Source organism: Zea mays, chromosome 3 (genome assembly GCF_902167145.1).
Source record: "Zea mays cultivar B73 chromosome 3, Zm-B73-REFERENCE-NAM-5.0, whole genome shotgun sequence".
Classification (NCBI taxonomy): Eukaryota; Viridiplantae; Streptophyta; class Magnoliopsida; order Poales; family Poaceae; genus Zea; species Zea mays.
Window position 1 is genome coordinate 20,895,425 of NC_050098.1, and position 72,089 is coordinate 20,967,513.

The 72,089-nt window shown below is 43.9% G+C and overlaps 2 pseudogenes; both read left to right on the forward strand.

The window, feature by feature from the left end:
- The first annotated feature begins 37,466 nt into the window (after positions 1-37,466).
- On the forward strand, positions 37,467-41,828 carry LOC118476787 (uncharacterized; annotated as a pseudogene).
- A 3,832-nt stretch (positions 41,829-45,660) lies between these two features.
- Positions 45,661-46,801, forward strand: LOC118476639 (uncharacterized; annotated as a pseudogene).
- Positions 46,802-72,089: the final 25,288 nt, after the last annotated feature.

Consider the following 72,089-nt stretch of genomic DNA (forward strand, 5'->3'; position numbering starts at 1 on the left):
ATCTTTTTCTTTTTCTTTTTCAGTAGAGCTTTGGAAATCTGTTATAAATTGTAGAAAAATCCTAAAATTGTGAAACCAATTTTCCTAGACTTCTTATTTTCCATAGTATTTAATAAAAGTAGTTTCATGATTTTTAGATTAAATAAGGAATTTTGAGGTATTTAAACTAGCTTAAACCAATAGTTCTGGATTTTTAGAAAATAAATGGTAATCCCAAAATTGCCCAAACTTTTTATATGACCTCTACACATTAGTTAGAAGCCTTGGGTAGAGTTTGGTTTGATTTGGACTTTGTTTGATAACTAGAACCCAAAACCCCCACCCCCTGCCCTTTGAAATCCTTTACTGACTCCGGAAACCCTAAGTTCTCGGAGTTCCGTGAAGGAAAGTTGTATTCAAGACTTAGATAATAAATTCTTATTATCTTTGCACTCTCATGAGCATTACATGGCATTCATTCTTATATATATACCTATATGGTTATATTTAGAAAACGAAGAAGAGATCGAAGTAACTGAAGAGAAGACACCACCACCTTCGGAATCTCAGGTCGGAAATTGTTTCTACTTTGATATCTGCGGGTCCGAGCCTGACTCACCTACTAACGAAGGCAAGCCCCGGTGCATTTGCCACCTTCCTTGATGTTTTTAAAATCTTTTTCACTTGCTTGATGCATTAGGTGATAGGAGTTGATTGATAAAACAATTCCTGCATTACCTTCCTTGAATTCGATTACCTTCCTTGATCACCCGTTTTACAAAAGATTTTGATGCTTAGCCTTGCTTTAGAAAAACAAAATGTTTTGTTTTACAAAAGATGTTATGGCAAAAGTGGGTGGGATGTTTTCGAAAATAAAACTTGATGGTGGATCTGTCAAAGGCCTTGATGGATTCAACATCGGAAAAGATGTACCTCTGCCAGGTACCAAGCTTTGGGTTTTTAATGATTAAGCTGAGACCGGGCGGGTGACTTGCACGAGAAGAGAGTCTCGGTGTAGTGTCTCCGTCTGAGTCGATTAAGGACCGTGTCGATGTAGGCTTGATGACCGAGGACCCTTTAAGTGGTCACATGCCTCGTCATGGGTAAGCCTTGCCTCGGGCAGACTAAGGACAGAATAAGATAACACGAAATGGGCGTGGAGCGGTGGCGGGAGTAGCATGTACCCTCCGTAGCAAGAGGCTGGACGGTGGTGTATCTGTGCTCTCGGTTTGCGTGAACCTGATCTGGTCTTAAGAACCCCGGTGACGGGTTGACATATGCAAGGGTTAAGTGCTACATATGTCGTGTGATTGGAGATCCTCAGCTAAGTATAATCGATTTGGATCGCCGTACCTTCGCGGTTATGAAGACTTGGTCACTGACCTATATGTAGCAATCCACTAAAGATGATGGTTTGTTAAGAAATTGGCTAGTGCAGGTCAAGTGATTGAACTAGGGTAGAAAGAACTCTAGTTGCAGGTAATTTTACTTAACTTGACAAATAAAACTAGATTTTTAAGGATCCACTTTAGTAAGCATTTATGCAAAACAGAGTCTTTGATTATTGAAAAGCCTTACCTTGACTCCCTTAAGCCAGCATACCCTTGAGAGTCTTTTCTTTAGTCGGGTAAGACTTGCTGAGTAATTCCATACTCAGGGTTTATTCCCCCGTTGTTTTTAGGTGAGGAAGCAACAAACTTTTGTTGCTTTTGCTCCAAGGTGGTTCCCAATGAAGAAAAACAAGAGTGAAGCTGCGGGAGGACATGGTCCTCCATAAAACTTTTAAGTAAAAACTATCGGGAGGAGTTTTTGCCTCCCTTGGTATTGTAATAATACTACTCAGCACTCGTTTTATAACTCTGGTCTGTAATAAATAACTTGATCTTACTTTCTAAATAAATGTAAGTGTATGTAATCGCTTCCGCATTTCTATATCTCCGATGTTCTGTAATGTCTGCAAGACGGGTGAAACGCTCTTGGGAAAGGTGAGAAAAGCAGATACCGAACTTGTCAAGTGATTCAGGAACATCTACGGGGTTCTCCGATGTCTGTTGGACAAGGACAACTGTAGGTGGGCCTAATTACTTGGGAGGTTCCGTCACAGCTGGTATCGGAGCGAAGCCCTTCTCTGCAGATATTATGAGGCATCTTCAAAAGGATTTTCTAAAAGACTTACCTAGAAAGTCTCTTCCCTTCTTACCTAAGTATTCTGAAGAGTTTATCTTAAAGACTAGGTAGTAAGAGTGCAACATATAGAAGGTGTGAATCAACTAAGGTTGATTCTGTAATTATACATGCATCATGCTAAGAACTATACTAATCAAATTTTCCCCCTTAGAAAATGCCGCCGCGCACAAGGAGAACAGCGCGCAAACATACTGGACCGATTGGTGTGCCGTGTCACCAGCTGGCCCCAAGACATGATAATAGTAGTAGTGGAAGCAACGATCCTATAGGGGATCTCGAAGCAGAAGTAAGTCGGCTCCAAGCGGAACTCCGCCGCAGGACGGCTATATGGGTCGTAGATGGCGACCGAATAAATGAGTTGAGAAGAGACGTCCGCCATCTGCGAGATCAGCTCGCGGACCAGGATTTGGCACTCGACTGGGTTGTTCAATCTCGTTCGCTTGCATGGGACAAGGAGCAAAAAGCTCAAGCTCGAGTAGCAGAGCTCAACTTGGCCGTTGATGACCTGCAGACATATTGCAATACCTTACATGAAGAAGTTCATGTATTATATTCACAACTGCATCCCAGTGAGCCTACGAATCCTGTCGAGTCGGAAGCCAGACCCTCGCATGTTGCGGGACAAGCGCTTGGTGGTGAGTTGGACCTTTTTCAGCCCCCTCCTTCTATGAGGCTGGTCGATGAATGGTCTCCCACACCCGACGACGAGGCTGCCAAAAGCAACCGGAAGCAGGAATAGTGGTGTAATAGTAGAAATAGAAGTAGTGTATTGTATAATAGGTTGTACTATTGTATAATAGGTAGTGCTATTGTATAATAGGTAATGTATCCTGTTGTAAAAATCCGAGTCTGTAACATTACTCTTTTTGGTAATGTAAATGGATGGTTTTTTCTTTGGCATATCATATTGTTTCCAAATGTTGTTGCCACAGATGCCTTCCAAGACTCGCGCACAGGACGGAGCTAGTACCTCCCGTGGGAGGGAGGCCACGCCGAATCCACCTCCAGTCCCTCCCACACTGGCCGAGGCGATTGCTGCCTTGGTAAATGCAACCACGGATAATACCCGTTTTCTGAGAGAGATGGCGGGTCAACAGTTTCAGCAATAAGGTGGGCGGGGTTATCAACAGGGTCCCCGTGAAACCTCTTACTTGGACTTCTCAGAGACACGACCACCGATGTTTGTCAAAGCCGAAGACCCGTTAGAGGCAGACGAATGGCTTCGTGTTATCGAGCAAAAGTTTGGACTTCTGCGATGTTCGGAAACCCAGAAGCCCTTATTCGCAGCCCAACAACTGCGCGGCCCTGCCAGCACTTGGTGGGGAAATTTTGTGGCCGTTCAACCGGCCAATCATCAGATAACATGGGAAGAATTCAAGGTGGCCTTCCGTGAACACTATATACCAGAAGGTGTCCTTCACATGAAGCAAGAAGAATTTATGAAGCTAAAGCAAGGAGGGGATACTGTTAATCAGTATCTCAATAAGTTCAATCATTTGTCGCAATATGCAATCGATCAAGTGAACACAGATTTGAATAAGAAGAATTGCTTTATGAGAGGTTTAAATGATCGACTGCAAAGAAAGATGGCAACCTGCATAGATCTTACTTATGGAAGAGCTATCAATACAGCATTGGCAGTAGAAGCAAAGTATGCCGGCGCTGGAAAATCCAAGGGTTTTGGAGGTGACAGGCCTAGTCAGGGCCTGGTGAAGAGGCAACGGTTTGTCATCCGGCCTTCCAACCAGAATCGTTCTTTCTCTCGTCCCCCCTCCTTCCCTTTTAAGCAGCCAGTCTTTATTCATCCCAATAATGCCCCCACTGCATCAAGTCAGCCGGGTGCCCCAGGCACTCGATTCCCTGCCCTTCCCAGTTCATCGACTGGATGTTTCAATTGTGGGAAGTCTCGGCATTTTATCAAGGATTGCCCTTATCCAAAGCAGAACCAGTCAAACAATCAGCAAGGATCTGGGAATTCATCTCAAGCCAAGGGAAATACTATGGGCAAAAATACAAAGAAGACGGGACACATATATTATACACAAGTGGCCACTACACCGGACGGTGAGCCGGTAATGATGGGTACGTTCCTTGCGGCCAATCATCCAGCAGTTATTCTCTTTGATTCTGGTGCTTCACATACATTCATCAGCAAGAAATTTGTGGAGCAACATTGCATCTCATGCCATGAATCAAAAAAGGGTTTAAAATTCACTCACCAGGGGGACAAATATTTACTAGAGAAGTGGCCTATCAAGTGCCCGTAACATTGGCCGGACGGGAATTTCCTACTAATATGATCGTTCTGAAAGGCCAAGATATAGATGTCATTTTGGGCATGAATTGGTTAGCCAGACACAAAGCAACCCTCAACACTGATCAGAGAATTATCAAGTTGAGTCATAACCAAGAAGAGATTCTTTTGCCTATCCCCATTCCAACCAAAGCTATTGGCAGAGTTTATGAAGCCATTATACCGGAGATCAAGGATATTCCGGTAGTATGCGAGTTTCCCAATATCTTTCTAGAGGATTTGCCTGGATTGCCACCAGAACGGGAGGTATAGTTTGTAATTGAGTTGAAGCCCGGTACGGCTCCAGTATCTAGAAGATCGTACCGAATGCCTCCAAATGAGTTGGCAGAATTGAAGATTCAATTACAAGATCTACTTGAGAAAGGATTTATCCGGCCAAGCTCGTCTCCATGGGGTTGTCCAGCCATATTCGTCAAGAAGAAGGATCAAACTTTACGGATGTGTGTGGATTATCGACCCCTGAATGAGGTCACTATAAAAAACAAGTACCCTCTTCCGAGGATTGACATTCTATTTGATCAACTGACTGGAGCAAGGGTATTTTCCAAGATTGATCTCAGATCGGGCTATCACCAGATCTGTATTCGGCCCGAGGATATACCAAAGACCGCATTCACTACGCGGTATGGATTATTTGAATACCTGGTAATGTCTTTCGGATTGACAAATGCTCCTGCCCACTTCACGTATTTGATGAACTCGGTATTCATGCCCGAGTTGGATAAGTTTGTGGTGGTCTTCATAGACGATATTTTAATATATTCCAAGAATGAAGAGGAGCATGCACAACACTTACGGATCGTGTTAACACGCTTGAGAGAACATCAGTTATATGCCAAGTTCAGTAAATGCGCGTTTTGGCTGGAGGAAATTCAGTTTCTGGGACATGTACTATCTGCCAGGGGGATTGCGGTAGATCCCAGCAAAGTCAAGGACATTTTGGAGTGGAAACCCCCGACCACTGTTCATCAAGTCCGAAGTTTCCTTGGACTGGCTGGATATTACCGCCGATTCATACCAGATTTTTCTAAGCTTGTGAAGCCAATCACAAGTTTATTGAAGAATGATATTAAATTCAATTGGTCTTCAAAGTGTGATGAAGCTTTTGAACAATTAAAGATATTATTAACCACTGCTCCGGTATTGGCTCAACCGGATATTAATAAGCCCTTTGATGTGTATTGTGACGCATCAGGCAGTTGCCTCGGCTGTGTGCTAATGCAAGAAGGCCGGGTAATTGCATATGCTTCAAGGCAGTTGCGCCGACATGAGGAACATTATCCTACTCATGATCTGGAGCTAGCTGCGGTGGTTCATGCCCTAAAGATCTAGCGTCATTATTTGCTGGGTAATGTCTGTCATATTTATACAGACAATAAAAGTTTGAAATATATCTTCACCCAGTCAGAATTGAATATGAGACAAAGGTGATGGCTCGAGCTGATCAAGGACTATGAATTAGAAATCCATTATCACCCAGGCAAAGCAAATGTAGTGGTAGATGCGCTCAGTCGCAAGGTTTCCTGCCATTGTCTAACAGTGAGGACTTCTGACATTACATTATGCCAGGAGATGGAGAAATTAAACCTGGAAATGATTCAACATGGGACTTCAAATCATTTGAAGCTGGAGTCAGTCATCTTACAAAGAATAATTGACGCACAAAAAGATGATGAGGGTATGAAGCACATATGTGAGAAGATAAGGGCTGGAACAACCAAATGTTTCAAAAAAGACGATCAAGGTGTGGTATGGTTCAATAACCGCATAGTGGTGCCGAAGAATGAAGAGCTCCGCCAGCAAATTTTAGATGAAGCACATCTTAGTCGCTATTCTATTCATCCGGGAAGCACTAAGATGTACCAAGATATGAAACAACATTACTGGTGGACGAAGATGAAAATTGAAATAGCACGCTATGTGGCTAGGTGTGACACTTGCAGACGTGTCAAGGCCATACACATGAAGACTGCTGGTCCATTACAATCTTTGCCGATCCCAACATGGAAATGGGAAGATATTAGTATGAACTTTATTGTGGGATTGCCCAGAACCGCAAAGGGGTATGACTCTATCTGGGTTATTGTTGATCGGCTCACGAAAATTGCTCACTTTCTGTCGGTCAAGACATATTACCCGGTACTTACCTATGCGGAATTATACATTGCTCGCATTCTCAGTTTGCACGGTGTTCCGAAGACTATAGTGTCGGATCGTGGACCTCAATTCGTATCCAAATTCTGGGAGGAACTTCATCAATCCCTGGGTACCAAATTGATCCATAGTTCGGCCTACCATCCTCAAACCAGTGGACAGACTGAGAGAGTGAACCAAATACTTGAAGATATACTGTTATCCTCGGCCCCCAGCTCCAAGGGGCAGAGGCGCCAGGGGCTTCAGAGGAAGGTTCGGGGATCAACCCAGAAAAATTTATTGTTTATTCTGTGGTGAGGAAAAGGGCCACACTACCAGGATGTGCCATGTCACCATCCAGAAACAGAAAGAGATAGCAGAAGCTGCAGCCCAACAGAGCCAGCCGAAGCAAGTTATGCAAACTACTTCGTACCACTCTCCATATATTCTAGAGTATGTGGGTAACCACCCTGCAGCTTATGTTGCTTCGGCAAGCCAACCTCAGGCATCTTGGCAACAGCCTCCACCTCCACCACCAATGCAACGAGACCAGCAGCCAGAAGGGAGTCAGCATACTCACCACCAACGAGACTTCAGAGAGGAGTTCGAAGCTCGCACAGTCAATAGTACTGTGTCAGAATCGAAGCACATCTACTAACAGATATCCTACATCGGCAACAATTTTTGCATTCAGTATCATTTTCTTTTTAATAAGGAACAATTACTGAAAGCTTAAGTGTTTTTTGTCGTTTTCAATTTCTTGTAATAGCTTCGTTTTGCCATAGTAAAAATATACCTTCTCCACAGAATAATGGAGTTCAAAAAAAAGTTGCCGAAGCATAAGAATTCATGGTTACAAGGAAAATCTCCGAAATAACAAAAAATCGTTCTAAGGAACGCAGCGTAAGTTTCCCGAAGCAACAAAAAGTCGTTCCTAAGGGAGCGCAGCGTAAGTTTTTTGCTCAAAAGTCATTCCAAAGGGAATGCAGAGCTTACAGCGAAAAATAAACGCTGATACCGCCGAAGTAGAAGGCGAAGAAGCTCCTAAGGGAGGCTTACAACGAAAAATAAACGCTGATACCGCCGAAGTAGAAGGCGAAGAAGCTCCTAAGGGAGGCTTACAACGAAAAATAAACGCTGATACCGCCGAAATAGAAGGCGAAGAAGCTCCTAAGGGAGGCTTGCAGCGAAACGTCAGCGCTGATCTTCAGCACAAATATCATTTTGCATAACATCGCATCATCACATCATTTGCATAACATAACATCATACATCATATTGCATCAATGAGGCAAGAAGGGGGTTCAACGTTGATCTTCGGAGATTGTTTCGAAGAAGCAGTGCCAAGGCACAGAATAATTATTGAAGAAGCATACCTTCGTCAAACTCTAAAATGAAAAGATCTATTGCTTACTGATTTTACGAAGATTGGATGTTTTTACGAAATATGGATATTCTTCACGAAGCATGAAAAGAAGGGAAGGTGTTTTTTCGCCAAAGGCTCAAAAATGGTATGTATGTAAAGTTTCATGCATCGTAAAGAATTAAGTTACAAGCAACTTATATATTACATTCAAAGTTATAAAAATATTACACACCTTGTTCAGCAAATATTACATTCCAAATGTTTTTACAATAATAACTATTCTTCTTTCAAAACTGCTTCCGCAGCTTCGTTCAACAGTCGAGAAAAAACTCCATCTAAAATAGCTTCGGCCATTTTAGTAATTTCTTCCTCCCTCTTTGCTTTTGTGTCGGCCGATGGCTCGAAGGGCTCTGGGGAAGAAGATAGCTCAGCTGTGATAGAAAACGTAAATAAGTTCGAAGTCGCAAAAATAAAACATAAAGTTAGAAGTCATTAAATAATACATATTCTCCTTTCTAGTTCCGCAGTTTTTTCGAATGCCCTCATCACTTCTTTTGCATCATGAGAATCTTTTTCACTCTTTTTTATTATCTCGTGTGCCATCTTTCGGCCACCATTCTCCCAGATGTCAGTAAAGAATTTTCCACCCACTAAGCTGGCTTCAGCCGAAGGGTCTTTTGTATCTTCAATACTTAAAGTAGCTTCGGCTTGAGCCAAAGTTTTCACATGGTCGCAGCCTGATTTCTCCAAAATAGCCACGATTCCTCGGGCACCTGAGAAAGCGCATATATCCCCGCGACCACTCAAAACTTCCTCAAAAGCTTCAGCTTCGTTGCTGATCCAATCAATTGGGCCTTCAGGATCACCTCTTACGAAGTTGTCTTCGTTAGAGAATGCGCCAACATTGGCGAAGCTAGTTTTTATTTTCTTAACACACTCTATAGACTTTTCATAACACCTTTGTTTGGACGCACGAAGTTCTTCAATGTTTTTCTCTAAATGATTTGTCCATTGTTCACTAATTTCTCGTTTAGCTTCTGCAACTGCGCATTTTCTTTAGCTTCGGCTAACTTTTTCCGAAGATCCTCAATTTCGCGCTTCTGGGCCTCAGCTTGGGCTTTGGAAGCAGCCTCGTCTTCTTTTATTTTATTCACCAATGAATTTAATATTTTATCTTTCTCAAGACCTTCGTTCCTTAGCTCAATTACTTCGGAACAAAGGTTGTTTAAAGCCATGGTGCACCCTTCAGCTTCAGCACTTTTTTGCGCTCTACGGGCATTGCTGAGAATAATGCCCTGCAAAAGGAATGTGATATTAATAAATAAACACACGAATTTCTAACCACGCAAAAAGTGTATTTTCTCACCTTTAAGCTGTTATATGCTAAGCTGTCGGCCAATTCATCTTTTGACAAAATTGAAAGCCCATCTTCTAGAGTTAGGAATCCGAAGCTTCGTGCCATCTCCCGGCAGACAGAGATCTCCTTGCTGTCTGGGAGACAATACAAGAAGTCTTCTTCTCCGCTGCCATTGAATATCAACGCCCCCTTCGGATATTTTAATTTCTGGGCATAATGATGAGCTTCTCATTTTTCTTCTTCAGATAGTATCTTGCCCGAAGCATGTCGCACAATATAATCAGGCAATTTGGAAGGTGCTTCGGGAGTTGAAGAAAGAATTTTTTCAGGCAGAATTTGCTTTTAAGTTTCCTTTCTACTTTCTCCTTCGGTTTCCAAGGATTTTTCTTTGGTAGACTCTGAAGGTCCAGTTTTGCTTTCAGCCTGGTGCTTTGTAGTTTCGCCTCCAGAGGCTGTTGTTTCAATTTATGCTTTTTGAGCTTCGACAACTTTTTTCGGCGTAGAGCTTGAAGACTTTATTGTCTCCAGTACATCCAAAACATTAACCATCCTTTTCCTTTTGGGGGTCACAACCGGACCCTTCTGGGTTTGTGGCACTCCAACTTCTGCCGAAGGGCTTAAAATTTCTGATATTTTTGCCTCTTCAGCTTTCGACTCTTCAGTTCTTTCAACCTTCGGTGTTGCAGACAGCTCTTCAGCTTTATGCACAGGTACAAGTTTTTTGGCTTCAGTAGCCGAAGAAGCCTCGCCGACGAACTCGGGCACTGTGGCCGGCTCAATATAGTGTGGCCGGTGTGTAAGAACTTTCATCTTCTTTCTCTTCGGTGTTGGCTCACTAGGAGCGGCCGAAGCAACTTCCTTCACAGAAGCTGTACCTTTTCTTTTTTGACCCCGTATTGGGTAACAGTAGTCAGGATAGACAAATCCGATAGCATCGAAAACTCTGTTCAACCTCTTCTTTTTCCGGCCTCCGAAGGCCGCTGATAGCGCAGTATCTTCTGCCTTTGAGTACGGTCCAAGCAATTCATCACTTGTAGCTTCAACGCATTTCAACCAATCGTCGTCTGGCTCGATAAATTGGTCTACGAACCTGAAGGTATATTTTAGTTGAATCAGACCACCTTCGTGTGGGTTGCTGATGGTTTCCTTCGGCATTTCCCAGTTAGCTGCCAATGGCCATATCCTGTAGGCCATGTGCTCTTGAACTAAGTCCCTCGTCCCGATGAAAGAGCAAACTATGCCGAAGGCCCTCTAGCATTCTTCGGCTGCTTCATCCATTTCCACCTTCGGTTTCCGGAGTCCTAAAGGCTGCCAGATAGGGCGCATGATGATATCTTTAATATCTTCTCGTGCCTTAAAATCGTTTTTCACATAGAACCATTCCTTCATCCAGTCCCCGGGCCATCTCTTCCGAAAAGTTGGCACCGGACAGCTTGACCCAGAGCGGGCACCGAAGCTATAACAGCCAAAATTGTTATGATATTGCTGTTTACCCCAGGGTTTCGTCTTATATACTAGCTCATGTAGATTACAAAAGCTTTTTGCATTTGGCTCCAAGCCATGGCTCCTCACGGCCCAGACAAAGATTCCCATTCTTATGATTGCTTCGGGCGTAATTTGATGAAGGTAGATTTGATAAATCTTTAAAACCTCAACCACAAATTTGCTTAATGGAAACCGAAGCCCAGCCTTAAAAAAGCTTCGGAAGATCACAACCTCATTCTCTTCGAGAGTAGGCACAGTCCTCTCTCCGTCATCAGCCCTTACAATAGACATGTCCCGAAAATATCTTCCCCTCATATTGTCAAGATGACTCTGTTTAATACTTGATTTTCCAAAAACTGTATGACTTGGTCGCCAGGGTCGATCTTGAATGTTCCCTTTGACCCGGGAACAGGATCTGGATGTCGCCTAGAGGGGGGGGGTGAATAGGCGAATAAAACTTATTTCTTTAAAACTTAAATTCTTACTCTACTCGAAGACTTAGTACGCAGTGGAGTGAGAAGACCCTTCGAGTAGGTTGCAGCGGAATCAGAGATCCTGTCTCAAAATGTCCTGCACTTCAAATAAAGCTTACACCACAGATAAGTGTTGAAGTGCAGATATAAAAGCGAGTAAGACAGAGAGTCGGGATAATACAGAACAGAGCACACAGACGCAAGGATTTATCCCGAGGTTCGGCCAAGCTTGAAATGCTTGCCTAGTCCTCGTTGGAGTCAGCCACACCTAGGCTTGGAGTCTATTTCAACTCCTTCCTCCGTTTGCTCAGATCTGTCAGTATGACAGATAGAGCCTTTCACGATGTTGAGTTGGGTTACAACAAAACCGCGGCTGCTTACAAACTTCTTGGCAGCACCCCGGCAGAGTAACGATACGCTCAAGACCTTGCTCTAGCTCTTAGCAGCTCTTCTTCACTCTCTAAAGGCTTATAGCTGTGCCTTCTACACAAACTAGAGAGATACACACAAGAGGGAGAGTGAGAATTGATCCGAGTGATGTCTACACTTGTTGGCTGCCCTTGTACTTTGCTTGAGGCGCCTAGGGGTCCCTTTTATAGGCACAAGGGGCCTAGGAGCCGTTGGAAGCAATCCAGGAAGGCAAATCTTGCCTTCTGTCGGGTGGCGCACCGGACAGTCCGGTGCACCACCGGACACTGTCCGGTGCCCGATTTCCTTCCAAAAATGGCGCAGTCGACCGTTGCAGTCTTGGAGCCGTTGGCGCACCGGACACTGTCCGGTGCACACCGGACAGTCCGGTGCCCCCATTTGACCGTTGACTCAGCCACGCGTCACGCGCGGATCGCATGGCCGACCGTTGCCCCAGCCGACCGTTGGCTCACCGGACAGTCCGGTGCACCACCGGACAGTCCGGTGAATTATAGTCGTACATCGCCAGACTTCTCCCGAGAGCGGCCTGTTCACCGGAGTTCAACCTGGCACACCGGACACTGTCCGGTGCACCACCGGACAGTTCGGTGTGCCAGACTGAGCTGAGTCTTGGCTGTACATAGCCAAGCCTTTTGCACCTCTTTCCTTTTCTTCTTCTTTCTGTTTCTAACACTTAGACAAGTATATTAGTACACAAAACCAATGTACTAAGTCTAGAAACATACCTTCTCTTAATTATTACATCTATAGCATTTGACATGCTTGAGCTTTGATGTTGGACTCATAAATCATCAAGTTAGCTTGACTTGATCTAGATTGACATTTCTTAGCTCCAACATCCTGCAAAGGTCACATAGAACATCTCCAAACATAGGAACAACCTAAACTAAAGATCAAGGTGAACTTAGCTCTTTTGGGCTGCTTCCAGTTCTGGTTTTGACACTTGTTCTCCTTCTAGTGACCTTGATCTCCTTCTTAGAGCTTGATCTTGAGCCTTATGACTTACACCACATAACTGTAGCTGTTACCTCATTGGTTGTAAGTCACGTCCTTATGTAGTGATCCTTGATGTGCCGTACCTGTTCTCAACTCAATCACCCTTGACTTTGCAAGCCTTCTTCTTCACCCTTGGCTTTGGGTTCCTCAGCCTCCTTGACCTTCTCCCGTGCACTTGGTACCTCGAAGCTCTTCTTGCCTCCGTCCTTGGCTTGATAAGTTGTCTCCGAGCTACACACCCGAGTATCACTTTTGCAATGTCCATCTTACTTGTGATGCCCATTATCTATCATCATCTAGTTCTTGGACCATCACACTTGTTCACTTGTGTTGAACCCTGTTAGCTTTACATTAAGCACCTGTTCAACACTTAGTACACTTGTTAGTCCTTTAATTGAGTTGTCATCCAAACACCAAAACTCACAAGAGAGATTTCAATCTCCCCCTTTTTGGTGATTGATGGCAACAAAATTAAAGCTTACATAAGAATAAGATTTGAAGCACAATTTTTGAATTCTAAGTTTATAGAATGCTCCCCCTAAATATGTGCATACTTCAAAAACATAATTTTGGCCTCAGACGCCAATTTGCACATACTTAGGCAATTCGAAACATTTCTATACCTTAGCAATTTTGGAATGCATTGTGTCAAGAATCAAACCATGATGCTATAACACACAAATGCACGTAATTAGAGTTAAACACCATTCAATTTAGTGGATATATCACAGGAATATCAACCTACCACTATTCACCATTAAGATACCAATTTAAACTAATATATCAATTTAAGGCAATCTTAAAGCACCATTAACCATATGACTATCAATTACACTATAGAAGCCAATTAATTCATAGCAGCGGTTCATAGCAGCGGAAGCACTAATCCATATAATGCAACACATATAATACTGCAAGAAGCATATAAATAACACACTAGCAAAGCTTAAACTAACACATCACCCCTTAGGATAAGCTTTCCTCTCAGGTTGAGATAAGCTTTAATACACAAATTCTCCCCCTTTGACATCAAACACCAAAAACCATACTCAAGCAAGAACATAGGATGATGTCAACGGACAACAGGGAGTTAAGGAGAAAAAACAACTATCAAAACTCCCCCTTACTAATTGAATATATGCACTACCAACATTTAAGTAAGATACATATATGCAAAAAGATTAATACTTCCTTTTGTACCTTTACCATGTTGTAGTGCACTTCCCATCTTGAAAGTATTTAATCTCTTGAGAGCTTCTCCACACTTGTGCCTGATTCTTTATCCTAACCTTTTCTTGTTGCTAAGACACCAAACTTAGAACAAGTTATAGTATTGGGCACAAGAAGAAACTTCTCTTCTAATGATTATCAAAAGATGTCAAATTAAGCACGGCTATCAATTCAAAGATACCAATTGCAAGATCATTTATTATCATAGCCTCATGATTTTTAAGGATCTAGAATCACCAAATTTTATAGAGCATGAGCAATCTAAAAATTTGCATAGCCTCATGATATTTAAGGATCTAGAATCACCAAATTTTATAGAGCATGAGCAATCTAAAAATTTGCAATTACTCATTACTTAAGATACCAATTCCTTGACTTACAGAGGTACCCCAGTCCTGATTGCTCCATTTCTTGCTCATCTTCTCTTTTCCACCTTGAGACTACACAAGATCGCTCAAGATACAATTAGTCTCAAAAGACGCAAGTTATGTGTGCTCCCCTTCAAGTTGTGCATCAAGTATTTGAATGACTTGCACTTTGCACATTCTAGCTTCCTCAGAACTAGAGGGGATCACAACATACCTTGGTCAAGGCATACTCTATCACTTTCATCACACAAAGAGATATCAATTAAATACCAAATTGAAAGCCACTTAATACCAAACGAAGGCTAAATGAAAGGTTAACTAAATACAACGATGCATGCCTCAGGAGCACCTAAGCCAATTGAATACTTCACAGGAAGTATAACATTTTCACGCAACTTAGACATGCTTCATACTTAACTATCATTGCATCACATATACCAATTGAAAAGCAACACGATCATGTCTAAACACATCATAGTTAAGAAGGTTCTTTAGGTACACCAGAAGAAACAACATTTTAAAGTAAGGAGCACCTACGCCAAGATACTACCAATTCAGAGGCAAGACCATAGCTGTGATCACAATTAATGGAACTTCAAGATATTCAATGAAATTGCATAGTTCCATTCTCCATACCTTTGCCTTTTTCCTGAATTGCTATGAGAGCACCAGTTGTCACTAATTGAGGGCTCCTTTTGTTCATGCACCTTATAGCTCAAAAGGGTGCATTAGAGACATAACATGGAGTTGGTATTCACACAATACTAGCTAGAGTAATTATGTGAACATAGACAAAACAAGATGTCATACTTGCACATAGGTTAGTCATTAAAACCATATAGCATAACTCATTACACACGTATAGCATGATTTACAAAGAAAAACATGTTTATTCATGAACACATAAAGGATTAATCATGGTAAATATATCAAATGATAGGCTACCCAATGAACGATTCAAAAGATATGACTTAGAGAGCACCTAGTCATGTTTAAGCTAACATGAATGTGATCTTTAAAAACATGAATCAATTATTAACAAGAATCCAACGCAAGCAGTTTTCAAAGCTTAGCTACTCCAAGGACAGATAGCACGACATTCAACTTTAAGAGCAATATTGATAATGCACTTAAGAAACACAGGTACCGTCCTTTGGATAGTCAGATGCACAATCAAGGTCCTTTGCTTGATTCACCAATGATGATTAAGGACCTCTACAACTTATTTCACTTAAGATGAACATGGGATTAGTGTCTTATAATAATTCAACCTTGGGTCAATGAATAAACACCAAAACAATTAACAGCTTAAGCATAGAGTTTGAGTTAACCATATTAAGCTCTCCCATGGTCTCCAGTCCATCTCAAGGCACCTGCATGGTCTAGTTAGCACAGTTTGGTACCCACCTCGGGATGGGTCCATGACGTTCAACTAAAAGTGCTTTTGGTACCCAAATAGTCTTTGTGCTAGTTCTAGGTGATCTCGTTATAGATCTAGCACAAGTGTATGATTTGGGTCTCCTAAGCGAATAAGATTGAGACAAATTTACTTGCTTAGGAACCTCACCTTTATTACGTACCTTGGATAGATGACCCTGCTCACCACACTTGTAGCAAAAGCGTCGCTCGCCCTGACATGACGCTTGCTGTTTGTCATTTTTCTTGGTGAGAGTCATCTTGGAGAATACACATGCTTGGTTCATCATCAGTGGACAAGAAGTGATCGTGTGACTCTTGTCATTGCATCCGAAGCATCTCCTTATCCCTTCACCCTTGTTGGTGTATGGACACGACGCAATGAGGTGTCCTGACTTGTTGCACTTAAAGCACCTCCTTTTCCCTTTTCTCTTTTTGTTCTTGGATGACATAGAGAAAAGGTCAGTGCAAACAGCATGATTAATTGAATCTTTACCTTTTTCCAAGCTCATGTTGATTTCTTCATCTTTAGGAACATTCTTCTTATGGAGCTTAACACTTGCTGCAGTTTTTCCTTTCTCAAGCTTCTTCACCATGCGCCCGTGGATATCTTGAGAAAGTCGAGCAATGTGTCTTCTCCTTAGCTGTCTTTGCTTCTTGTTCCCACACAATTTCTTTTGTGTCCCTAGAACTTGTTGCTCAATCAATGATTGGCTTTCTTTTAAGTGACAGGGGTTAGCACATGGTGATATACAATTCAAATGCGCACACGTGCGGGAATGAGGTTCACATGAATTTAAGTTCGCAATTATAACCTCATGAGCAACATTAAGCATGATATGTCTATCCAAGAGATTATCATGAGAATAAGACAATGAATCATATTTTTCAGTGAGAGCTAGTTTATCATGACTTAGCAATTCTACTTGCTTCTCAAGCATGGCATTTCTTATTCTAAGTTGAGCAACACAAGATAAAGCATCATCATTTCTACTTTGCTCAATTAGAATTGAATCATACCGTTGGACCAAGACATCATGAGAGCACCTTAGCTCCTCATGTTCTTTGGTCATCTTCTCCAGGCTGTTGTTTGTTTTGATGAGAGTCTCCTCTAGCCTAAGAAGCGTCTCGCCTTGTTCCTTGTTCCTTCTCAACAGATTAACCAAGAGCGATTTGTCCTCTTTGTTGAGATGGATGTAGAAACGGCGAATCTCCTCTTCTTCCACATCGTCGGTCTCATTTTCCCTGTCATCAATGTTAGTGGAAGCAATACAGGAAAATGCACCTTGTGGTGATGAAGATTCATCCTCGCTATCATCCTCATATTCCTCCTCATCATGGCTTTCGTCTCCACCGTCATCGTTAGCAATGAAACATTTATTACTAGTGGAGAACAAACCTGTTGACGAGGTGGATTTATCGTTTGATGCCCATCATTCTTGTTCTTCTCCCTTTGAAAGGTTAGCATCACAAGCAATATAGGGAGTAGGAGCAGTACAACTTGCCACAAAATATTTTACTTTAATTCTATTCCATAAATCATGAGCATCAACAAATAAATCATTATCACTACTCATGATGGCAAAATAGGCATCTCTAGAAAGAGAATCAACTAAGATGTTGCAAGCATGGTGATTTAGAGATAGACATCTTAGTTCATCATTAGAAGGATTTTTACTAACATTAGAGGGAAAAATACTTCTACTAAAGACCTGTCTCAAATCAGGATCAACACTCATGAAAGCATTATAAATAGAGACAGACCAAGTCTTGTAATTAGAGCCATCGCCTAAAAGAAGTTCTACAGTTACCTCTTGTGACGACATCGTCATCTCCGGACGGCTAAGCCCACACTGGAGAGACCTAGCTCCGATACCAATTGAAAGTTCCCTTTGACCCGGGAACAGGATCTGGATGTCGCCTAGAGGGGGGGTGAATAGGCGAATAAAACTTATTTCTTTAAAACTTAAATTCTTACTCTACTCGAAGACTTAGTATGCAGTGGAGTGAGAAGACCCTTCGAGTAGGTTGCAGCGGAATCAGAGATCCTGTCTCAAAATGTCCTGCACTTCAAATAAAGCTTACACCACAGATAAGTGTTGAAGTGCAGATATAAAAGCGAGTAAGACAGAGAGTCGGGATAATACAGAACAGAGCACACAAACGCAAGGATTTATCCCGAGGTTCGGCCAAGCCTGAAATGCTTGCCTAGTCCTCGTTGGAGTTAGCCACACCTGAGCTTAGAGTCTATTTCAACTCCTTCCTCCGTTTGCTCAGATCTGTCAGTATGACAGATAGAGCCTTTCACTATGTTGAGTTGGGTTACAACAGAACCGCGACTGCTTACAAACTTCTTGGCAGCACCCCGGCAGAGTAACGATACACTCAAGACCTTGCTCTAGCTCTTAGCAGCTCTTCTCCACTCTCTAAAGGCTTATAGCTGTGCCTTCTACACAAACTAGAGAGATACACACAAGAGGGAGAGTGAGAATTGATCCGAGTGATGTCTACACTTGTTGGCTGCCCTTGTACTTTGCTTGAGGCGCCTAGGGGTCCCTTTTATAGGCACAAGGGGCCTAGGAGCCGTTGGAAGCAATCCAGGAAGGCAAATCTTGCCTTCTGTCGGGTGGCGCACCAGACAGTTCGGTGCACCACCGGACACTGTCCGGTGCCCGATTTCCTTCCAAAAATGGCGCAGTCGACCGTTGCAGTCTTGGAGCCGTTGGCGCACCGGACACAGTCCGGTGCACACCGGACAGTCCGGTGCCCCCATTTGACCGTTGGCTCAGCCACGCGTCACGCGCGGATCACGCGGCCGACCGTTGCCCCAGCCGACCGTTGGCTCACCGGACAGTCCGGTGCACCACCGGACAATCCGGTGAATTATAGCCGTATGTCGCCAGACTTCTCCCGAGAGCGGCCTGTTCACCGGAGTTCAACCTGGCGCACCGGACACTGTCCGGTGCACCACCGGACACTCCGGTGTGCCAGACTGAGCTGAGTCTTGGCTGTACATAGCCAAGCCTTTTGCACCTCTTTCCTTTTCTTCTTCTTTCTGTTTCTAACAATTAGACAAGTATATTAGTACACAAAACCAATGTACTAAGTCTAGAAACATACCTTCTCTTAATTATTACATCTATAGCATTTGACATGCTTGAGCTTTGATGTTGGACTCATAAATCATCAAGTCAGCTTGACTTGATCTAGATTGACATTTCTTAGCTCCAACATCCTGCAAAGGTCACATAGAACATCTCCAAACATAGGAACAACCTAAACTAAAGATCAAGGTGAACTTAGCTCTTTTGGGCTGCTTCCAGTTCTGGTTTTGACACTTGTTCTCCTTCTAGTGACCTTGATCTCCTTCTTAGAGCTTGATCTTGAGCCTTATGACTTACACCACATAACTGTAGCTGTTACCTCATTGGTTGTAAGTCACGTCCTTATGTAGTGATCCTTGATGTGCCGTAGCTGTTCTCAACTCAATCACCCTTGACTTTGCAAGCCTTCTTCTTCACCCTTGGCTTTGGGTTCCTCAGCCTCCTTAACCTTCTCCCGTGCACTTGGTACCTCGAAGCTCTTCTTGCCTCCGTCCTTGGCTTGATAAGTTGTCTCCGAGCTACGCACCCGAGTATCACTTTTGCAATGTCCATCTTACTTGTGATGCCCATTATCTATCATCATCTAGTTCTTGGACCATCACACTTGTTCACTTGTGTTGAACCCTATTAGCTTTACATTAAGCACCTGTTCAACACTTAGTACACTTGTTAGTCCTTTAATTGAGTTGTCATCCAAACACCAAAACTCACAAGAGAGCTTTTAGATCTTCGGAGTCTTCTCCACCACTTTCCATATCAAAACTGTCGCTATCACCAGTATCTTCAGACAAGCCTTCCAAAATCTCCCTGGTAATCTTCTCTATATTTGTATTTGCCATTAATTCAAGAAAACCAAGATTCTTCTCTTTAGAAAGGCTCAGTTTCGCTTCAGCAACAGCTTTTTTATCTTGAGACATCTTCGGAGGTGCTAAAAAACTGCTCTCGAATTTGAAGCTTAAAAGCTCAAAGCCAAGAAAGTGTTGGTGCGCAAGGGCTAAAAATTAGGCAAGCAAAAACAGATGGCAAGGGAGTGTGTCAAATGAATCCGCGATGTGCTCTTATTTATATGCCGAGTACGTAAAAAACTGAAGGGTCCCGCTTGTCAGTGGCTATTGCTATTCTAGCAAAGGGAAGGTGTTTTTTCGGACCTTTGACTCGGGGCCTTCGTCCATATCACAATCTAAAATTATCATTCTAACAAATTAATATTGTGAGGGGCTACTGTTGGGGGCCTTTGGCTTCCGAAGGGCCTCAAAAACATGATTTAACAATGTTTCTGGAAGTACAATGTGTGAACAGGTATCTTCGGCCCCGAGGTAAAACCACAACGTGAAGAAGCACAAAAGGGGTACGAAGGACGGCGTGGAGCCGAAGCTGTGTGTAGAATTGCTTCGGCATGATAGCGGAAAGGGAAACCGACTTAAAGATGAAAAGACTATTTAGACCTTGATGAATTATTATAGAGTTATTAGCAGATGTAAAGGGCATAGGTGTAATTTTACATGGGTTGCGTCCCGTGCCTATAAATAGATGAACAGTAACCCTGTACTGTTCATGCTCACTTGGCATTTGCTTTTGCATCACGCTTGTACCTTTGCCTTCTTTCAAGTCAAAGGTATATTTATAACCCGATGTCATTTCTATTTTTCCATAGCAATAAAATAGAAATGAGTTGATAATAATACATAACTATTTATGTTATCTTTTATATTCCATGTAATTCCTTCTTCATTATGATATGTAATGTATATGGAGATATGTCCTTCATAACCTTCGTCCGAAAATCATTATATCTCAAGGGAAATAATGCTTCGAAGGACGAAGGACTTTAACGTTTAACATTTTCTGTGTTGCCTTGTTCTTAACTCTTAGCATTTGAGAACAAGTCCCCAACACTGCTAGTTTTAGAAGATCTATGAACTTGAAGACAATGAAGATGAATGGACTCAAGAGCCATGACTTCCACATAATTATGGAAAGGCTCATGCCTGTAATGTTTCGTGGGTACATTTTCCGATGCTGTGTGGAAAAGGTTAGCTGAAGTTAGCTATTTCTACAGACAGTTGTGTGCTAAAGAAATCAAAAGAGATGTGATGGAACAGCTGGAGAAAGAGGCACCGATGCTTTTGTGCAAATTGGAAAAAATATTTCCACCGAGTTAATTTCTTCAATCCTATGCAACATCTCTTTATACATCTTTCATATGAGGCTAAGGTCGGTGGTCCTGTTCAGTACAGGTGGATGTTTCATATAGAAAGAGCATTAAAGAAGCTTAGAGCAATGGTGGGCAATAAGGCAAGAGTTGAAGGATGTATTGCAGAATAATTTAAACTGAAGGAGGTAGCACACTTCACAAGTTGTTACTTTGCAGAAGAACATAATGTATTTGCTCGAAAGAAAAGGTACCATGATGATGAATGAGAGATGCCTCCTTGTAGTGATCTTTCGATTTTTCAGACAAACGGTAAAGCCGTTGGTCCACCTAAGGCATATCACCTCACTATGGAAGAACGGAAGTCTGCTTTACTGTACATGTTCAAGAATATGCCTGAGGTGGAGAAATACTTTGTGTAATACTTATTTCCTTAAATTGTTCATATGTGAATTAGTTTATGTTATCAAATATCTCATGTCATATAATAATATTTGACAGCGAGTTTGATGAACAAAACATGAGGTGTCTCGGTAGGCCAACAGCGAGAGACATAGACAAATTGCGACGCGATGGTATGCATGGGTGACCTAATTTCATTATGTGGCTTCGGGACCGTGTAAGTCTTAATTATGTGGCTTTGAGACCTAATTTTAGTTAACTAATATTAAAGAATTTGCTAATGCTTTGTGGCATAATTGACAGTTTGGGGAGGAAATGAATTTGAATGATGACTTACATCAGTTATCTATTGGAAGCGTAACTGCCAAAAGCTATGGACGTTACGATGTCAATGGATATCGCTTTCGTTCAAGCATTTTCGAATCAAGTCATCCTATGGCCGCCACTCAAAATAGTGGAGTCGTTACTAGGGCAACCGACATGGAAGGACACGAAGCCTGCTATTACGTGAAAATAAAAAATATAATCGAGATTACATTTGCTGGAAATAAGCCTTTAGCGCTAGTTTTCTTTGAGTGTCAATGGTATGACCCGAAGTATTATAGGACCGAATTTGGGATGACACAGATCCAACCTGAAAAATTGCTTCAAGGACACGACATGTATATCCTTGCCCATCAAGCAGACCAAGTTTATTTCTCGACATATCCATGCAAAAAGTTGTCTAAATAGAGGGTTGTGTACAATGTAAATCCACACAAACGCCTATACACTTCTGGTGAGGACGAATATCAAATTGGTCACCTTGAGCAGGTTGATGAGGTGTTTCAAGAAGAAGAGTTGCCAACTAGTTTTCATATTGATCCTGCACTGACATTAGATTCACTAGTTGCAGACATTAACGACTTAACTTTTCCCGAGAGACGGAGAAGACAACCTGTTAGGAGAAAAGTTACATGGCGACCTCTGCATAGAAGAGAACAAATAGATCCTGATTTTGATGATATTTAACAAGTAAAGTTGTTTTGTTATTCCATTTGTTTCTATTTTTTAAGGATTATGTCATTTTGATGCACTAATGAATAATTTCTTTTTTTGATGCAGGATGCCACCAAAATCAAAGAAGTCAGTGAAGGGGCTTTTAAGGGCCTGTGCCTTTTTCAGGGCAGTTCTTCGAGCAGCAGCAGACGTCGAGAGCTGTTGAGCGCGATACATGGAGATGAGGTAACATATCTTGTACAAATAAATTTGTTTACATATTTACAAATAAATCTTGAGTTGTATGTACCAGGATGAGCAGCACACTGAGGAGCAGCACAATGAGGAGGAGCAGCACAATAAGACTGAGCAGCACAATGAGGAGGTGGAGCACGCGACATGGGACCAGGCCGCACAACATCACCAGCCATGGGACCAGTGGGACCAGCAACAGGCGTGGGACCAGTGGGGCCAACAGGGCGAACCGGCTCACAACCCGATGGATGATGGCTCAGGAGGCTCTTCAGCAACACGCACACGTCGCTCAAGAAAAAGCCACTCAGTAAAGCCTCGTCACGCAATAGAGCGAGAGGCTGATAGGACTTTAATCATGCCACATGGAGATCGGTGAGTGTAATATATTAACTTATCTCATATAACTATTATGTGTATTGTTAATGTTTTTGTGTAATGCAGGAATTGGGAGGACCTGTCCTTTGACGGTAAGGGACACCACACTCAGGTTAACCTTACGTTGGGTTCTCTTTGCCGCCTTCACTACCCTAGTATAGTGAAGGTGTCAAACGGTGATACCGAGGATGAGGTGCTCGTCAGTACCTAGGACGAGTACAAGTTTAAAAAGGAACGAAACCACACCGACAGACAGGGACTTGTGCGTAATGACTTTTGGGTATGAATTCTTTATTGTTTTTGTTATGTTTCTTAATATTGTAATTCTATGACTTATAACATTGTATTTGTATTCTTTATGTTGTAGCTTCGATAGCGGTTGCCTGACTGAGAGGATTACATGGGGCACGCTGAACGTGTGTTCCAAAACAATGCAAAGAAGCTGGTGAAGGATGCCATATACTATGCGAGAATTCAGGCTACAAACCTGTATTTTCAAAAGCATCCAGAAGAAGCAGGCCCCTTGAATAAAAAGGAAGGGTCCTCAAAGATATATTTGACTAAGGATCAATATCGTGAGGTTAGTATTCAATTTGTTTTACCCTTTTTATTGATTGTTGTGATTGATATAATATGTAACATTATGTGTGCAGGTGATGGTTCCATGGATGGCACCCGTGCCTGATGCGTACTATGCTTGGTGTTGATATTGGGCTTCCGAAGGCTTCCAGAAAGCGTCAGCGCATCACAGACAATGTCGAGGAACCAATCCTAACCACAAGTTTGGCGGTGACGACATGCTACGAAAAGCTAAAAGAATGGTAAGTTTGATTTAGCTATGTCGATCAGCAAATAGTACGATTGCTTATGAATGTTTTTTGTTTATACAGGAAGCTACGAGTGGCCAAAAGCCTAGTGACATTGAGGTCTACCAGGAGGGCCACAAAGGACCAGACCCTAACAACCCTGACCAGCTCTGCAGCCAAACAGCCACGGATTGGCTGGTGAGTTTTGGCCCAAAAGTACAAACGTTCAAAGTATAGAAATTCCTGCATTTGTAAGGTTGTGAATGATGTATAGGCGGCATATGGGGAGGAGATGGTTCGTTGCCATGGCCCTGACTTCGACTAGCGACATGAATCGGTGGATCCCTCAGTGGTGTACGCAAGTGGTGGTGGCAAAGCGCATGGACGGTAAGCTCTAACTTATGAAATTATATGGTTGACACTAAATTGATTATGTAGTAATCACAATTTTTGAATCACTTATAGATACACACTCTTCGACAGATTCATTGACTCGTCATCGATGAGATCTCAGAGGACGGGTTCGTCTTCCTGTAGCTCATGCTCTCATCGACCGAACGAGCAGGAGTTGGAGATTATGAGGATGCGTGAAGAGATGAGACAACAACGCGAAATTATGGAGGCTTGCAATGCACATACCCAAGCGATGTATCAAGTGAGTATACATAATCCGAACTCTAAATTATTATATTTCAATACAACATCTTCAATAGTAACACATATGTTTAACAGTTAATGCAACAAAAGGGCATGGCAACAAATATTCCACCGCCACCACAATGGAGCCAGTTTGCAAACACATCAGCTCCGCCACCACAGTTCAACACCCCTCCGACACATATACCTGCACCTGGAGATAGGGTATGTTTGATAACTCTCGATTAATTTATACACTTGTATATTTTTTGATATTTGTATTAAAAATGTTGATATTTGCTAACTTGCATAGGTTACGCCCGAAGCCGGTGGTAGAGGGTCTGATCCCGCAGCAGGGACTGGATTTGTTGACTCCCTCTTCACGTTCCCTCCTCTTGGTGGCGGCAGCGGTCAAAGCTCTAACCACCTAAGTGGTGGTTATCTCTAAACACTTGAACTCGTGCTCGTTATGTTTTTTAACTCGTGGACGTTATGTTTGTGTAAACACTTGATCTTAACTCGTATCTGAAATGTTTGTGTAAACACTTGATCTTAAGTTTGTGATGTGTGAATCATATCAATGCGTTTGTGATGTGTATGTTCATGTGATGATATATATGTTTTGTCATATGTTTGTGATGTGTATGTTCTATGTATGTTTTGTGTGCAATTGTGGAGAAATATCTAATTTGGTGTTGCTTTTGCAGAATTATAGGTTAACTCCCGTCGGCCCAGTTAATCCCCGTCGGTTTGACCATAGCCGACGGGAATTAACTATTTACTCCCATCGGCCCAGTTAATCCCCGTCGGCTGCCCTGGCCGACGGGAGTTAATAGTTAATCCCCATCGGCTGCCCTGGCCCACTGGAGTTAATAGCTAATCCCTGTCGGCTACCCTGGCCAATGGGAGTTAATAGATAATCCCAGTCGGCTGCTCTGGCCGACGGGAGTTAATAGCTAATCCCCATCGGCTGACCTGGCCGACAGGAGTTAATAGCTTATTCCCATCGGCTTGTACTTGGCCGACGGGGATTACTAATTCCCGTCAGCCGCCGACGGGAATAATATTATCCCCGACACCTGACAGCCAACGGCTTGAGGCCGACGGGAGTTAGCCTATTACCGACGAGAATTAGTTATTCCCGTCGGTTTTTAGCCGACGGGAATTAACTGGATTCCTCTAGTGCTTATTCAGAAAAACTACCCAACTACTCCACTCCCCCCAAATCCAGCAAACATATCATAAGAGGAAATCAACAGTATTCGAAGATGAAATTATGAACTAATTCTGGGTGTATTATAAGGTCCTTACCAGCTGCACGGATAGATATGCTTGCTGAATGACCACCTGCAACAACTATTTGTTCATCATCGGTTGATGGGATAAACAATACATCCATCACTAATCTAATGATGAAGTTAAAGGCACAAGATAATTATAAATTATTTACTCAATGGGAACCTGATTCAAACTTGCTTACAGTAATGAAAAATGGTTTCCAAATTTCATAATGACATGGACAAAATCAAATCTCAATCTTAGACTGTTACTATAACATTTGAATCAAGTGACTGGGCAAGTTATTCCCTAGTGGCAACCTGCAATTAGCATTTAACATGTTAATAGCTATATTGCAAAAAGAAAGGAAAAGGGGACAAAAACAAATCAATAGACGAAAGTTTCACATTGAACAAAATGGGTGGACTCTCCAAAGCACACAAATTAAAGTCACAGTAAATTTCCTTCAGTTTCATATTGATATTTTTATATGCATTGTATTGGAAAAATAAAAAACACAGTGAATACACAACTATTAAATTCTGATTACGCCACTCTGTAGAATGCAACATATGGATCCTTAAATGGCACATATCAACATTCATTTCTACGAAGACTGAGCACAGATGTTTAGTACATTATTGCAACACTATGTTTAGAACATTATTGCAATGCTATTAGGTTTTGTAAACATGTGAACCAAAGGAGTCCCACCAGAAGGCAACATCCACCTCTGTCACACATCATCCCCGACGCTTAAGCAGAGATACACATGAGGTGACCAATTGTTCTATTTTTATACCTCCAAACTATGCAATGAAATTGTTGATACTTCTTATTTTACATGTTTAGCTATTTTACACCAATTGATAAGAACGCGAAAAGCATAGCGGATATGCACACAAGACGACCATCAACAAAAAGACACGAGATCTGGAAAGAGAGCATGTTTTCAACCTTTTGACTTTGGTAGAATTCCAAAAGGTCGTCTAGGACAGTGCCGACTCTCTTTTCCTCTTGCTGCATGTACGTAGTCGCAGCCACCTCCTCCTTTGCAAGCTGGCTCACTAGGTCCCATGCCGCACTGCAATAAATCAGATAGGATGAACATAAAAATGTAGCATATAAGACGAACAATCTGTTTTGTGCCTAGTTACAGAGAACAGAACCACAACAACTTCATGTATCACTGCATCAGGCAACTAAGGATAAATCTCCTAATTGTCATGCTATTCTAGTTGTACTAAGAGTCTCGTGAATCTGAAAAGTCAGCTAAAACACACAATAAATCTCCACCAAAAACTGGCTAACTCATTCACTCCGTTTACCCCAATGGGCCAGAATAACCAGAAAAAACAGCAGAACCAAGTGTAGCAAAACCACAGCCCCGCACACCGAGTGGCACCACATGTACTGTTCTTCCTAATAGCCATGTTCATGGCATCGGCCACATAGATGTTACCCTTGTCATCCACTGTAGATCCCTTCGGATGGTTCATCCTCGCCTCTCACAACTTCGCATCAACAGGACCAGGAAATCCTTCGTGGGAACTGGCAACAAGCTTCGACCTACTATCTGCATAGTTCACCATAGGTTCGGAGGATGAGATAAATCTTTTGTGGCTCAAAATTATCTGTTGGAAAATGAAACATGAGCAAGCATAGAAAAAAACACTATATAGAAGATGTACATTGCTGGAATTCAATATAACTGTTTGGGTCAAATCTTTATACCAAAGAGGGGATCAGCATGTGATGATAGCACTCATTAGTAGTAAACAGTTATACAAACACCTTGATGAAATTTGATATCATTGCGTATATAAGCATAAAAGTAGCATAGATTGGATTGGTACCTCTTTTTTCTAGACCAGATTTCTACAAGTGAACACACCTCATAAAAATGGAAGTAGCCCAAGTTGCATAAATTAGCTGAAAGCAGCTGAAAAGCATCATGTAGCATGTGCAAGCTGCAAGCTAACAAAGACACTGCCATCAAAAGAATGGTCATTCCGGAATAAAATACAAATGAGTAACAACCCACCGGTTTCACCAGTCATACCTGTTAGCATCACAACAAAATTAGTCAGGATCAGCATATGGACATAGTATTACCATAACCACGTATCGAATTATTCTAAAAACAAAACAAACTTCAGATATGCTACTCTTATTACTAATTTAAATCAGAACCTCCTATCGGACGCCTACAAAAATGGAACACTGAGCTAAACTTATGGATCCATAACAATTGCAACAAATAGTATTGAAGTTTCTCCAAAGTTGTGTACATAGTGGAGTTATAGAGTGGGACCTGCAACCCCAATATTAGAAAAACGTACTAACCCGAAAGAAGCCCGGAAAGAAATATTAGACTCAGATTCCCCACAAAACCAAATTAGGCAGAGAACAGCAAGGCCTCAAGTGCAATTTTTGTGTAAATCATTTTAATTGTTTTACAATCATGCTGCAATGCATTACCTAATTGTCCCCAACATATTTTCATGTTCTTCCATAAACCGAGCAATGCAACAGAATCCGTTACCACACATCTAATGAAAACAAAAAAAGAGAATTGTGCATAAGCCGATGAAGCCACAAAATAGTTGGTCAACACATGACATATGAAGCAAGAGGAAGAACAGTGCAGAAGCAGATTGTTGGGGGCCTTCGTCCTCCGAAGGTCCTCAAAAACATAATTTAACAATGTCTTCCAAGTATGGTTTATGGAAAAGTATCTTCGGATTTATGATAAAAGCATACACGATGAGGAGCTTGATCGTGACGAAGGTTGCCGTCGCTCCGAAGCTGTGCGGAAGGGAGCTTCGACTAAATCGCAGAAAAGGGAACCGACTTAAAGGGAAAAGGTTGTTCAGTCCTCATAGATTTTTCTATAAGACAATAGTAAATGTAAAGGGCATAATTGAAATTTCTCATGGGCTGCGTCCTGTGCCTATAAATAGGTGAACAGTACTCCCATACTATTCATGCTGACTTGGCATTTGCTTTTGCGTCACGCTTGTACCTTCGTCTTCTGTCAAATTGAAGGTACCTTTTGTAATTGAATATTATTCATGTTTTTACATGATTATATAATAAAAGAGGAATCAATAATGTTACATAATCATTCATGCTGTTTTTTATGTCTTACATGCTTCTCCTTTCATTATTATTCACTGCAATCATGAAGGTATGTCCTTCATGACCTTCGTCTGAAGATCATTATATCCTGAGGGAAATAATGCTTTGAAAGACGAAGGGCATTAACCATTAACCTTTTTTGTGTTGCCTTGTTCTTATTTCATAGCATTTGAGAACAAGTCCCCAACATTGGCGCCCACCTCCGGTGAACCCTTTTTCGACCACCTTCGGCAAGCACTGACCCTCGTCATGACGCCGAAGAAAGCTTCAGCGACAGGGGCTACTGCACTACAGCCACTGGACCCAAATCAGGAGAACCTTTCTCTCCGAGAGGCCCAAAGCCAGAAGAGGAAGGCCACTAGCCCAACACTCCAGGAGGAAGAGTTGGACCAAGAAATCAGAAACATGGAGATAATTCATCAGCAAGTACAAAGGAAGAAGGAGAAGATGGCCAGACTGGCTGATCTTCAAAGGCAGATTGACGAAGCCAATGAAGAAGTACGCCATCTTGCTCAAGACGAGCAAGATCGAAGGCCTCAACACAGGGAGCTTCATCAAGAAGGCCTATTCAATGAGGATGGATGGTATGATGATTTTAATCATGATACCTTTACCTTTGATGATGCTTCTCCCTTGGCAGCAGAAATACAGGCTATCCTGTGGCCTCCATCATACAAGCCACCTCAACTCCCTATGTATGATGGGCATTCGGATCCGAAGCAGTTTTTGATGAGTTATGAGGCAACTATATCTTCATATGGAGGCAATGCAGCTGTCATGGCCAAATCCTTCGTCATGGCAGTTCGGAATGTGGCCCAAACATGGTATTCTTCTCTTCAGCCAGGGACTATTACTTCGTGGCAAAAGCTCAAGGATATGCTACTAACAAGCTTTCAAGGCTTTCAGACGAAGCCGGTCACAGCTCAGGCTCTGTTTCAATGTACGCAAGACCATGAGGAGTATCTTCAAGCATACGTCCGAAGGTTCTTGCATCTCAGAGCACAGGCGCCTACATTGCCCAATGAGATTGTCATTGAGGCCATGATCAAGGGGCTTCGTCCAGGACCTACTGCCCAGTACTTCGCCAGAAAACCTCCACAGACTCTGGAGAAGTTGCTTCAAAAGATGGATGAATATATCAGGGCTGACAATGACTTCCGCCAAAGAAGGGAGGAAGCTTACAGGTTCTCCGAGATGACTAGGGGCTTCGGAGGAAGAATACACCTGAGGCATGTCAGGTAAATTCACAACACTCAGAATGATGATAGAGGAAGTCAGCTACAGAGGCCCCAGTATTCTTCACAATCTTCGGGACAGCAACAAAGCTCTTTTCAGCCGCCAGCTCCAAGAGGCAGAGGCACCAGGGGCTTCAGAGGAAGATATGGGGACCAACCCAGGAAGATTTACTGTCTATTTTGTGGTGAAGACAAGGGCCATACTACAAGAATGTGCCAAATCACCATCCAAAAGCAGAAGGAGATCGCAGAAGCCGAAGCCCGGCAAAGTCAACCGAAGCAGGTACTACATACTACTTCGTGTCACTCACCCTACATACCAGAGTATGTGGGTAATCATCCTGCAGCTTCTGTTGCTTCGGCTTGTCAGCCACAGGCCTCTTGGCCACAGCTTCCACCTCCACCGCCACTACAACCTGCCTATTCACGAGGTCAGCAGCCAGAAGGGAGCCATCAGACTCATCAGCAGCGAGAGCTCAGGGAGGAATCCGAAGCTCGCACAGTCAACAGTACTATGCCAGAGTCAAAACACATCTATTGAGAGATATCCTACCTCTGAAGCATTTTACATTCATTGTCATTTTCTTTTTAATAAGGAACAATTGGTGTAAATCTAGTCTTCTTGTCACTTTTAATTTCCTGTAATAGCTTCTTTCCTACAGACTTACGAAGCTCAAAAACTGCCAAAGCTAAAAAGTCGTTCCTGAGGGAGTGCAGACCTAAAAATTACATTGCAAGTTTTACCGAAGCTACAAAAGTTGTTCCTAAGGAACACAGCGTAAATTTGCTGAAGCTACAAAAAGTCGTTCCTAGGGAGCGCAACGTAAGTTTGCCGAAGCTTCAAAAAATCGTTCCTAAGGGAGCGCAGTGTAAGTTTTCTGCTCAAAAGTCGTTCCAAAGGGAATGTAGAGCCAAATACCGCCGAAATATAAGGCGAAGCACGAAAAGTCAACACGAATACCGCCAAAATAGAAGGCGAAGAAGTTCAAAAGACGTTCCTAAGGGGATGCAGAACTTACACCGAAAAATAAGCGGTGAAGCCGAAAAATAAACGACAAAGAGATTTTTGATGGTTCCTAAGGGAACGCAGATATTGTGTTTCAGTGTGGGTACGTGTCTTCGGCATTAGCATCATTCTTTCCATCATATCATCGCATCATATCGCATAGCATCACATCATACATCATATAACATCAATAACATCAATTGGAAGCGAGGCCGATCTTCGGAGAATGCTTTATAAAAAATGAAAAGATGCCAAGGCACAAAGTAAGTTGAGAATTACAACTTCATCAGTTCTAATGTGGAAGGATGGATCTATTCTTTACGAAGCATTGATGATTTTACAAAGGGTGGATGATTCTTACGAGGCATAAAACTCTTCTTTACGAAGCATGAAAAGAAGGGAAGGTGTTTTTTCGCCGAGGGCTCAAAAACGGTATGTACATAAAGTTTCATGCATCACAAAGAACTGAATTACAAGCAATTCACATATTACATTCAAATCTTATAAGCACCGAATATTGCAAATGTAGTTCAGCAAATGTTACATTAATATTCTAGAAAATGTTTTTACAATAGCTGCTATTCTTCCTTCAAAACCTTTTCTGCAACTTCGTTAAGCAGTTTTGTAACAACTTCGTCGACAATAGCTTCGGCCACATTAATGATTTCTATTGCCTTATTTGTTTCTGGGTCGACCAGTGGGTCGAATGGCTCTGGTGGAGGAGGTAGTTCAGCTGCGGTAGAAAACATCAGTTAGCTCGAAGTCAAAAATGACAAAGCTAAAAGCCATTAAGCAATACCTATTCGTCTTTCGAGTTCCGCTGCTCTTTCAGCTTCTTTTGCTGCTTCTCGAGCGTCATGAAGATCTTTTTCACTCCTTTTCATTATTTCATGAGCCATCCCTCGGCCGCCATTTTCCCAGATATCAGTAAAAAATTTCCACCTATTGAACTTGCTTCGGCCGAGGGTTCCTTCGTATCATCGACGGAGAAGGCAGCTTTGATCTGGGCCAAGGTTTTAACATGTTCACAACCTGCCTTCTCCAAAATGGCTGCAACCCCCCTCGCACCAGAGAATGCACAGACGCCCCCGCGGTCACTCAAAATCTCCTCAAAAGCTTCGGCTTCATTACTGATCCACTCGATGACGCCCTCAGGGTCGCCCCGTATGAAGTTGTCTTCGTTTGAGTAGGCGCCCACGTTGGCGAAGCTAGTCTTTATCTTTTTTACACATTCCACAGATTTTTCAAAACATCTTTCTTTTGATGCGTGAAGCTCTGCAACTGTTTTTTCAAAATAATTTTTCCAGTACTCACTGGCATCTTGGTCAGCTTCGGCAACAGCGCATTTTAATTTGGCCTCAGCCAGTTGTTTTCGAAGGTCTTCAATCTCATTCTTTTGAATTTCAGATTGAGCCTTGAAGTTAGCTTCATCCCCCTTTACTTTGTCCACCAATGTAAGTAGAATTTTGTCTTTTTCCGTGGCTTCGTTTCTCAGCTTGATGACCTCTCTTCGAAGGTTGTTGAGAGCAATAGTGCAGCTCTCGTCTTCAGCATTCTTTTGCGCTCTTAAGGCGTTGCTAAGTATTAAGCCCTACAAGAAAGAATAAATGGATTAACATAAGAATAAAAGACTCCATTACAGAATCCATAAGCTTCAAAATTTACAACTTTTTGTACCTTCAGACTGTTGTATGCAAGGCTATCTGCAAGATCTTCCTTCGTCATGGCGCAAAGCCCAGCCTCGAGCTTCGAGAAACCCATGCTTCTGGCCATCTCCCGGCAGATAGATAATTCTTTGTTGTCCGGGAGACAATACAAGAAATCATCTTCATCCGTACCGTTAAACACTAAGGCCCCCTTCGGATACTTCAGTTCCCGGGCATAGTGTTTGGCTTCAAAAATTTCTTCTTTGGATAATTTCTTTCCCGCAGCATGTCGAATGATATAATCAAGATCTTTGGAGGATGCTTCAGGGGTAAGAGATTCGGTTTCTTTGGCCACACTTTTTTCAAAAGCTATATTAATATCTGAAGGTATTTCTTCGGCCTCCTGCTCGGGTGTGGCAAGCTTCATCTCAACAGGCACTTTAGGCCCGGCTTCGGCGCTAGCCTGGCTCATTGCAGCTTCGGTTTCGGTCAGTTTTGTTTTAGCTTCGATTTGCATTTTGTAGCCTTGGCAATTTTCCCTGTTGATTCATTTGTGTGGTGACAGGTACGATCTCAGTTGATTCGTTTGTGGCCCATGCTCTTTTTGACTCTGGCGCTAGCTATTCGTTTGTTTTGGAGAATTTTGTGTCGCGGGCTGGTCTTTCGGTGCAGAGGTTGGGTCACCCAATTTTGGTTAGTTCTGCTAATGGCTCCATTAGTAGCTATTCTGTTTGTTAGGGGTGTTCCGTCATTCTTGCTGATGAGGTCTTTTCGGCTAATCTTGTTGTGATTTCCTTGGGGCATTCGATGTTATCTTGGGTATGGATTGGTTATCTTAGTATCACGCAGTTATATACTGTTTCTGGAAGACAGTGTTATTGCAGGCGCCGTTGGGTAGGGAGGTGGTATTCTTGGGAAGTTCCCCAAAGTTTATGTTATCCTTGTTGGTGCAATTGCTTCCGGATCGCCGATCAAGGAAGTCAGGAATCTTTTTCTCCATGGTGGTGGGGGTGAGGCTGCCTTGCGGGTGCAGGACATCCGGGTGGTGTGTGACTTTGCCGACGTATTTCCAGCAGAGCTTCCAGACCTTCCACTGGATCGTGATGCAGCTTTCGAAATCAAATTGATTCCGGGTACGCAGCCTATTCATAAGGCCCCATATGGGATGGCTCCAAAGGAGCAGGTTGAATTGAAGCGGCAATTGGATGATCTACTGGCTAAGGGTTTCATTAGGCCTAGCAGGTTGCCTTGGGCTTCCCCAGTACTGTTTGTTGAGAAGAAGGATAAAAGCAAGAGGTTATGTGTGGATTATCGGGCTTTGAATCAAGTGACAATCAAGAATAAATATCCGCTACCCCGTATTGAAGTTCTCTTTGAACAGTTGAGGGGTGCCCACATGTTCTCCAAAAATGATTTGAACTCTGGTTATCATCAATTGAGGATTCGCGAGGAGGATATTGAGAAGACGGCCTTTTGCACTAGGTATGGGCATTACGAGTTCATAGTCATGTCTTTTGGCTTAACTAATGCCCCTGCTGCTTTTATGGGAGCAATGAATAGGATGTTTCATGAGTCCTTGGACAACTTTGTGGTCATGTTCCTAGATGATATTCTGATTTATTCGAAGTCTGAGGAAGAGCATGAGCGGCATCTCCGTCTCGTTCTGAGTGCTCTTAGGAAGAATAATCAATTTTATGGCAAATTGAAGAAGTGCGCCTTTTGGTTGTCCGAAGTGGCTTTCCTAGGGCATGTGATTAGTCAGCAGGGCATTGCGGTTGATCCCAAGAATGTCGCGGTTGTAGTGGAGTGGAAGAGACCCTCTAGTGTCTCTGAAATCCGAAGTTTCTTGGGGCTCGCCGGATATTATCGACGCTTCGTGCCAAACTTTTCCAGCATTGCTAAGCCTTTGACTAGACTTTTGGAGAAGGGTGTTCTGTTCGTCTGGTCCAGCGATTGCGAGGTCAGTTATCAGACATTGAAGAACAAGTTGGTGAGTGCCCCTATCCTAGCTTTGCCTAAGAGTGGTAAGCGTTTCACAGTTTATACGGATGCTTCTCGAATTGGTCTTGGCTATGTGTTGATGCAGGAAAGCAGAGTGATCGCTTATGGCTCAAGGCAGTTGAGGAAGCACGAGGGGAATTATCCAACTCATGATCTTGAATTGGACGCGGTGGTCTTTGCTCTAAAATCGTGGAGGCATTATCTTTATGGCAAGTCTTGTGACATTTACACCGATCATAAAAGTCTCAAGTATATTTTCACTCAAAAGGAGCTGAATTTGAGGCAGCATCGGTGGCTCGAATTGATTAAAGATTATGATTTGTCCATTCATTATCACCCAGGGAAGGCAAATGTGGTGGCTGATGCCCTTAGCAAGTCCGGGGTTCCAAAAGTGGCCTTGCCTTTCATTGCTGATCTGGACCGTTTGGGGGTCGCTTTGTGCTATGACGGCACCACTAGTGAGGAGACTCGGATGCTTATTCAATCCTCCCTCATGGAGAGAGTGCGTGCGGCTCAGCAGCAAGATTGATTATTGCAAGAAGCTCGAAAGAGGGTTGGCGATGGTAAACCCCAGGAGTTCACCATTGATGAGAATGATTTGGTTCGTTTTAGGGGCCATCTTTGTGTGCCTCAGAAATCCGAGGTGAAGATGGATATCTTGAGAGAAGCTCATAAAACGCCTTACACCGTTCACCCTGGTGAAACCAAAATGTACTGAGATTTGAAGCAAAACTTCTGGTGGAAGCGGATGAAGGTTGACGTTTCTAAGTATGTGGCCGCCTGTGAAGTTTGTCAGCGCGTGAAGGCCGAGCATAAGAGGCCTGCAGGTTTACTGAAGCCATTGGAAATTTCGGAGTGGAAATGGGAGCATATCACCATGGATTTTGTGGTTGGCTTACCTCGTTCTCCTCGGGGTAGGGATGCTATATGGGTGGTAGTGGATCGCTTGACTAAGTCTGCGCATTTTATTCCCATGAAGACCACAAATTTAGCTTCAGAATTGGTTCCCTTGTATATGAAGGAAGTAGTCAGGCTTCACGGGGTACCTAAGTCCATTGTTTCTGATCAAGACTCCAAATTTGTATCCAAATTCTGGGAGTCTTCAAAGCGCATTGGGTACCAAGCTCTCGCTTAGTGTCGCTTTTCACCCTCAGACGGACGGTCAGTCGGAGCGAACTATCTAAACCTTGGAAGATATGCTGCGTGCTTGTGTTCTATCTTGGAAGGGTAGCTAGGAGTTGTAACACCCCAGGTGTTTATATTTCGCTCGACAACGAGTACGGATTTAAGCACGTAATATCAGTGGATAAACGGACGCTAAATTTTAATTATTTTCATCTATTGCGATTTTTATATCGTATCTGTACGTTTGTCGCGAATGCGACATCGTTTTATTTTTATCCATCCGGGCCTGTCCTAAATTTTCGTGATGTTCCGAAGATAGTCGTTCCGAAAATCGATGCCTCCGGTGATTATTTAAAATTCATCGCTCACACGAATACGAGTTCGGAAGCTCGACTCACTCTATGATTTTGTCCGAAACAAGATTTATTAGAATTCAGCGACAAAAGTTTTAATGCAAAATTAAATCGGGCCATACTCAGAATCTAAGAAAAACCAGACATAGAATTATAAACTGAGCCGTTTCCTAGTTTAACCTGATATCGTTTAGCTTCATCCGGAAACATCAGGCTAAAACTCGAACCTTGATAATTTAATCTATTCCTTGCCAGATAAATTTTTGTCTGGCTTCTAAGTAAACCAAAGCTGATTACAATATTGAAGTTGAAATCAGTTCAATCCGGGTTGTCGTTTCTCGGCCGGATTTAAATCTTCAAATATAAATAAAGGGTAAGAATTCATCTGCCACTAGAAATATTCATCGGATCCAATGGAATACAGTCCGAAATACTGTTGTTCACATCATTCTAATTTGTTCTGGTTACGTCTCGCCTCGATCTAAAAATCTTGGCTCAAAAATATCTGCGAAATTCTTTAAAGAAATTAAAAAGAAGAAAACAGAAAAATCTAAAAATAAAAATCTCAATCGGCTCTATCCCCAGCCGCCCCCGCTGCTGATTTGCTTCTAGCGCCTTCTCTCTCCTTATCCCTTCACGCGCAGTGAGCAGATTTTTCCTTCAGTGGTGGCCTTATCCACTGGTCGCACTTCCTTCTTCTTGGCACAACCATTACCGCCCGGCTCTCTGGTGCTAAGCCGCTCGGCCTCTAGCTCGTCGAATCCCTTCCATGTCTCGCGCTCGAGCTCCTCCTGCCTCACGTACTCCGCCCGGCGCCCGGCGCTCAGACCGCGCCCTCTTCAACTCGCCAGCGCGTCCTCCCATGCCCAGTAGCCTGCGCTGGCCGAGCTCTCCTATGGAGCGTCAGCTTCCTGCTCCCGGTTTTGGAGCTTCCATGGCGCCGTGGTTTCCCATCTCCCTTTCATCCCCTTGTTCCCTACGCCCAGGTTCCATTTTCCCCAAGCGTGGAGTCCTGCGCGTCCAGCCGTCGAAGCCCCAGCTTGGCTCCATCTCCCTGTTCTTGATTTCTCCCTCTCTCTTTCCCTCAATCGTCGCTCCCTGCTTGCTCCCGTCGGCGTCGCGCCCTGCCTCTCCTACGCGCGTGGCCAGGGCTCGGGGTCCTTCGCTGGCTGCTGCAGCGGTGTCTATCTCCCTGTTGTGAGTCTCCCTGGCAACTGCGGCGCCCCGGTTTCTGTTCGCCATGGCGCACGCTCTGCTCGCCGTCGCAAGCCGCGGCTCTCTCCAGCTCGCTCGGTTCTCCCATGGCGCTCTTCTTTCCCTGCGCCCTGGACCTTCCCAGCTTGGATTTCCCTCTCCCATGGCGTTCGGCTGCTCGGCGCCCAACTCCTGTGCTCGCGCCGTCGTGCTACTGCTCGCCCATACCGCGACCTCGCCGATCCGTGTCCTCTGCCCCAGCTCGCGGAGCTTCCTCTCCCATGGCCGGTGATGCTTCAGCCTCCTGCGTCGCGCACCTATTTCCTTGCTCGTGTCGCAGATCGAAGCTTTGCGCGTGTCGAGCTCCCTGACCGCCGCGCCGTGGATTGTCCTGCGCGCGCGTGTCTCCTTGCTCACGCGTCGCCGTCGAGTTCCTTGCTGCGCGCTGAGTTTTCTGTCGTGCCCCTGGTTCCCGCGTGGAGCTCGTGAGCATCTCCCTGTGCTCCTTTTGTCGCGACAGCTGTCGTGGCCGTAGGGCAGTCCGCACCATAAGAGTTCACCCGACCGCAGTCTGTCCCCAGTCCACGCCATAAAAATCGCTCGGCCACGGTTCCGTCAAATTGCGAAGCTCCCTGCCGTGCGCTTGCCAACTCGAATTTCGCTAGTCGACGTTCTCTAACCCGTGTGCCAGTCGGCGTCGTGGAGTTTTTGTTTGATCAGCTCGTCGTCGCGTCGTTTGCCGTCGAGTCGTCAAACACGTCATCCTCTGCTCAAACCCCACCTCACCAGCTCGCTCCCGACTTCAGCTGAAAGTCGTCGTCGTTCCGCGCGTCAGCAAGAAATCTCAAGAATCAGATGAAGACGAAGCTAGCAGCGCGATATTCCCCAAGCGCTCGACAAATTGCCTGGATCGGAAAATCGCTACCGATCTCGCAGATTCGTGTCAGCTGCTGAAGCGGTAAGCTGATGAATTATTCAGAATAGTTCAATCGATGAATAAATAAATTGCTAGTGCGATACTTATTAGGTGCTCGATAAATTGCGTAAGTCACGAAACTCCCGTCGACTTCGCAGTTCTTGCGATTATCGAGCCAGGTTCAGTTATAGCGAGTTATCTCGCTATTCCGATCAAGTAGTTAAATTAGTGTACCGAGTAGAATATGAGTAGGCATGTGTGTTAATAAAATATTTTAATCACTTATAAAGATGTAGTATAATTTATAAAGCAAGAGATAAGTTTAGAATTCAATTAATTAAGTAGCTGATAAGTTGTGTTTAGGCTAATCATGTTTAAAGTGTATGATGTGTTGTTCGTGATGTTTGCGTTAGGTTCGTTTAATCTAGAAAACCGTGATTATTAAGCTTAGTCATACGTCGATAGCTAGTGTTTTCGTATAAAATAGTACGACGCTTCGTCACTAAGTATTTAATTCTTGTCGGCGTAGCACTATTTAGGTTCGTAATATTTTCGTTTATATGCATTCATGTGCATAATGCATTTCATTCAGGTACGTTAATTAATCGCGTGATGCGGAAGACGAGCCAAGTCGACCCCAAGCGTGGGCTTCTTCGCAAGGCGATGCTAATGGACAAACCTGAAGATGGTCGTCAAGTGCTCATCGACTAACAACACTAACCTAGTGTTACTCAGGCAAGCCCCGGTGCATTTGCCACCTTCCTTGATGTTTTTAAAATCTTTCTCACTTGCTTGCTGCATTAGGTGATAGGAGTTGATTGCTAAAACAATTCCTGCATTACCTTCCTTGAATTTGATTACCTTCCTTGATCACCCGTTTTACAAAAGATTTTTGATGCTTAGCATTGCTTTAGAAAACAAAATGTTTTGTTTTTACAAAAGATGATGTGGCAAAGTGGGTGGGATGTTTTCGAAAATAAAACTTGATGGTGAATCCATCACGGCCGTGATGGATTCAACATCGGAAAAGATGTACCTCTGCCAGGTACCAAGTTTTTGGGTTGAAAAGATTAAGCTGAGACCGGGCGGGTGACTTGCACGAGAAAGGAGTCTCGGTGTAGTGTCTCCGTCTGAGTCGATTAAGGACCTTGTCGATGTAGGCTTGATGATCGAGGACCCTTTAACTGGTCACATGCCTCGTCATGGGTAAGCCTTGCCTCGGGCAGACTAAGGCCGGAATAAGATAACACGAAATGGGCGTGGAGCGGTGGCGAGAGTAGCGTGTACCCTCCGTGGCAAGAGGCTGGACGGTGGTGTATCTGTGCTCTCGGTTTGCGTGAACCTGATCCGGTCTTAAGAACCCCGGTGGCGGATTGACATATGCAAGGGTTAAGTGCTACATATGTCGTGTGATTGGAGATCCTCAGCTGAGTATAATCGATTCGGATCGCCGTACCTTCGCGGTTATGAAGACTTGGTCACTACCCTACACGTAGCATTCCACTAAAGATGATGGGTTTGTTAAGAAATTGGCTAGTGCAGGTCAAGTGATTGAACTAGGGTAGAAAGAACTCTAGTGCAGGTAATTTTACTTAACCTGACAAGTAAAACTGGATTTTAAGGATCCACTTTAGTAAGCTTTTCTGCAAAACAGAGTCTTTGATTCTTGATAAGCCATACCTTGAATCCCTCTAGCCAGCATACCCTTGAGAGTCTTTTCCTTAGTCGGGTAAGTCTTGCTGAGTAATTCCATACTCAGGGTTTTATTCCCTGTTGTTTTTCAGGTTCTAACTTTGTGCTGTTGTTGATGGTGTTAAGTGCCGGTGGGCTCGGCCTTCTTATAGGTCTAAGTAACCCTTCTATACTTCTTATTGAGGATGGTCACTTAAGCTAGCATATATTTCAAACTTATACTTTTGTAATCACTCCGATAAAATAATATAAAATTTTTGTAACTTGTAAAATTTGGTAGTAAGATTTCCGCTGCAATAATATTGGTGTGTGTGATTTGTGTTACTTAATCTCGCGGTTCTGGTTGAAAGTGGTTTATCCGATGTCCTTGGGGCAATCGGACAGATCCTGTTGAGTTATCTGGTGCACATGCATGGTTGACTGAGGTCTTTGGGACAAGGACAGGTGCATGTGGGCCCAATAACTTGGAGGTTCTGCCACAGGCTGGTATCGGAGCTGGATTAAGTATCTACGGTCACATACGTATTTTCAAAACAAAAGTTTTGGTTTTGAAAAACCTATTTTCAACTAAACACATTGTTTGGCTTTGAAAAACAGTTTTGAAAAACTATAATGCTAGCGACATCCTCTATTAAGCCCTAAAGTAAGGACTATCAGGTGGCTTAGTTGAAAACCATAACCCACAACCGGGTGGGTATTGCATACATGTGTAGTGTTATTTTTGAGGCCATTCAGTTTTGAATGGATCGACGCTCAAGGTAAGGTGAGATGTGAGAGCATGACCGAACAACCGTCGGTCTAGGGAAGAGTGTAAAAAGCGCTTGATTATATACATGTTACACATGTATATACGAAAGCTGCGATGTGGAGTAATTACTTTTTCTGGAATTCAGTACCCCATGGATGTGTATGGGTATACAGACATGGGAATACTGAGAAATGTAATGTACTTGTAACGACGCACCTACGCTCAGGTAAGAAGGTGAGTTACCATAATGAGTTGCCCTATGGTTAAAGTGTGGCAACAGCGCCTATGCGTGGCTCGGCGCTTAATGATGAGCTGGCCTCCATATAGCAATATATGGAGTATAAACTGTGATAAACTGTCATGTGTGAACTGCATCATTGGGAATTGGGCTGTGATGGATTTTTCTGCAGGTACACTAACCTCGAAAACGTATGTGTAGTTGACGACTAGCAAAATACCGTAAGAGCTATACGTATGCCACCGATATAGAACGCTATTGCCACATTTGGTTGGCAAAATTAGTGAGGACGTGTAGGACGAGCATGCATCCTGATTGTTGCATCATGTTTGTCACCCATACACCCAAAATGCTTCTCTCATCTTTATTCCAGTAACCATTGATTGTAGATAATATGGTGTAATGCTGAATTATGAACTTCGATGAAATAGGTGTCCTCCATTCTTTAGGTGACCTCTTAGGGTGCTTTATATGTGCTCTTGTGCTTAATGTGTCGATAGAAGGTTAGAGACTTGATTGCCTAAACCCAAAACTAGGCCATATTCTTATTTAGTGAACCATGCCCAAGTTTGAATTGTCCATTATTACTCCATGACAAAGCCCATACAAATAAATGCGTAGACAATTTCCTTATTGGACATAAAATGTACCTAAGCTTAAAACAAGAATCTCGAGTCATGTTTCCTTCTAAAACCATTCCCTTGTTCGATTTGTGCAAGCTGATGTCTCTATTCCAGTTTGCCTATTTTTAAAGGATCGCCATGTTGTTTTATGAACCTAACCTAGGAAAGGAATGCCCAATAGATTTCTTGAATTTGATGTCTTTGGTTTCCCCGTATCTATCGAAGGCATATCAACTTAATCCTTGACCTTGTAATCTCTTTGATGGGCATAGAATTATGCTTGGGGCTGAATTAACAGTCTTCCATCATACTCCTTTCATCAAGTTTAGGTTATGGCCATGTCTTGTTCATTTCCGTGGGCTATAATCTCTTTGACTCTCTACTTGTAACCCTTCTTACAGGTGGAGTAACTCTTTGTATATTGTCATCCTTGACTAGTCTATTTGTGTCATGTGAGATTTCTTATTGGTTACGTCTGGTATTGGCGTTATGACTAAAATTGATGATGTCGCGATAAAACCGAGGGCCTCCTGTGGATGCATACACATGGTTGTGCTACTCGGTACACGCTAGTATCACAGTTAGTAGTCATAATCCATTATGAGATTATATTAATAAGTTATCTCTACACAAATTGTTCTTACCACGTGAGATTCATTATTGGTGCCAGTTTTGTAATGGTGTCATGGTTAAGGACTTATGGTACCGCGGCGAAACTAAGAGCCTCCTGTGAATGCGCACACAGGATTTTGCTGCTTGGCGCATGCCGGTATCGAAGTCTCTAGTCATGATCCGTTATGGAATTACACTGATGTGTTATCTTCCGTGGACTTTCCCTTAAAACGATTTCGGTGTTGTTTGTCGAAGTGACCAAGCAACATCTATCATCTTTGTTGGATCAAAAGGGCATACCACGTTCATGTGTGGTCTCTTTTCCCTTGATCTTGGTAGTGACTCCTTATACAAGTTCCCTTTACGTCCTTTTTGTAAAGGTGAAGCCTTGGAGCTTTTAGTGTTGAGAGACAACTAATTAGCTCTCAAAATGGAGATCTGTTTCCCCTGCTGCTGAAATGCAGGAGTTTGTTCATTCGCTCTCTCATTTAGTCCATATATTCCCTAACCAAGTCTGTTCATCTCGCATGAAGAAACGGATGAACAACCTGACCAAATGAATTTCTAATCACATACATGATCTCGTGTTAACCAGAGTGAACTCTCAACCTTTGGCTTACAGATGGTACTGAGAGGACTTACCCAATGTCAAAAGAACTTTAACAAGTTGGTTTTACTAACTTGTAACTGCCCCATGAACAAAGGCTGAGTTTAGAGATCGTTTTGTCGAGTTATCTAAACTCACTTTGGTTCAAACCATCCTAAAGAAAGTACTTACACGGATCAAGTTAAGTCAACCAATAACAACCTAATTATCGCTCTAGTCACGCCTCGACCGCCTCACGTGTGCTTTTTCAGCGTGTGTGATCATGTCGATCCATGTCTAGTGCTTGCTAAAATGGATTGGTTGCAAAGACAACATCTACAGATCCCTCCACTGGTGATTCTCTCGAATCTATATCACCTTTCGGGGACATGGATTTTCTGGCTAGCCACGGGTCAACTGTGATGTTATTCGACATTCACACCCGTCTCCTGTGCTATGGATTTACGGTAACCACTTGTTGGTAAACCTCTTTCTGTGTGTTTTACCCAAGAGGTTGCATCTGATTCTGTTTGGGGAAGATCGCGTAATTGCCACTTGCCCAATAGACTCAGATAGTACAGTGTCATCAGAGAAAGCCAACTGCACCCATGGAACCTTATGTGTTCCTCTGGCAGATATTGTTTCTATTGGTGGACATTTCTGAATTAGCCTAAGACGATACATGTTATGTCCACTAGAGAAACCTCATCCTGAGACACTTGTCTTCGCTCAGAACTGCCTTATGATTACCGCTGATATGGACGTGGGTTACATGCTTGTCTACTCTTGAAAGTCTTTCGCTCCGAATCTCGGGACGAGATTCTTTTAAGGGGGGAGGGCTGTAACACCCAAGGTGTTTATATTTCGCTCGACAACGAGTACGGATTTAAGCACGTAATATCAGTGGATAAACGGACGCTAAATTTTAATTATTTTCGTCTATTGCGATTTTTATATCGCATCTGTACGTTTGTCGCGAATGCGACATCGTTTTATTTTTATCCATCCGGGCCTGTCCTAAATTTTCGTGATGTTCCGAAGATAGTCGTTCCGAAAATCGATGCCTCCGGTGATTATTTAAAATTCATCGCTCACGCGAATACGAGTTCGGAAGCTCGACTCACTCTATGATTTTGTCCGAAACAAGATTTATTAGAATTCGGCGACAAAAGTTTTAATGCAAAATTAAATCGGACCATACTCAGAATCTAAGAAAAACTAGGCATAGAATTATAAACTGAGCCGTTTTCTAGTTTAACCTGATATCGTTTAGCTTCATCCGGAAACATCAGGCTAAAACTCGAACCTTGATAATTTAATCTATTCCTTACCAGATAAATTTTTGTCTGGCTTCTAAGTAAACCAAAGCTGATTACAATATTGAAGTTGAAATCAGTTCAATCCGGGTTGTCGTTTCTCGGCCGGATTCAAATCTTCAAATATAAATAAAGGGTAAGAATTCATCTGCCACTAGAAATATTCATCGGATCCAATGGAATACAGTCCGAAATACTGTTGTTCACATCATTCTAATTTGTTCTGGTTACGTCTCGCCTCGATCTAAAAATCTTGGCTCAAAAATATCTGCGAAATTCTTTAAAGAAATTAAAAAGAAGAAAACAGAAAAATCTAAAAATAAAAATCTCAATCGGCTCTATCCCCAGCCGCCCCCGCTGCTGATTTGCTTCTAGCGCCTTCTCTCTCCTTATCCCTTCACGCGCAGTGAGCAGATTTTTCCTTCAGTGGCGGCCTTATCCCCTGGTCGCACTTCCTTCTTCTTGGCACAGCCATTACCGCCCGGCTCTCTGGTGCTAAGCCGCTCGGCCTCTAGCTCGTCGAATCCCTTCCATGTCTCGCGCTCGAGCTCCTCCTGCCTCACGTACTCCGCCCGGCGCCCGGCGCTCAGACCGCACCCTCTTCAACTCGCCAGCGCGTCCTCCCATGCCCAGTAGCCTGCGCTGGCCGAGCTCTCCTATGGAGCGTCATCTTCCTGCTCCCGGTTTTGGAGCTTCCATGGCGCCGTGGTTTCCCATCTCCCTTTCATCCCCTTGTTCCCTACGCCCAGGTTCCATTTTCCCCAAGCGTGGAGTCCTGCGCGTCCAGCCGTCGAAGCCCCAGCTTGGCTCCATCTCCCTGTTCTTGATTTCTCCCTCTCTCTTTCCCTCAATCGTCGCTCCCTGCTTGCTCCCGTCGGCGTCGCGCCCTGCCTCTCCTACGCGCGTGGCCAGGGCTCGGGGTCCTTCGCTGGCTGCTGCAGCGGTGTCCATCTCCCTGTTGTGAGTCTCCCTGGCAACTGCGGCGCCCCGGTTTCTGTTCGCCATGGCGCACGCTCTGCTCGCCGTCGCAAGCCGCGGCTCTCTCCAGCTCGCTCGGTTCTCCCATGGCGCTCTTCTTTCCCTGCGCCCTGGACCTTCCCAGCTTGGATTTCCCTCTCCCATGGCGTTCGGCTGCTCGGCGCCCAACTCCTGTGCTCGCGCCGTCGTGCTGCTGCTCGCCCATACCGCGACCTCGCCGATCCGTGTCCTCTGCCCCAGCTCGCGGAGCTTCCTCTCCCATGGCCGGTGATGCTTCAGCCTCCTGCGTCGCGCACCTATTTCCTTGCTCGTGTCGCAGATCGAAGCTTTGCGCGTGTCGAGCTCCCTGACCGCCGCGCCGTGGATTGTCCTGCGCGCGCGTGTCTCCTTGCTCACGCGTCGCCGTCGAGTTCCTTGTTGCGCGCTGAGTTTTCTGTCGTGCCCCTGGTTCCCGCGTGGAGCTCGTGAGCATCTCCCTGTGCTCCTTTTGTCGCGACAGCTGTCGTGGCCGTAGGGCAGTCCGCACCATAAGAGTTCACCCGACCGCAGTCTGTCCCCAGTCCACGCCATAAAAATCGCTCGGCCACGGTTCCGTCAAATTGCGAAGCTCCCTGCCGTGCGCTTGCCAACTCGAATTTCGCTAGCCGCCGTTCTCTAACCCGTGTGCCAGTCGGCGTCGTGGAGTTTTTGTTTGATCAGCTCGTCGTCGCGTCGTTTGCCGTCGAGTCGTCAAACACGTCATCCTCTGCTCAAACCCCACCTCACCAGCTCGCTCCCGACTTCAGCTGAAAGTTGTCGTCGTTCCGCGCGTCAGCAAGAAATCTCAAGAATCAGGTGAAGACGAAGCTAGCAACGCGATATTCCCCAGGCGCTCGACAAATTGCCTGGATCGAAAAATCGCTACCGATCTCGCAGATTCGTGTCAGCTGCTGAAGCGGTAAGCTGATGAATTATTCAGAATAGTTCAATCGATGAATAAATAAATTGCTAGTGCGATACTTATTAGGTGCTCGATAAATTGCGTAAGTCACGAAACTCCCGTCGACTTCGCAGTTCTTGCGATTATCGAGCCAGGTTCAGTTATAGCGAGTTATCTCGCTATTCCGATCAAATAGTTAAATTAGTGTACCGAGTAGAATATGAGTAGGCATGTGTGTTAATAAAATATTTTAATCACTTATAAAGATGTAGTATAATTTATAAAGCAAGAGATAAGTTTAGAATTCAATTAATTAAGTAGCTGATAAGTTGTGTTTAGGCTAATCATGTTTAAAGTGTATGATGTGTTGTTCGTGATGTTTGCGTTAGGTTCGTTTAATCTAGAAAACCGTGATTATTAAGCTTAGTCATACGTCGATAGCTAGTGTTTTCGTATAAAATAGTACGACGCTTCGTCACTAAGTATTTAATTCTTGTCGGCGTAGCACTATTTAGGTTCGTAATATTTTCGTCTATATGCATTCATGTGCATAATGCATTTCATTAAGGTACGTTAATTAATCGCGTGATGCGGAAGACGAGCCAAGTCGACCCCAAGCGTGGGCTTCTTCGCAAGGCGATGCTAATGGACAAACCTGAAGATGGTCGTCAAGTGCTCATCGACTAACAACACTAACCTAGTGTTACTCAGGCAAGCCCCGGTGCATTTGCCACCTTCCTTGATGTTTTTAAAATCTTTCTCACTTGCTTGCTGCATTAGGTGATAGGAGTTGATTGCTAAAACAATTCCTGCATTACCTTCCTTGAATTCGATTACCTTCCTTGATCACCTATTTTACAAAAGATTTTTGATGCTTAGCATTGCTTTAGAAAACAAAATGTTTTGTTTTTACAAAAGATGATGTGGCAAAGTGGGTGGGATGTTTTCGAAAATAAAACTTGATGGTGAATCCATCACGGCCGTGATGGATTCAACATCGGAAAAGATGTACCTCTGCCAGGTACCAAGTTTTTGGGTTGAAAAGATTAAGCTGAGACCGGGCGGGTGACTTGCACGAGAAAGGAGTCTCGGTGTAGTGTCTCCGTCTGAGTCGATTAAGGACCTTGTCGATGTAGGCTTGATGATCGAGGACCCTTTAACTGGTCACATGCCTCGTCATGGGTAAGCCTTGCCTCGGGCAGACTAAGGCCGGAATAAGATAACACGAAATGGGCGTGGAGCGGTGGCGAGAGTAGCGTGTACCCTCCGTGGCAAGAGGCTGGACGGTGGTGTATCTGTGCTCTCGGTTTGCGTGAACCTGATCCGGTCTTAAGAACCCCGGTGGCGGGTTGACATATGCAAGGTTTAAGTGCTACATATGTCGTGTGATTGGAGATCCTCAGCTGAGTATAATCGATTCGGATCGCCGTACCTTCGCGGTTATGAAGACTTGGTCACTACCCTACATGTAGCATTCCACTAAAGATGATGGGTTTGTTAAGAAATTGGCTAGTGCAGGTCAAGTGATTGAACTAGGGTAGAAAGAACTCTAGTGCAGGTAATTTTACTTAACCTGACAAGTAAAACTGGATTTTAAGGATCCACTTTAGTAAGCTTTTCTGCAAAACAGAGTCTTTGATTCTTGATAAGCCATACCTTGAATCCCTCTAGCCAGCATACCCTTGAGAGTCTTTTCCTTAGTCGGGTAAGTCTTGCTGAGTAATTCCATACTCAGGGTTTTATTCCCTGTTGTTTTTCAGGTTCTAACTTTGTGCTGTTGTTGATGGTGTTAAGTGCCGGTGGGCTCGGCCTTCTTATAGGTCTAAGTAACCCTTCTATACTTCTTATTGAGGATGGTCACTTAAGCTAGCATATATTTCAAACTTATACTTTTGTAATCACTCCGATAAAATAATATAAAATTTTTGTAACTTGTAAAATTTGGTAGTAAGATTTCCGCTGCAATAATATTGGTGTGTGTGATTTGTGTTACTTAATCCCGCGGTTCTGGTTGAAAGTGGTTTATTCGATGTCCTTGGGGCAATCGGACAGATCCTGTTGAGTTATCTGGTGCACATGCATGGTTGACTGAGGTCTTTGGGACAAGGACAGGTGCATGTGGGCCCAATAACTTGGAGGTTCTGCCACAGGAGTATCATCTCGCTTTGGCCGAGTTCGCTTATAACAACAGCTACCAGGCTAGCATTAAGATGGCACCATTTGAGGCTTTATATGGCAGGCGGTGTATCTCCCCTCTGTGCTAGGTGACTTTGGGAGAGAGATCCCTGGTTGGTCCTGATTGGGTTCAGCAGACTTATGAGAAGGTTCGAGAAATTCATCAGAATATTTTGGCCGCTCAGAGCCATCAGAAGAGTTATGCTGATGTGAGGAGGCGAGATTTGGAATTTGTAGTGGGTGACCAAGTCCTTCTCAGGGTATCACCTACTAAAGGAGTTGTTCAGTTCGATGTCTCTAGAAAGCTTAGCCCGAGATACATTGGACCGTTCACTATCTTGGCCTGGGTGGGCAACTTGGCTTATCGCTTGCAATTGCCGGATTCCATGGCAGGGGTACACCCGGTATTCCATGTCTCTATGTTGAGAAAGTTCTTGAGGGATTCGAACCATCAGATCGAGATGGAACCAATTGCTGTGCAGCAGGATCTGACTCTAGAGTGTCGTCCGGTGCGTATCTTGGAATCCTCAGAGCGTGTTTTGAGGAAAAGATCAATTAAGTATGTCAAGGTGTTATGGACTAATTAGTCTGAGCGCGAGGCTACGTGGGAACTTGAGGAGCTGATGCAGCAAAAATATCCCGAACTTTTCGTTGTGGCTGAGTGTTGTTGATTCATTAATTTTTTCTTTTGTCATTCCGATAGAAGCGTCGGAATATGAGGTTGAATTCTTTTTAAGGGGGGTAGAGTGTGATACCCAATTTTTTAAAAAAGAAGAGAAATTGAAGTTTACTCTTTTCTTTTTCTGTGTTTTGTCTTGCGGGTTCCGTGCTATGGGAGGTTTGGAATTTTAGGAGGTAAACATCCGTAAAACAGTAAAATGTATGTTTGATGTGTGCGCGGGGGTCAGGAGCTCTGGCGTAGGAATGGTTTTGGGCCGTTGATCGCGATCCAGCGGTGGGAAGCCCACTTACCCCCCCAAAACCCTAGCCGCCCCTCTCTTAAAGCCCATCGTGGGCAGCCGCCCCCTTCCCTCCTTTTGGCCGCCACCCTCCCCCCCCCATCTCCCCTCTTCTCTCTTCCCCAAGTGCTGCAGACGCCCCCCTCCATTCTCAAGTTTTGCAGCAGCCATCCCCCTCAATCCTAGCCGCCACCCCCCATCTCCTCTTCTCCAAGTGCCATTCTTCCTCGTCGGATCTTCTTCGTGTGGGTGCAAGTTTCAATTGGAGAATTGGTGCAAGGAAGGAAGGAGGAAAAAGGTGGAACTCAAGGTGATCTTGAAGTTATCTATGTTTTTGCGCTAAAATTCAATTGATTATATGTCTATCTATGCGAATCGGTAGAGGTGCTGTCCAGAATTTTTGTGGGTGGGCAAACAACAGTAGTTCTAGTGATTTCTGGGAATTTTTCGTGGTTAATTAGTGGGGATCAGTAGGAGAGTCATGTATAAATTTGTCATACCTTTCCAATGAGTACTTATGCGCTTGATTCGGAGTTATATTTTAGGAGACATCGCTGTTTGAATCCGGGTATGCTGCTGTCAAGAAAAACAGATTTACAGGTGGGCAAACAGCAGTAGTATTAGAAGTTTCTGGGGATTTTTCGTGGGTAATTAGTGATAAGAGTATGAGAAACATGTATAGCTTTTTCATACCTTTCCAACGAGTACTTATACACTCGATTCGGAGTTACATTTTTGGAGATATCGCTGTTTGAATCCGGGTATGTTGCTGTCCAAAAACAGATTGTAGGGTTTATCTTGTGGACTGTTTTGGGCTAATTAGGGGGTAGAATTTAATTATCATTTGTATACAAAACTTGTGGGGATTTTTATGTAGATGCTTCTGGAGTTTTTGTTTGCTACCACTGCTGTCATAATTTTAAAGATATGAAATTGTCAAGCAGCGCCGCTGCAGTTGGTGGGTGATGGGGGCAATAAGTCACTTGCGACGTGTTTGGAATTGTGCGTAGGTGCGGCGTCGTTTATGAGTGTTTGTTATGTGAATTTGTGCACTAAGTTGTGTGTCAAAAACAGGTGGTGGACTTTCGGATCGCACTTAGGGCTTTGTCCAAATTTCCCGGTGAAGGCAAGTAAAATAGTGATGGTTATTCCGTCGATCGATTAATGTGTCTTATACTTAGTTATATTTATGCTATTTGTGTTCGTACTCATATTCCATGTTGGGTACCATCGTTTGAATATATCCATGTTCTAATTGATTACATATGTTGGGGGTGTGGTTTGATCATGTTACCCATGTTGTTATTATTTGGAATGGGTGGAAGTATATGTTTAACACATTTTATTTGGGGAGGACTCATGTTGTTCATATGCATAGTGCATTCATCATCCTTTGCATGGAAGTTTCGTCACGATCTTATGGTCAGACCGTACCGGTACAATAAGCATCATACGTTGCCCGAGAAGGGGTATGATGCAGCTTCATATCCTTAGAGGTATGAAGGCAGAAGTCATTATTGCATCTGTAGCCATGTGCATTCATGGGTGAAGTTTGGCACCTGTCAGGCTGGTGGGGATAGTGTGGATCTTTTCTTTGTGATTCATTTTGGAACTGAGTAATTGGTTACTTGTTTACTTGCTGCAATTTAATATTCAAGGGGGAAATTGTGAACTACGTGGTTGTTTAAGCACTGCTTATTTACATTGTCCAGTCGTTGTTGATCTTTTTACTTGCTGAGATGTGTCATCTCACTCTTGCATTGTTTGACGTAGGCACTTGATCCTTGCTTTTGGGAAAGGAGGGAAGTAGCAGCACGGCCACTACACATTTAAATAAATGTACCACTGCTTAGTAATGATGTTAAACAGGCGTTGAAGTCTAGGGAATTAATATGTTCTAGTCTTCATGATAGTCGAATTTGCTTTTGGGTTGGCCGGATTCCCTCTCTTTTTATTTGGTCATGAATATTCATTACTATCTCTGCATTCTGTTTATACTACGTGAATTATCTTTCTGTTACATTATGTATAAACTTTATGTTCCTCTCGTTATGCTACTTTCAAGGGAGGTGCTGCCGGATTTTGTTTTACTTTCTATCTCTATTTCTTTTCTTATGTTGTACAAGTGATGGGAAGGGTACTTGGTAACATTAATTGTGTGGGAGCAATGGGGTGTTACAATAATACAATGAACATGTCTCCATGAATTGGCAAAGCCGGTTTTGTGTACGCCAAACTGAACAAACCTACTAATGGCGCTAGTAAACAAACCTACAAATAACGTAAAGAACAAATCAGCAATAGTATAGAAAAGTTAAAGACAATATTTTTTCTAAAAAAATCATAGGTGGGCAACCTCAGACTTTAATTCGAGCAGGCAGAAAATTATTAGTCAAAGCCGGATTAAAGTAAAGGATCACTTGGCACCTTGGTTGGAGAAATGGATCCTTTGATTTGTTCCTCTTGCTTCTTTTGTGGGCACATCGTTTTCCTGTGAGTTGTCAAGACTAAAATATTGGTCTAATGCAATTAGCTTTAACACAGGGTGGATCCATGGCACCATTATTTGCTACAAGCGTATCAAAGTTCGTAGCTATTTCAATTGAAAGTACATCTCTAAAAATCAATAAACCAAATTAACCCAATGCAAGCAACGGTTAGATGATGAGAGTACTAATTGAAAGAGAAGTGAAAAGACATAAGAGAAGTCGCACCATGAATATTGTGAAATCAGTCTGCACCAGGGATCTTGATGCCTGCTGGTGGCTACCGTCTGAGACTTATTCAGTATCTCAGCCACCTTATCGTCAGATTTCTTGGTACGCCGTGCGCCGTGCGACTTCTCTGGACTAGCCTGTCCGCCATGGCCAACTTCTCTGGACGAGAGTACTAACTGAAAGAGAACACCTCGCGGGGCACGGCGTTCGGGACGAGCCTGTCCTCCATGGCTTCCAGCGCGTCGCTGTCATAGCACAGGGCCTCGATCTCCTCCTCCCTCTCGTCCAGGATAAACCCCTTGCTCCACACAGCGAAGTCCTCGGCGTCCTCGGGATCGGACGTGAACGTGGTCGGATCCACCTAGAGCGCGCGCAGCTGTGCCTCGAAGCGGCTATATCGGACGTGGGTCCCAGAGGCAGAGCTGGGGTCGGAGTCGCCACCGTAAGAGGCCTAGGAGCCGCCTCCGGCGGCGGCAGCGGCCTGGGAGAGCACCTCTTTTGCTCCACGCGGCGAAGTCCTCGGCGTCCTCGAGATCGGACGTGGACGTGGACGGATCCGCCTGGAGCGCGCGCAGCTGCGCCTCGAAGCAGCTCTACTGGACGTGGGTCCCGGAGGCGGAGGGGGTAAGGGCCTTCTTGCCCTGCACGACGATGGAATGATGGAGAGCGCCTCCTTGCCTTATGAGACGATGTCGGCGAGTCTGTCTAGCGCATGCGCGGAGGACGATAGGTCCCGCGTGGCCCGGGCGACGGCCTCACGGAGCACCTCGGTCTCGCGGCGCAGGCGGTGCCAAACTCGGCGAGGTCGAGGCGGTAGGCCTCCAGGACGGTCTCGGACTGCGAGGTGGGCGTCTTGAGCAGGCCATCGATGGAAGGTATGCCGTGCGCGCCATCCGGATGGAAGATTTGCTAACGCCATTAGAGGGAGCCGTTGCGGGGCTGGCCGTCGAAGGAAGACGCGACTGCTTGATTTTGGATGGAAAGCCTCCACTGCTCGATTAGAGGATGGAAGGAACCGCGGATCCACAGGCGGGATTCGAGGGAGCCGCTGTGGGGCTGGCCAACAAAGTAAGCCGCAAGATTTGCGGAGGATGGATGGAGCATGGAGGAAGGCGGATGGAGCGCAGAGGGAGCATGGGAGGGGAGCGCTGGTGGCGGCAGAACCGTGCACCATCCTCAAATGTGGACGCCTACGATAATAACATAAGGAGTAGTAGAGATTAGTGTCATATACTCATATAGTACTGTCACGGTATGACTAGGCACTATAGTGTCGTGTCTAAACTAATAACTAGACACGTTTACAGGCACAACTAGTGTTGGAAATATGGATCGAGTTTTTTGGGTCAGCACGAGCACGACCCAAAAATATAAGTCCAAAGCACGGCCTGACATGAAATAATATGGGTCGGGCTAGCACGGTCCAAAACAGGGCATGGGCCAGGCCTTAAATTCCATCCCATTGGGCCTCGGCATAGCCCACACATAGGCCAACACGGTCCAATGAAGCCCATATTATTTAATTTCTTTAGTTTAGTAAGCTATAGACTTTATATGGTCGTAATATGTCACACCCAGATTTAAGGGCGCAAACCCGGACGCGAATCAAATGTGTGCTACGATCAAGTCTCACACATATGATGACTCATGGTACAGAAACGAATGTCACATCTTTAATATATAATATGAGTTCTGTACAAAATAACTAAATAATTACATCAGACGAAGGCAACGATCTAGTAACCATAGTTGACTGGGAGATGACGGCCTAGACCTCTCACGAACTCATCGCTGCATCCTTCATGCTCCTTATCTTGTGCTACATGTCCTTAACCTGGGGATGTGAGTACAGCAAGGGTGAGCTCACATATGTTCATCGCTCAACAAGTTGTGGGGAATAATGTGCATTAGCTCACTTACGTGAGGGCACATGGGAAGTATAAGGCTTACCAAAGAAGATGGTTAAAGCTGAGCATTGCTTTTAAAGTTGGTCAAAGTTTTATTAGCAGTTACTAAGTGTAAATAGATACCAACCCAAATAAATAATAGATCACAATTAATAATAACACCACAATGCAATGCAAATGACAAATTAAGTTTAATTTCATAAGTTAATCATGTGAGTGTCCGAGCCTCTCATGATTGTGAGCACGACTAATATACCAGTTTTACACTGTAGATCGAGGTTGCACATCCTTACCCACAAGTCATGTTACCCATTTGCCACGGGGTCATGAATCCCATACATCTCTACCGAGGATACAAGACATGGAAGCACTACGAGGCCTTTACAAATTTCCACTAGCTTCAGAAAACCCGCTACGGTTTCTGAGAAAGGAAATATAGAAATCCCTCATCCGAAAAGCCATCGCAGCATGATCGACCCGAGAACCTCACTATACCGGCAACTCCTCTACCGCCCTTGCCCCTTTCGGGTAAGATAGTCCTCCACTAGCTTTCCTAATTAGTCAGCCAAGGGCGTCCCATACCATCCTTGTGGTAGCACTATTTTTTTGGGTGGTTCTCCATGTTCCAATTAACACAATAATCTTGTCATGAACAATAATTAAATTATAGTATAATTGGAACATGATCATAATTTAGATGTAACCTTTAATCCCAAAACTAGGTAGAGCAATAGCAAGTCTACCAAATAGTTTATTTGTCTGCAAGGTGTGGGGTAAACAAAACTAGGAAAACCTATTGGGTCCCATCAAATTAATCTGAGCATGTCACAGTGATTAATAGGAACATTATTAGGTAAAGAAGAGTGACCAAGGGCACAACTTGCCTTTTTGGTACAACTCCATGTACTTTTTCAATTTCGTCTTGAGGTTTCTCATAACATCGCTGCTACTCGTAGCAGTACATACAAATAGACAAGGAGTACATAAAAATAACAGTACACCAAACATGAGAAAACAACTGCGTAATAATATTCTAGACATATACATCAAGTAATGAATGAACTCATTAATTATTTAAAACGAATTTTAATTTGAGTCGAAGGAAGTATGAACAACTGTTAACCATCAGTTCTGTATTGATAATGTTCGTTAGACATCAATTTAACCTATTTGGGTTGACATATTTATAATAATATTACGTATTTATAACGTTCCATATCTATGTTTAATCACGGATTTTACCATCACCATTGTACTCACGTCGCCCATCGTCAAGGCTCTGAGCCGTTAGAGGCTCATCAATTTGTGTTATGTGGTATCATATACGGACATGTACCTAGTAAACATATAAAGAAAAAGAGAGAAAGAAATATAAAAAGTCAACAACAATATATTATTGGTCCGATCCAAAATCACTACTCACTCTTTGTACTTCACCCGCCAGGCAGCCATATTGATCTACTAGTATGTTGCGCACGCTCACGCGCTTAGGGTGTTTACGATTCTATCTGATATTTCAAGTGAACAGAGAGAGATAAATATGTTCTGATGTGAACAGAGAGAGATAAATATGTTCTGGTTAGGTAACAGTATAGTTCATGGCAACATATGCTGAGTCTTTGCGGTGAAATTGCAGCGACGAGCTTGCACACGGTTACGACGCCTTTGCCTAATTCGCCGCCTCGCCGGACGTGGGGAAGATCCGGCGACTCCTTTTGCGAAGACGTGTTACCCCATCGAGGTTCGGCCGGTTCCAATCGTTGGCGGACGTGTTGACGCCTTTTTCGGGCGCCAAACACTAACAAGAACTGGCGGCAGTGCTCTCTACACAGGGGCGGACGGTCCGCGGCCAGGGGCCGGACGGTCCGCGACCTGGCGTAGGGCTTGAGTTCCCTGCCTGTCGTGTCGGACGGTCCGCGTCCTGGGGCCGGACGGTCCGCGCGTGCGCAGGGGCGGCGCCTGGATCTCGCTCCCAGGAGGGACCCCGTCGGGAAGGAGAGATCCTAGGGGTTGTCTAGGCTCGGCAGGCCGTCCTAGACTCCTCTAATTGACGTAGAGTCAAAGAGAAGCGAAGAATTTGGGGATTGGAATAGTAAACTAGAACTAAACTAGAGCTACTCCTAATGCATAAGGTAAAAACGAGAAATAGACTTGATTTGATCGATTGTTGGGGGGTTCAATCGGCCGTAGCCCTTCATCTATATAAAGGGGGAGGTCTGGATCCGCTTCAAACTGTTTCCCGAGTTAATCCCGCAGTTTTAGGTAACAAAACTCGCGAGAAACTAGGAACCCTAACTGACTCTACGCACGCGCTGACCGTCCGCACCACCACCGCGGACTGTCTGGACTGCTGACCGTCCGCTAGGCTTTTTTGGTGTCCAACATATGCCCCCTGCCTTTTGGTGAAGGTTGACAAACCAAAAGCATATGAACTAAACCTGATGTAAGTCACCGGCTTTTTAATATGGAGATCTGAGAGCACCTAGAGGGGGGGTGAATAGGTGATCCTGTAAAAATTCAACACTAAATTCCAAGAAGCTTGAATAAAGAGATATTAGCGCAAGTTAATCAAGTCTATGAGGTGACCTCTTGCAAACACAAATAATCACAAGAGATATGCGATTTTATCCCGTGGTTCGGCCAAGTAACACTTGCCTACTTCCACATTGTGGCGTCCCAATGGATGAGGGTTGCACTCAACCCCTTTCAAGCGATCCAATGATCAACTTGAATACCACGACTTTCTTCCTTTAGAGTCTTATCCCGTTTGCGAGGAATCTCCACAACTTGGAGTCTCTCGCCCTTACAATTGATATCACAAAGAATGCATAGAGTAAGGTTGGGAAGAGCAACACACACAAGACCCAAATACGTAGCACACCCACACACACAGGTGAAGACTCGAGCTCAAATGACCACATAGGGAGTTCGTGACTCGAATGGAGCTCAATTCTCTAACACAGCGAAGCAAATGCGCGGGAGCAGAGTCTGGAGGCTTTAGAATACTTAGTGAATGCTTGGGTGACTCCTCCATGTGCCTAGAGGTCCCTTTTATACCCCTAAGGCAGCTAGGAGCCGTTGGAGGCCAACTTGGAAGGCCAAACCTGCCTTCTGTCGGGTGGTGCACCAGACAGTCCGGTGCACTACCGGACAGTGACTGTAGCTGTCCGGTGAGCGATGTCCTTCATTTTCTAGCACATCAGACTGTTGTAACTGCGGGCCCGTTGGCGCACCGGACACTGTCTGGTGCACACCGGACAGTCCGGTGCCCCCCATCGACCGTTGGAGCTGCCACGCGTCGAGCGAAGATTGTGCGGCCGACCGTTGGCACAGGCGACCGTTGGCTCACCGGACAGTCTGGTGCACCACCGGACAGTCCGGTGAATTATAGCCACGTCGCCCCTTTGCTTTTCCCGAGGGCGACGAGTTCGCCGCGGATGACCCACCGGACAGTTCGGTGAATTATAGCCATACGTCGTCGTCGAGTCCCGAGAGCAGCCTTTCCAGCCTGGCGCACCGGACACTGTCCGGTGCACCACCAGAAAGTCCGGTGTGCTAAGCCAAGCTGGAGTTAGGTGCAAAGAGCCAAGTCTTTTTCCAATTCTTTTCTCCCTGTTTCTAGCACTTAGACAAAATATGTTAGTACTCAAAATAATGTACTAAGTCTAGAAACATACCTTTATCTTTGATTTGCACTTCTCACTTTACTTGGCACATGTGAACTTAATTAAACATGTTGGGCACTTAATCACCAAAACATTATAGAAATTGCCCAAGGGCATATTTCCCTTTCAATCTCCCCCTTTTTGGTGATTTATGCCAACACATCAAAAAGCAACCAAAATAAGTGCAACATCAACGCAAATGATGACCAAATTGTTTTTGACTATAATTTGGCATATTTGGATCATTCTTTGCCACCACTTGGTTTGTTTTTGCAAATCAAATTCATTTTAGTATCTCTAAGTCAAATTCACTTGTTTGGGCACAAAGAGAGATAATCCAAGAGTGAAATTGATCAAGTGCCAAAAACTCCCCCTTTTCCCATGATCAAAAATTCTCCCCCATAAGAGACTACATTTTTGCAATAAGAGTATTTTGGACAAATCAAAAGTTCTAACTCTATTGTTTTCAAAATGCACAAGTGGTAGCTAATCCATTTGCTTTGGCCTTAATTTCTCCCCCTTTGGCATTAAGCACCAAAACGGGATCATTCTTGGCCCTTTAACCCCATTGCCTCACAAAAAATGTCAATTAAGAGCAAAAAGGCAATAAGAGCATAAGTATGAACTTGGAAATAGATACACCAATACCGGAGTGCAGTGGAAGTCTTTGCAACGTCCAAGTCCATTTTCCCTTTCAATGCACCTTTGAGACTACATCAAGAATACTCAAACACAAAGGTTAGTCTCAAAGGGTCAAGTTGTAGCATATCTCCCCCTAAATAAGTGCATCACTTGCAAATGGACTTGTGAGGTCCGGGGATCATGTGTACAATTTGAGCACCACAAATAAACAATAATGGATTTAAATGCAGAAAGTAACATGATCAAGGGCATAGAACACATGTATGGCATAGATCAATCCAAGTTACGCGAATCTAAGACATTTAGCTCACTACGCAACCTGCAAAAAGTTTTCTCATCCAATGGCTTGGTAAAGATATCAGCTAGCTGGTTCTCGGTGCTAATATGGTACACCTCGATATCTCCCTTTTGCTGGTGGTCTCTCAGAAAGTGATGTCGGATGTCTATGTGCTTAGTGCGGCTGTGTTCAACAGGATTATCTGCCATGCGGATTGCACTCTCATTGTCACATAGGAGTGGGACTTTGCTCAGATTGTAGCCAAAGTCCCGGAGGGTTTGCCTCATCCAAAGTAGTTGCGTGCAACATTGTCCTGCGGCAACATACTCGGCCTCAGCGGTGGATAGGGCAACGAATGTTTGTTTCTTTGAACTCCAAGACACCAGGGACCTTCCTAGGAATTGGCACGTCCACGATGTGCTCTTCTTATCAACCTTGCACCCGGCATAATCAGAGTCTGAATATCCAATCAAGTCAAAGGTAGACCCCTTTGGATACCAGATCTCGAAGCAAGGCGTAGCAACTAAATACCTAAGAATTCGCTTAACGGCCACAAGGTGACATTCCTTGGGGTCGGATTGAAATCTAGCACACATGCATACACGAAGCATAATGTCCGGTCTACTAGCACATAAATAAAGTAATGACCCTATCATAGACCGGTATGCCCTTTGATCAACGGACTTACCTTCTTTGTTGAGGTCAACATGTCCGTCGGTTCCCATCGGTGTCTTCGCGGGCTTGGCGTCCTTCATCCCAAACCTCTTGAGAAGATCTTGAGTGTACTTCGTTTGGGAGAGGAAGGTGCCGTCTTTGAGTTTCTTCACTTGGAACCCAAGAAAGTAGGTCAACTCGCCCATCATCGACATCTCAAACTTTTGTGTCATCACCCTGCTAAACTCCTCACAAGACTTTTGATTAGTAGAACCAAATATTATCTCATCGACATAAATTTGGCACACAAAAAGATCGCCATCACAAGTCTTAGTGAAAAGAGTGGGATCGGCTTTCCCAACCTTGAAAGCATTAGAAATTAAGAAATCTCTAAGGCATTCATACCATGCTCTTGGGGCTTGCTTAAGTCCATAGAGTGCCTTAGAGAGCTTGAACACATGGTCGGGGTACATGTCATCCTCAAAGCCAAGGGGTTGTTACACGTATACCTCCTCCTTGATTGGCCCATTGAGGAAAGCGCTCTTCATGTCCATTTGAAACAACCTGAAAGAATGGTGAGCGGCATAGGCTAATAGAATGTGAATAGACTCTAGCCTAGCCACAGGAGCAAAAGTCTCCTCGAAATCCAAACCTGCAAACTGGGCATAACCTTTTGCCACAAGTCGAGCCTTGTTTTGTGTCACCACCCCGTGCTCGTCTTGCTTGTTGTGGAACACCCACTTGGTTCCCACAACATTTTGCTTTGGACGCGGCACCAGGCTCCAAACTTCATTTCTCTTGAAGTTGTTGAGCTCTTCCTGCATGGCCAACACCCAATTCGGATCCTGCAAGGACTCTTCTACCCTGAAAGGCTCAATAGAAGAGACAAACGAGTAATGCTCACAAAAGTTAGCTAACCTTGAGCGAGTAGTTACTCCCTTGCTTATGTCACCCAGAATCTGGTCAACGGGGTGATGTCGTTGGATCGTTGCTCGGATTTGGGTTGGAGGTGCTCGTGGCGCTTCTTCCTCTATCACTTGTTCTTCCTATGCTCCCCCTTGATCCTGTGCCTCTTCTTGAGGTGCCTGTTCACCGTCTTGAGTTGGAGGATTCACCATTGTGGAGGAAGATGGCTGATCTTTCTCTTGTTGTTCATGTGGTCGCACATCACCTATCGCCATCGTGCGCATTGCGGCCGTCGGAACATCATCTTCATCTATATCATCAAGATCAACTTGCTCTCTTGGAGAGCCATTAGTCTCATCAAATACAACGTTGCTAGAGACTTCAACCAAACCCGATGATTTGTTGAAGACTCTATACGCCTTTGTATTTGAGTCATACCCTAGTAAAAACACTTCTACTGCCTTGGGAGCAAACTTAGAATGTCTACCTTTCTTCACCAGAATGTAGCATTTGCTCCCAAAAACTCGAAAGTAAGAAACGTTGGGTTTGTTACCGGTGAGGAGTTCATACGAGGTCTTCTTGAGAAGGCAATGTAGGTAGAGCCGGTTTATGGCATGGCAAGCTGTGTTCACAACTTCTGACCAAAACCGCTCGGGCGTCTTGAATTCTCCAAGCATCGTTCTCGCCATGTCGATAAGCGTCCTGTTCTTCCTCTCTACCACACCGTTTTGCTGTGGTGTGTAGGGAGCGGAGAACTCATGCTTGACGCCTTCTTCCTCAAGATACTCCTCCACTTGCAGATTCTTGAACTCGGACCCGTTATCGCTTCTTATCTTTTTCACCTTGAGCTCAAATTCGTTTTGAGCCCTCCTTAGAAAGCGCTTTAGGGTCCCTTGGGTTTCTGACTTATCCTGCAAAAAGAACATCCAAGTGAAGCGGGAAAAATCATCAACAATTATGAGACCATACTTACTTCCCCCGATGCTAAGGTAGGCAACGGGTCCGAAGAGGTCCATGTGAAGAAGCTCTAGTGGTCTTGATGTTGTCATCACATTCTTGCTGTGATGAGTGCTTCCCACCTGTTTCCCTGCCTGACAAGCTGCACAAGGTCTATCTTTCTCAAAACAAACATTGGTTAGTCCTAACACATGTTCTCCCTTTAGAAGTTTATGAAGGTTCTTCATCCCAACATGTGCTAGACGGTGATGCCACAACCAGCCCATACTAGTCTTAGCTATTAAGCATGCATCTAGATCGGCCTCCTCTTTCGAAAAATCAACTAAGTAGAGTTTGTCGTCTAATACACCCTTAAAAGCTAATGAACCATCACTCCTTCTAAAGACAGATTCATCAACATTGGTAAAAAGACAATTGTAACCCATGTGACACAATTGACTTACAGACAAGAGGTTGTAACCAAGCGACTCTACTAGAAATACATTCGATATGGAGTGCTAGTTGGTGATGGCTATCTTGCCCAAGCCTTTGACCTTGCCTTGATTCCCATCTCCAAAAATAATCGTATCCTAGGAATCCTTGTTCTTGACGTAGGAGGTGAACATCTTCTTCTCCCCCGTCATGTGGTTTGTGCATCCGATGTCGATAATCTAGCTTGAGCCCTCGGATGCATAAACCTGCAAGGAATTTAAGCTTGGGTGTTAGGTACCCAACTCTTGTTGGGTCCTACAACGTTAGTCACAATAGTTTTTGGAACCCATATGCAAGTTTTGTCTCCCTTGCATTTGGATCCCAACTTCCTAGCCACTACTTTTGCATTCTTACATGAAAGAACAAAAGAAGTATTACAAGCATGGAAAACGGTAGTAGATTCATTGCACATTTTCCTAGGCACATGATGCACAACATGATTTCTCCTAGGCCTATTTCTACCATAAACAAAGGTAGAACTAGAGGCAAACATAGCATGTGAATTAAAAGCATCATGATCATACCTCCTATTATAATGATCATTCCTAGAAAATTTTCTATCATAAATAAAAGCAAGATTTCTTTGAGAGCTACTAGCCATAGGGGCCTTCCCTTTCTCCTTGTTGGGAATGGAAACCCTTTGGCTTGTTAAGTTCTTGGCTTCCTTTCAAAAACCAAGCCCATCCTTAATTGAGGGGTGTCTACCAATAGTGTAGGCATCCCTAGCAAACTTTAATTTATCAAAATCACTTTTGCAAGTCTTAAGTTGAGCATTAAGACTTGCCACCTCATCATTTAATTTTGTAATAGCAATAAGATGTTCATTACAAGTATCAACATCAAAGTCTTTACATCCATTGCAAATAGCAACATGCTCTACACATGAACTAGATTTGTTAACTTCCTCTAGTTTAGCATTTAAATCATCATTTAAAATCTTTAAACTAGAGATAGATTCATGGCAAGCAGATAACTCATAAGATAGCATTTCATTTCTCTTAGTTTCTAAAGCAAGAGACTTTTGTACACTAACAAATTTGTCATGTTCCTCATATAAAATGTCTTCTTGCTTCTCTAGCAATCTATCTTTTTCATTTAGAGCGTCAATTAATTCATTAATTTTCTCTACTTTGGCTCTATCTAAACCTTTAAATAAGCTAGAGTAATCTACTTCATCATCGGAAGAATCATCATTGCTAGAAGTAGTGTACTTAGGGGTTTCTCGAACGCTTACCTTCTTCTCCTTGGCCATGAGGCAAGTGTGGCGTTCGTTGGGGAAGAGAGAAGACTTGTTGAAGGCCGAGGCAGCGAGTCCTTCGTCATCGGAGTCGGAAGAAGAGCAGTCCAAGTCACATTCCTTTCCAAGGTGCGCCTCGCCCTTTGCCTTCCTGTAGCTCTTCTTTTTCTCCTTCTTCCCGCTCTTTTCTTGTCCCTGGACACTATCATTATCGGGACAATTTGCAATAAAGTGACCAGTCTTACCGCATTTGAAGCAGGAGCGCTTCCCCTTTGTTTTACTCTTGGAGGGATATTCTTTGCGTCCTTTGAGTGCGGTCTTGAAGCGCTTGATGATAAGCACCATTTCATTCTCGTTGAGCCCGACAGCCTCTACTTGCGCTACTTTGCTTGGTAGCGCCTCCTTGCTGCTTGTTGCCTTGAGCACAACGGGCTGCGGCTCGTAGACGGGTAGTGGACCGTTCAAGGCGTCATCCACATATCGTGCCTCCTTTACCATCATGCGCCCGCTCACGAATTTTTCGAGTATCTCCTCGGGCATCATCTTTGTGTACCTAGAATTTTCACGGATAGGATTCACAAGATGGGGGTCAATAACGGTAAAGGACCTGAGCATGAGTCGGTCCGTCCATCTTGTGCTTCTATAGCTTCTAATCTTGTTGACCAGAGTCTTGAGCCTGTTGTAGGTTTGTGTTTGCTCTTCTCCCCTGATCATGGCAAATCTTCCCAACTCGCCTTCCACCAACTCCATTTTGGTGATTATTGTAGCATCGTTTCCCTCATGTGAGATCTTGAGGGTGTCCCAAATTTGCTTGGCGTTGTCCAAGCCACTTACTTTATTGTATTCATCCCTCCAAAGCGAAGCTAGCAAGACAGTAGTAGCTTGGGCATTCATATGAATTTGTTCATTAATGAATATAGGGTTATCAGTGCTACCAAAATGCATCCCATTTTCCACTATTTCCCAAATGCTAGGATGGAGAGAAAATAGATGACTACGCATTTTATGACTCCAAAATGAGTAGTCCTCTCCATCAAAGTGTGGAGGTTTTCCTAGTGGAATAGAAAGTAAATGTGCATTCGAATTGTACGGCATGCAAGAATAGTCAAACGAGTAATTTTGATTAACTGTCTTTTTCTTTGACAAAGAATCGTCATCGTCGTCTCTTGGTGAAGAAGAAGATGCATCACTATCGTAGTATATGATCTTCTTGATGCGCCTCTTCTTCTTCCCGTCCTTCTTCTTGTGACTCGAGCTAGAGTCAGTTGGCTTGTCGTCTCTAGGGTCATTGAGAAAGGACTCCTTTTCTTTGTCGTTGACCACCATCCCCTTTTCTTTAGGATCCATCTCTTCAGGCGATTAGTCCCTTACGTGAAGAGAACGACTCCGATACCAATTGAGAGCACCTAGAAGGGGGGTGAATAGGTGATCCTGTAAAAATTCAACACTAAATTCCAAAAAGCTTGAATAAAGAGATATTAGCGCAAGTTAATCAAGTCTATGAGGCGAGCTCTTGCAAACACAAATAATCACAGAGAGAGCAATCACAAGAGACACACGATTTTATCTTGTCGTTTGGCCAAGTAACACTTGCCTACTTCCATGTTGTGGCGTCCCAATGGACGAGGGTTGCACTCAACCCCTTTCAAGTGATCCAATGATCAACTTGAATACCACGGCTTTCTTCCTTTAGAGTCTTATCCCATTTGCGAGAAATCTCCACAACTTGAGTCTCTCGCCCTTACAATTGATATCACAAAGAATGCATAGAGTAAGGTTGGGAAGAGCAACACACACAAGACCCAAATACGCAGCACACCCATGCACACAGGTGAAGACTCGAGCTCAAATGACCACACAGGGAGTTCGTGACTCAAATGGAGCTCAATTCTCTAACACAGCGAAGCAAATGCGCGAGAGCAGAGTCTGGAGGCTTTAGAATACTTAGTGAATTCTTGGGTGACTCCTCCATGCGCCTAGGGGTCCCTTTTATAGCCCCAAGGCAGCTAGGAGCCGTTGGAGGCCAAGTTGGAAGGCCAAACCTGCCTTTTGTCGGGTGGCGCACCGAACAGTCCGGTGCACCACCGGACAGTCACTGTAGTTGTCCGGTGCGCGATCTCCTTCCTTTTCTGGCACATCAGACCGTTGCAACTCCGGGCCCGTTGGCGCACCGGACACTGTCCGGTGCACACCGGACAGTCCGGTGCCCCCCGCCGACCGTTGGAGCTGCCATGCGTCGAGCGAAGATTGCACGGCCGACCATTGGCGCAGGCGACCGTTGGCTCACCGAACAGTCCGGTGCACCACCGGACAGTCCGGTGAACCACCGGACAGTCCGGTGAACCACCGGACAGTCCGGTGAATTATAGCCACGTCGCCCCTTTGCTTTTCTCGAGGGCGACGAGTTCGCCGCGGATGACCCACCGGACAGTTCGGTGCACCACCGGATGGTCCGGTGAATTATAGCCATATGCCGCCGTCGAGTCCCGAGAGCAGCCTTTTCACGCGGACCAGCCTGGCGCACCGGACACTGTCCGGTGCACCACCGGACAGTCCGGTGTGCCAAGCCGAGCTGGAGTTAGGTGCACAGAGCCAAGTCTTTTTCCAATTCTTTTCTCCCTATTTCTAGCACTTAGACAAAATATGTTAGTACTCAAAATAATGTACTAAGTCTAGAAATGTACCTTTATCTTTGATTTGCACTTCTCACTTTACTTGGCACATGTGAACTTAATTAAACATGTTGGGCACTTAATCACCAAAACATTATAGAAATTGCCCAAGGGCATATTTCCCTTTCAATCTCCCCCGTTTTGGTGATTTATGCCAACACATCAAAAAGCAACCAAAATAAGTGCAACATTAACGCAAATGAGGACCAAATTGTTTTTTACTATAATTTGGCATATTTGGATCATTCTTTGCCACCACTTGGTTTGTTTTTGCAAATCAAATTCATTTTCCTATCTCTAAGTCAAACTCACTTGTTTGGGCACAAAGAGAGATAATCCAAGAGTGAAATTGATCAAGTGCCAAAAACTCCCCCTTTTTCCCATGATAAAAAATTCTCCCTCATAAGAGACTAATTTTTTTTGCAATAAGAGTATTTTGGACAAATCAAAAGTTCTAATTCTATTGTTTTCAAAATTTACAAGTGGTAGCTGATCCATTTGCTTTGGCCTTAATTTCTCCCCCTTTGGCATTAAGCACCAAAACGAGATCATTCTTGGCCCTTTAACCCCATTGCCTCATAAAAAATGTCAATTAATAGCAAAAAGGCAATAAGAGCATAAGTATGAACTTGGAAGTAGATACACCAATACCGGAGTGCAGCAGAAGTCTTTGCAACGTCCAAGTCATGGAACAGTCTTTTTGCTAGCATTTTTGGAGAGCAACTATTCAAAAGTAGAGTCGGCTTTGATCAGCCAACTATATGTGCTTTGCCCTTGCGCCTCTTTCCGTGTTTCGTGTAGAGGCTGACGCCATCGGTCATAGGTGGACTGTCCGGCTGGGTTAGCCGGACCGTTTGTCTGAGCACCGGACCGTCCGCACGTAGGTGCCGGACCATTTGCAATGCTCGGGCCAGGCTGATGTATTTGGTTCATTAATTGTGCCTGCCCCCCAGCGCCTTCGGACTTTCTAGCCTTCTCGTCTGAAGCCTTTCGAGCAATCTCCTTTTGTGATATAATTGACATGCGAGGATCGCCAATGACGATGCCCTTGCCTTTGCCTTATCGACCATTTCGGGCCGAACCAAGACCTTTTTGCATGTGAGTTCTATTGTATTAATAGGAAAAGGTTGTGTGTCCACTTGCATCTCCTGAAAAGCCAATCGGCCCTCATTTATGGCCGATTGTATCTGTCGACGAAAAACATTACAATCATTGGTGGCATGAGAAAAAGAATTATGCCACTTACAATATGCACACCTTTTTAATTCATTAGGAGGAGGAATAGTATGAGTCAATTTAATGTTGCCGTTTTTAGTAACTCATCAAATATTTTATCGCATTTGGCAACACTAAAAGTAAACTTAACTTTATCTTGTCAATTCTTTTGAATCGACTATAAAGCAGAACATGCTGAAGGTCTAGCCTGTCCTGGCAGTGTATACATCTGTGGATTCATCGTCCGAATTATCGTATCCCACTAGATGCATCTTATGGCTAACCGGTTTTGATGTTTCCTTACTTCGGCTTTCACAGGTCATAGCCCGTTGGTGCAAGTGCACTAGTGAAAAGAATTGGGTGTCATCTAATTTTTCTTTTAAGTAGGGTCGCAACCCATTGAAAGCTAGCCCTGTTAGTTGTTTTTCTACGACATGGATCTGAAAGCATCAGTTTCTAGTGTCCCGGAACCTCCAGATATAGTCATTAACCGATTCTTCAGGCCCCTGTCGGACTGAAGCTAAGTCAGCCAATTCTAATTCATGTTCTCCTGAGAAGAAGTGTTCATGAAATTTCTACTCTAATTCTTCCCAAGAGTTAATAGAGTTTGGTGGGAAAGCTGCGTACCATGCGAATGCAGTATCAGTAAGGGACAACGAGAATAAATGAACACGGTAGGCTTCCCCATCAGCCAATTCTCCCAAGTGTGCTATGAATTGGCTAATATGTTTGTGTGTGCTTTTCCCACTGTTGGGGACTTGTTCTCAAATGCTTCGGGTTAAGAACAAGGCAACATAAAAAGTGTTAAGTGTTAAAGTCCTTCGTCCTTCGAAGCATTATGTCCCCTTCGGGAAATAATGAGTCTGGGACGAAGGTCATAAGAGAAATACCTTCGCAAACATAACAGATAATGACGAAGGACTTATATAAAGCATGAAATATAACATAAGCATCATTGCAGAATCATTTCTATTTTATTAACATAGAAAAATAGAAATGATTTCAAATTACAAATGTACCTTCGGTCCTGAGAGAAGGTAGAAACTACAAGCGTGACGCAAAAGCAAATGCCAAGTCAGCGTGAACAGTACGGGGGTACTGTTCACCTATTTATAGGCACGGGGTACAACCCATACAAAATTACATACATGCCCTTTACATTTGGTGATAATTCTATAGCATTCTATCGAGGTCTAAATGGCCTTTTCATCTTTAGGTCGGTTCCCCTTTTTGCGAACATGCCGAAGCTTTCCTGCTTCACAGCTTCGGCACTGTGTCAACCTTCGTATCTTTTGAGCTTCTCCCTTTCTGATTCAAGTCCGAAGATACCTGTTCACACATTATACTCCAGAAACATTGTTAAATCATGTTTTTGAGGACCTTCGGAAGCCGAAGGCCCCCAACAGTAGCCCCTCGCAATGTTAATTTGTTTGAAATAATAAATTCAGATTGCGATATGAACGAAGGCTTTATGCCGAAGGTCCGAAAAAACACCTTCCCTTTGCTAGAATAGCAACATTCAATGACAAGTGGGGTCTTTCAACTCTCAACGCATCAAGCGTATAAATACGGCCATACCGCAAACTTATTTTGCACGCTTTCTGGCCAACCACTCCTGCTCACTCATTTTTTAGCTCTCGTGCACTGTGATCTGCTAAGTTTTTAGCTTTGAAGCTTCGGCTTTTAAAAACAGTTTTTTAGCGCTTCCGAAGATGTCTGAAGCTGCTAAGAAGGCTGCTGCTGAGATGAAGCTGAGTCTCGATGAAGAGAAGAACCTAGGGTTTCTTATAGCGATGTCGAAGTCCAACACAGAAAAGATTACCAAGGAAATTCTGGAGGGGCTGTCTGAAGATACTGGTGACAGTGAAAGTTATGATATGGACAGCGGTGGCGAAGACTCCGAAGATCGCCCCTGGCGACCAAGCCATTCAGTTTATGGTAAATCAACTATCAAAGAGAATCATCTTGTTAATATGAGAGGAAGGTATTTCCGGGATCTGTCCATTGTGAGGGCGGACGAAGGGGAAAAAACTTGTCCACACCCTGAAGAAAATGAAGTTGTGGTGTACCGAAGCTTTTTGAAAGCTGGATTGCGATTCCCCTTGAGCAGCTTCGTCGTGGAGGTGTTGAAAATCTTCGAAGTCTATCTTCATCAACTTACTCCCGAGGCAATTATAAGGCTAAATATCTTCGTGTGGGCCGCGAGGAGTCAAGGTCTGAAGCCTGACGCAAGAAGCTTTTGTAATGTTCATGAATTATTATATGAAACAAAGCCTTGGGGCAAAGAACAGTACCATAACAACTTTGGCTGCTACAGCTTCGTTTCTCGGTCCGGGGCAAGCTGTCCCGTACCAACCTTTCGGAAGAGATGGCCCGGGGATTGGATGACAGAATGGTTTTATGTGAAGAATGACTTATCAGCACGAGAAGACATCAAAGGTATAATTATGCGTCCTATTTGGCAAAGCTTCGGCCTTCGGAGGCCGAAGGTTGAAATGAACGAAGCCGCCGAAGAGTGCCAAAGAGCCTTCGGCGTTGTCTGTTCTTTTATAGGAACAAGGGACTTAGTACAAGAACATATCGCCTTCAGGGTGTGGCCGCTTGCTGAGAAATGGGAAATGCCGCAAGAATCCATAAAAAAGGCCGACGAAGGTGAGCTTGTGAGACTGAAGTACACCTTCAAATTTGGAGATAAATTTATTGAGCCAGATGATGAGTGGTTGAAAAGCATTGACAATTTAAGTGATGAGCTACTCGGGACCTACTCGAAGGCTGAAGATAATGCAATGTCAGCAGCCTTCGGAGGCCGAAAAAAGAAGAGACTGAATCGGGTATTTGATGCCATTGGGTTTGTCTACCCTGATTACTGCTATCCCATTCGAAGGCAGAAAAGAAAAAACACAATCTCTGCAAAAGAAGAAGCTGCAGCTGCTCCTAGCGAGCCAGAACCGAAAAGGAAAAAGATAAAGGTTCTTACGCATCGGCCGCGTTATATTGAACCAGCTTCGGTGCCTGAGTTCACCGGAGAAGCTTCTTCGGGCACCGAAGCTGAACAGCCAACCTTGCTGCCAGAAACTGCAAAGATGGCCGAAGCACCATCCACAGAAAAAATGGAAGAAGCGAAAAAGCCGACTAAGGAAAAAACATTAGAAGTTTTGAGTCCTGCAGTAAATATTGAAACAGCAAAAAACCAAAAGGGGCCATCAGTGACCCCAAAAAGGAAAAGAATGGTAAATGTACTAGACGTCTTGGAGACAATTAAGTCTTCAAGCACAATTGCAAAAAAGAGTGTTGAAGTTGCCGAAGCTTCTACTGAAGCTTCGGCTCAACAAGCTGAAGCTGAAGCTGGGCCTTCAGAGCCCTACAAGGAGCAACCTTTTGAAGCCGAAGCAATAAAAATTCCAGAACCAGTATTAGTTGAAGAAACTGACGCCGCCATCCCCGAAGCACCTGCCAGCATGCGTGATTACATGATACGACATGCTTCGGGGAAGAAGCTATCTGAAGAAGAAACTCATGAAGCCATCCATTATGCAAAGGAACTAAAATATCCGAAGGGGGCAGTAATATTCAATGGAACGAATGAAGATGACTTCTTATACTGCCTGCCTGACAACAAAGAGCTATCTGTCTGCCGAGAAATGGCCAGAAGTATTGGTTTCCCGAAGCTTGAATCTGGATTAAGCGCCATGACGAAAGAAGATCTCGCAGACAGTCTTGCGTACAACAGCCTGAAGGTATAGGAATTAAACACTTGAAAAACCCCCTTATTTTTACGCAACTCATTCCTTTTTTCTTATATGAATTCTTTTTCGTATAGGGCCTGATCCTAAGCAACGCACTAAGAGCCCAAAAGAGCGCCGAAGATGAAAGCTATGAAATTGCGTTTAATAATTTACGCTCCGAAGTTATCAGACTGAGAAACGAAGCTTTGGAAAAAGATAAAATTCTGCTTACATTAATAGATAAAGTGAAAAAAGACGAAGCTGCTTCAAAGGCCCAGGCCGAAGCTCAAAAACGCGAGATTAAAGATCTTCAGAAACAGCTGGCTAGAGCTAAAGAGGAGCGCGCGCTTGAGGAAACGAAACGAGAACTTAGTGATTTTATGGTCAGCAAATTGGAATCAAAAGTTAAGGAGCTTCGCACATCTCAGAGGAAATGCTATGTCAAATCTGTAGAATGTGTGAATAAAATTAAATCCAGCTTCGCCAGCGTAGGCGCCTTTTCCAGCGAAGAGAATTTCTCTCGAGGCAATCCCGAAGGTCCGCTGGAATGGATTAGCCACGAAGCAGAGGCCTTCGAAGAGATTCTGAACAGTCGTGGCGACATATGCGCTTTTTCAGGCGCCAGAGGAATTGCTTCTGTCTTAGAGAAGAAAGGTTGCGGGCATGTAAAATTTTTAGCTCAATCCGAAGCTACCTTATCTTCCGAAGACGCCAAGGACCCCTCGGCCGAAGCAAGCGTGGTTGGTGGCAAATTTTTCACTGATATCTGGAACGACGGCGGCCGAGGAATGGCGCGAGAGATCATTGAAAGAAGCGAAAAAGGCATTCACGATGCTAGAAGAGTAGCAGACGCTGCCGAAAGGAGTAGGGAGCCCGAAAGACAGTTAGGTACCAACTAGTTGTTCTTGTTGCGTTGTAATTTTCATTTTAAACTTTGCTCGCGATTTGTAAAAGTACTGAAGAAGTGTTCTCTCCGCTCAGAAACTGTTGGACGATCTGCCGACCCCCACACAAAAGGGGATGAAGAAATTAATCAAATGGCCGAAACTATCATGGACAAGGTTGTTGACCAACTTCTGAATGAAGCCGCCGAAGCAGTATTGAGGGAAGATTAGGTGTTATTTGGAAAAAACATTTAAAGTGTAATCTATGCAACACTTTGTACATTTGAATGTAATATACAAGTCTCTTTTCATTATTGAATTCTTTACGATGCATGAAACTTTAAATACATACCACTTTTGAGCCTTCGGCGAAAAAACACCTTCCCTTCTTTTCATGCGTCGTGAAGAAGATAGCCTTCGTCAAAATTATTCTGATGAATGACATCGATGCCTCGTGAAAACATTTTCCGAAGCTATTTTCCGAAGCTATGCAACTTTGATATTGATCTGATAAAGTTCGCCCATGTTTCGTGAAAATATTCCCCGAAACTGTATTCCGAAGCTATACAATTTCAATGTCACTTTTTCAAAGCATCCCTTCGAAGGTTGAGAGTGTCCCCTTCTCTTGCCAAATGCGATATGATGTATGATGCTTATGCTATGCAAAATGATGTGATGATGTTATGTTATGCATGTGACATTTGTTCCGAAGATACACATAAAATATATTCGTAAGCTCTGCATTCCCTTAGGAACGTCTTTGGAGCTTCTTCGTCTTTTACTTAGACGGCATCAGCGTTGACTTTTCGCTGTAAGCCTCCCTTAGGAGCTTCTTCGTCTTTTACTTAGACGGTATCAGCGTTGACTTTTCGCTGTAAGCCTCCCTTAGGAGCTTCTTCGTCTTTTACTTAGACGGTATCAGCGTTGATTTTTCGCTGTAGGCTCTGCATTCCTTTAGGAACGACTTCTGAGCAGAAA